At 41.1% G+C, this 67095-nt stretch overlaps 1 protein-coding gene across 1 annotated transcript; it reads right to left on the bottom strand.

Annotated features, from left to right (window-relative positions):
* Positions 1-11776: 11776 nt before the first annotated feature.
* LOC124272069 lies at positions 11777-51090 on the bottom strand. The gene is made up of 4 exons (XM_046707206.1): positions 50965-51090; positions 18730-19020; positions 18431-18517; positions 11777-17786 (listed from the first exon to the last, which is right to left on the bottom strand). Exons 1-4 carry the CDS (start codon positions 50990-50992, stop codon positions 13363-13365), a joined length of 4830 nt encoding a protein of 1609 aa, XP_046563162.1. The 5' UTR covers positions 50993-51090; the 3' UTR covers positions 11777-13362.
* Positions 51091-67095: the final 16005 nt, after the last annotated feature.

Below are 67095 nucleotides of genomic sequence, written 5' to 3'. Positions count from 1 at the left end.
TCATGAGCGGTGAATGGTTTGTGCTTTTTCTAGAAACGTACGTCGCTGCATACCAGTGAAATCAGTATTCTTCAACTACACATATAACCAGTCGTTCAGTAATAATCTGGTTTTAGTCTTTTCGTAAACCGATGGCCCCTGGGGTATATGTTGTGTTAACATCAGATAATCCAGATGAATTATTTTCATTGCCAAGTTTTATATCCATTTGTGCTAGCTGATAAAGATGCACTAACATGCTTTTCAGCGATAAAAATGTTCCTCAAATTTGACTTCTTTCTGCCAGTCCGCTCTGTATGACAGTAATGAGCATTGATTCATTTAGAATGTAATATGCATGCTGAGATAAAAAAAAGATGGCGAAATTCCCATGTCAGAACAAAAGTTTATCAGTACAATTTTAAAAACCGTTCTATTCCAGACTTACTTGTGGGCACACCAGGTGGGAAAAAGCGCAAACAAACCCCTCGAAGAAAATGGACCCAGCAGGAAAATGCTGCTATTGAGAGGCAGTTGGGAAAATTCAACCGTCTGAAAACACTCCCAGGGAAGCTCGACTGTGAAAAAGCTAAGCAGAAGGAACATGTTCTTCAAAAACGTCCCTGGAGACAAATAAAATATTTTGTGAAGAATCACAAAGTTTAAAATATCAACTTCAATCAAATTTGAGTTTCCTGGTGAGCTACAGTGCATGTGGCACAGTATTTTTCTCAGAATGTTGTGTCATTATGTTAGTGGTATAGTTATGCCTTAAGTCGTCAATTATTTCCTGAAATGTTTAATTTTAGGTTCAGGACATAGATATATTTTCTGTATTGTAACTTCTACACTGTTCTGACTGGAGATCCATTACAGTTTCAAAAGTGTTTACTCAAACCTATATCCAAAGTTTCAGCCATATCCGTTCCTGTCGACTTGTTTCTCACTCTTAAGTGAATAGACTAAGTCACTTCTTCAAACTGAGGATAACTGATAAAAGTTTAAGACAGTTTTGACTGGAGGTCCACGACATTTTTATCAATGTAAACTGAAGATGTTATCTGATTTTCATCCATGTGGTTTTCTGCAGTCTTAATATTATCCTTATGTACACTCATCAATTCTTTTGACAAATTGATCTCTAGTATCCCGGAAATATCCCCTGCAGCTTCCATAACATTCTAGCAGATTCTTCTTTCGCACAAAACCCAGTTGCATGCTTGAGTTTTGGTATCATTTCATAATCATTGAAGTTTCACAGTGTGTTCACAGTGACTGAAAGCCATCTTCGTCAACATTTTGGGCCATAGACCTGAAGGATCTGACATATCTCCTGTCCTCTAGCATGTCTAGTGTTGGCGCTTTCTCACCCTTCCTTCAACTGTTGATCAAGTGAATGGTAGTCTTGTCCATGTTTGCTACATTGAAGACAATATGGTCACTCAGGACATGGCATATGACAACATAGAATTCTAACACTGAACTTCTTTATAGTGTAATAATCACTGAAATAAATATTAATACATGAAAAATGAGTGCATCGGGGATCTTACTTGTGGTCAAGACCTAAAATAATACAACTTTATTCGTTACAATAATTTATTAATATCTGTCAGGTGGGAGATCTTAAATCTGTTCACATAAGAGTGTCAACAAAGTTAGAAATGGGTGGCTTCCATATGTGTTTTTAGATTTAAATACTTGATTTCAAAATGTTTTTACATAAAAAAATGACAGAATATGGGCTGTTCTGAAGGCCTTTTATTTTTGTGCTGGAATACATGTGATCACTGAGGCTATTTTTCTTAAGACTTGTCTTTCTGAGAAATCAGTTGTAAGCAGGAGAGCCTGCACTATCAATGTGGCTATGTGGTGCAGTGCGATCTATGAGCAACATGCTTACCAAGGGTGTAATCACTTGTACAAGTGACCCTATCCTGCAGTTTGTAGGACTGTCCCTACAACAGAGATAACATTCCCCTTGTCTGGAATGCTAACCTACAAACTCTGCATCCATAGTCTGACATGCCAAAATCTGTATCATCCCCCCTACCCACAATAGTACCCTACATTCAGAGTGGTGATGTTGTCATATGACCAATGACAATTGACTCTTTGCTAAAGGGAACATGTCAGAAGTTTTAGCATTTTATTGAAGTCAAGGTCCTCACAATGTTGGACTGTTCTGAACACTAAATGGGTCAACACAAAATGAATTGTGGGTAATCAATGGCTGACATGTGCTAGTTGATGTCTGCTGTCTAAGCAGTGATGGGTCAGTGTTGCAGCTGTATGCATCGTGTTGATAATGAGATTGCAAGGATTGATGACAGGTTATACAGCATTAACTGTAGGCTTGAAATCCACTCGAGAGACATTAACAAGTTGTATGGGTATACTGAATGTCCTCAGCACTGCAACTTTGACCAGAGGTTGCTTGCAGTTGAATCTGAAATAAGACATTTGCAACAGTGCAAATCCCCCCCTCAAAAGCGGAGATACAGATCAAGGGATGCAATCCCACCACCTCTCCCACTTCCAATGCTACAGAGATACAGATCAAAGGATGCTATCCGGCCACCTGCCCCATTTCCAAAGCTACAGAGATACAGATCAAAGGATGAAAGCTCCCAGCCTTCTGTGCTTTCTGTGCAGTCTGCAGCAAAGGTTCCATTGGCTCCACATGCCACTCCAGTTTCTTCAGCATTTCCAAGTTCAACATTGCCTCAGTCTAATTTTTCTGAAGATTACATTCACATGTCATTGTAATAGAGAACAGTTGATTTTCAATTGACCTAATTTCCACTGCTCTACCTTCCTACAGTGCCAACATTGTGAGGACCATGATGTGTGTGACACGAGGACTTGTGTGCTTTATTTCTGCATTCCTACAGCGCCAGCATTTTGAGGACCTGGATGTGTGTGTGTTACATGAGGACTTGTGTGCCTTATTTCTGCCTTCCTACAGTGCCAACATTGTGAGGACCATGATGTGTGTGTTACACGAGGACTTGTGTGTTTTATTTCTGCCTTCCTACAGCGCCAACATTGTGAGGACCTTGATGTGTGTGTTACACGAGGACTTGTGTGCCTTATTTCTGCCTTCCTACATGTGCACGAGGACATTGTGCCTTATTTCTGCCTTGATGTGAGGGCCTTGATGTAACGCGAGGACTTATATGTTTTATTTCTGCCTTCCTACAGTGCCAACATTGTGAGGACCTTGATGTGTGTGTTACATGAGGACTTGTGTGCCTTATTTCTGCCTTACTACAGCGCCAACGATATGATGACCTTGATCTGTGTATAAGAACTTATTTGCTGTATTTTCGTTTCTACAGCGCCACCATTGTGAGGACCTTGATGTGTGTGTGAGACAAGAGGACTTATGTGATGTATTTTTGGTTTCTGCACAACAACACCTTTGTGAGGACCTTGATATATTTCTCGTTCATACAAAATCACCATTGTGTTGATGTGAAATGTGATTTTTCTGAAGATGGCTCTTACATTCACATGTCATTGTAACAGAGAACAGTTGATTTTCAAGCCTGACCTAATTTCCACTGCTCTGCATAAGATGCAGAGGTAACATTCATTTTTGTGTCTATTGATAATCAGTTTTCTTTCTTTTTATATGCAGTATTAAACACTTATCTTTTGTCAAAAAAATCTTTCTACAACATTATTTTATTTCCATGGAAATATGTTGACTTGAAGATACTTACCAGGTATATTGTGAAAAATGTCCAGTGTTTTGCACAGAAATGTCAGACACAAATTAGTTATGCTGAATTGTTTTCAGTTCTGCTGTTAATTGCTAAGGATATAATAGACCAGGTTTTGAATAGTTTTTTGTGTTGCATGGAAAATGATCATGATATTTTGTTTTTATTAGTTCATATGGACAAAGACCAGCTAGGTTTATGTTGTGGCCTGCTTTTTCTGTTGTCATCGCTGTGGCAATCATATTGAAAACGTGTTTTAGCTTCATTAGACATTTGTTATCCCCCTCGCAAATAATGGAGAGCAGATCTAACGAAACATTCATTTTTTCATGAAACTTGGTACACACTTTTATAACATACTGTAGTTGTGCCTTTTGATATTTAGAAATTTATAACTTCTTAGTGTTTTAGTTTCATTGATACAAGTTGGATTTCGTCCCTATTTGGCATTATGCTTCGTTTACACAACAGATCTCAAAAAACTTATTTTTGCAAAACTTTCTACATCTAACAACGAAGTACTAAAGCAATTTCTTTTGCTATGTGGGACTGTATTGTCCAGAGTGTAACTTGAAAACCATTTGATAGATTTTCATGAAACCCTCTACACATATCAAGTGTACTGGAATAGTGCCTTTTGCTATTTGATCTTTTTGACCTTTCTGTTTCCATGAAGAAATATGTTTGACTTAGGTTAATTTGGGGTGTATTGTTTGTATTGGATAGACAATGACAATTATTTGATATATTTTCATGAAACTTTCTGCACTTACCAACAATGTGAAGTGCTAAGTTTTGCAGTGTAGACATTTTGGCCTTTTCGTACTTGTTCTATGCTCCTACTGACGTACATTTTGTGGGACTGAGGGGATATGTCATCTCCTAATGGCCCTTGTTTATGGAGTGATTGAGCTGAAATTTGATATTTGCACAATTAAAAGCTGTCCTCTGAACATAGATGAAAAGTTTTCAGAGATTTTTTTGTTTGATTTTCATTTAACCTGTGGACTTAGATCACAATCCATATTTCATGGTAGGATCGTAAAAAATCATGTTGAAGTTTCAGAGATGGTCATAATGAAAATGTCATTTGGTTCCACTGCTCAGCTACTTCAGCAGGGATTAAGCTCGAATTGTATAGATGTATAGGTGTAAGGTAGTAAAAAAATAATATCCGATGGGATTTATGATAAGTTCACTTGTTACCTTGTCTGACCTCTGGTCTTAGGCCACACATTGCTTTGATGAGAAAAGCTGTCTACATGTGCTCAACAACAAGTCAACAGGTAAAACTCAACTTTGCATGCAATGCTCCCACTAATGAAGGAACCAAACTTTGTGCAAGGCTTCTGATCTATTTTCATATATCTGCTATGGCTGCCATACATTATGAAAATGTCATATTGTGCCATTGCTCAGCTGTTTCAGCACTGATGAAGATAAATGTTTTACAAATGCAATGTTGTTAAGTAGAAAGAGAGAATGTATCTGGCAGTTCTTGTGACTATTTTCACTTTCGACCCTAACCTCACCATAAGACATTCTTATCCGATTTAAAAAATGACTGCCACATTGAAAATTCCTGTTGGTGTCACTTGTTGGCTGTTTTTAATAGAAAATGAGCAGAAATTCCCCTGTGTATCCAGTAGGTAGCTAAGAAACTAATCTAGGGAGATTTATGAGTTTGCAAATATATGTTGACCTTTTGACTTGTGCCACACCTATTTTACAGTTGTCTATTAAAGGTTTCTGAAAGCATTAGACTGATGAAGCTAAGACATAACATACCCTTACCCATGAGGACACTGAAGTAAGTTCAAGGCATTCCAGGTAGGGTCAGATGTGGCACCCATATCCAAAATGTTACTTTCATGGGCCATATAACACCTGATTTAGAAACAAATGAGCTGGAATTTGTTGTATGAACAGTTGGTAGCTACTCCAGAAAAATATTTGACAGAATTGTGGTATTTTCAGATTTTACCCCGAGTTTGCCATGTTCACCTTTAATTGTGAACCACATCTATTTTCATAATATATATGTTCAAAGTTTTGCAGTAAGGCATGTGTGTCAGTGTGAGCTTTAGTGCTTTGGTACTACTTTTTCAGTTGACTTGTCCACCACGAATAATGTACAGTTTCTATAAGTGGTAAATTTGACAGATAGATATTACACTTTGTCTGGGTGAATTTTTGTTTATTATGGCTAATCAGCTGTATGGTCATGACTTCTCTCACAATGGAGTTTTTCATGACGTGTTTTAACTGGCCATTGCTTTGTAGTGGTATGAGAACTGCATTTTGTCACTGTCCTTGTAATGATGTTACTGCAGTGCAATCTGTCCATGACAATGACATGTAATAAATATCATTTACAGGCTTACCAAAGATAAACACCAGCATGCCACTAAATCAATTGAAATGTCTGCAATATGTAAGCATTTTGCACACCAACATAATGATCAGCAGTAATAGCTATATGTGCACACTAAAAAATTGAGAAATGCAACCTGCACCAAGGCGAGCGAGCAACATACTGTTTCATATCATCTTTTTCAAAGTGTTTTTTTAAGGACAGATTTAGCTGAGTATTGAAATTGTCATGTTTGTAATCACTTCAAAACTTCAGTTTTGTTTTATCAAAGAATCTTTATACACACATCAGAACACGCCAAGTTATGCATTTTGCATTTTAGATGTTCTTTCAATGGGTTTATTAACATTTTCTTTGAAAATGATGAATCTGAACATCAGTGCAAGTAAGTGCGTCCTTTGTTTCTGAAACTGATCAGTTTGTTCATTGTTTTGGACAGCTTTGTACACACGTTAGAACTGTCTTTGAGTGGTACTTGGTTGACAAGTTTTGTCGGATCAGAATTGGATATGTCATCATAGTGAACAAGACTCTGTCATTTGTTTCATACATTAAAGATTTGGTTTTCTGAAAAAGACACTGTTATTTTTGCACTGGAATAAATAGAGCTAGTGTGTCTGAGGGATTGTTTGGGTGAAGGATAGCCTGCACTATCACCATTGCTATGTGGCGTAGTGAGACCAATGAGCAACAGTTAGTACTTGTGAACCAAGAGTATTATCACTTAGCGACATTGAACCCCATCCTAATGTTTGTAGGACTGTGGTTCTATGGCAGAAGTTAAACCTACACTCTCTGCATTTGTAGTCTGACTTGCTAATTTCTGCAACATCCAGACTTTACGGCCTTATTATTTGTGTTGTGGGTTACATTAAGTGAACATTGTGATGGATTTTGTTTTATCTTACAAAAGCTCCATTGATAGTGTTGCTGAAAAGCCAATAAAGATAAGTTTTGCATTATAACCACATGAGCCTCACATTGCAGCAATAAAAACAATAAGTGTCTTCTTTGTGTCTTTCTAATGGAGTGGGTGATAGACTATTCTGTCTTCAGATGTTCAGTTTTGAGAAAGATGAGTTTTGAACTAGTGTGTCAAAGATTATTACACAAGTCTTTATTGGACACGCAATTTATTGAAATGTCCTGTCTCAAAAGATACCATGAGACAGGACAACACTATGACTGGGGTTGGCTCTAGATGGAGTTTTGGGGTCTTTTGACATGGAAAAGACTCACGAAAAGTCTTGTCATCATTGTTTAATGCAAAAGACTTGTATTTATTCAGAAAGACACCAAAATATCAAGTTGGCAAGTCCACATGAGTGTCTCTACTCAGGTTCTAGATCCAGCACAGCTATGACATCTTGATGTGCAGATTCTCCAAAAGGAAAATGGGCAGTGTACATTTACGCTACTATAAGGCTGTGCATTTTGCAGTTGTTGGCTCTCCTAAACAAAGTCTTAGGTTATATTGTGGCCTGCTTTTCTGTCAACGGCATCATCTGAACATAAACATCTTCAAAACCACAGCACCATTAAAGCTGAAAACTTGCATGCATATTCCTGTCCATCATGAGGTCACCAAAGTTAGTTTTAAAATATGGTGGTCATAACGAAAATGCCAGTTATCTTCATAGCAAGTTTTTTTAAAGATTGAGTTTACAGCTGTCCAAATAACATGTGACAGGGTTTGCTGAGTTTTTCTACTTTTACCTCGATTTGACCTCTGGATTTCCACAGTCCATTTTCCAGATGTTTCTGAAACTACTTCACCCAACAAGAAGCTGAATCTTGGCATGCATATTGCTGCCAATGAGTGACACCAAAGTTTGACTGAAGAGCTCCGAGCCAATTCAAATATGGCCTGTGGGGCAGTACATATTGAAAAATGCCATTTATTTGTCAGTTGCTATCTTCAGTCATATGCTTTGTAAGGAATGTGATATGTCTATGACATGAGGACATGTGTTTACTGTCTGTTTCAGATATAGCGTACCTTGTGAGGACCTTGATCTGTAATGTGATCACTGTGTCATTTCTGTCTCCATTTGTGCAAAGTCGACAGCTGAAGGACTTTATAATGTTTATGTCTCATACAGATACATTACATCTATTCGAAACGTTAAGAATAAGTCGTCTGTGCACAGAGTGCACCGCCACATCCAACATATGTTTATTATAGCGCACCATGCAGCATATGAGACAAAGCAATGTATTGTATATGGGGTCACATCAGACATATGTTGTACATAGCGCAACATCCGAAATATCATGCTATATATGGCGTCATATCCGACATATCATAAAGTATATAGCATTACGTCCGACATGTCATGTATGTAGCATCATATACTACACATCATATTGTTTATATCGCCACATCTGACATATGCTGTATATTGTGTCATATCCAACATATCTTATTTTATAGTGCATTACCTCTGATCTATCATGTATAATGCGCCACAACCAACATGTTGTATATTGCATACACATCCGACTTATTATGTTGTATATAGCGCCATATCTAACATATCATGTTGTATACTGCGAAAACAACTGATATATCAGGTTGTATACAGCCCATATCTGACAAACCATGTTGTACATAGCCCCACATCTGACATACCATATTGTATATAGTATCACATTTGACCTATTGTGTTGTATATAGTGTGAGTGAGTAGGGTTTAACGTCGCACTCAGCAATAACCCAGTTATATGGCGACGGTCAGATATACTGCTGGAGGAGAACCTACATAGCTGGATTTAACCCCTGTGGTCGTGCTATGTGGTAAGACCAGAGCGCCGAGGCTGGTCTCTGACGGAGCAAGGGTGGTGCTGCACGCATTCCAGCGATACAACATTGCACCCCTAATTTCACCGACTGGAGAACTGTTCTTCCCTTCGGAGATATTGCCTGCCGCTCGCGGGAATCGATGTCGGGTACTTCAGCTTTGTGCACTCAAGGCGGGGAGGCTGAAGGCCGACGCTCTACCACCTGAGCTATCCCGCCCCTCTCCGTCTGTGCACAGAAGTGAGTTCCCAATGGTGTCATTTGCAAAGACTTCAGTGTCATTTTCGTGTAGCATATGGTCTTCGTAAATTAAATCAGTTATGACATTCAATAGGATGTTTTGCCTGTGGGCCAACTCAAATTCATAGCACGGAAAACAGTTTCAACATTAATGGAATACGTTTGCAAAATGGTCTCCTTGTGTATTGACTTTTTCTATTGTCACAGTGTACCACCAATTTATACTTCTATCAGTTTTTGAGCTACGATTTTAAAATTATAACTCAAAACACAACTGACACGAAACAAATTATACAGAGATAATAAGTGTGTTTAGGTGTATCTGTTTACCTCTGAAGTTTGATTTATTAATCAATTTTGTATTTCATTTTTGCGTTCCCTAGCCAGATTTATGAAGACCGTAGTATGTGTGTGTGCGACATGAGACCTTAGGTGTAATTTTTGTTCCTACAATGCCAACATTGTGACTGAGTACCTTGGTGCGTTACGCGAGAGCTGACAGGTAGCAATGTCAGTGTGATTACAATTACCCCTATAAGAAGGTAATGACATTTGTACCTGATTGGCTGAATGGCAATCTATTTTTAAACAGGGAATTTCCAGTTTAGTAGTGCTTTCGCTATTTAATACTAATTTGGCCCAGCTAGAAAATTAAATTCTTAATTAACAACCTTTACATAGAAATCGTATATGTATTAATCCTATGTGCGTCTCACTGCGTAATCAATGATGTTAAGGAGAAATTTGGTTGGGAATATTCTTTAACTTGTATGTCAAATACGCACGTTTCAAGAAATTCCATAGTAAACATTGAGGGAATTTCATAAATTAATACGTTACTTTTCAGTAGAATGCGCAAGTTATCCCATAACTGTGAGACAAAATGTTAGCCTACGGCAGATATAGCTGATCTTGATTATTCTCTGATGATGACGCTACCAAATTTAAGAGGCCGACATTGTGAGGACCTTGATTTGTGTTTGACATGAAGGCGTGTGTTTTTGGCATTTATCATCATCATACTTGTGTGCACACTTGTTTGGTTTACTTACCATTCGTATGAAATGATTGACAGTAACTATTTCGACATATTCAATACTTTTTCTACGCGAGGCGATTTACGGTTGTTCGGATTTTTGGAAGAAGCGCGGATCGTAATGCGCAAGCGCAGTAGAGGTCAAAGTTTGCTGATATAAAAATGTTGCAGTTTCATAGTCTTTCGTTGCCGTTTTTTACTGTTTCAGTAGCGAGGTAATATGTTTATGTTGCCATTTCCACGATTCATGTGGGCTTTTCTGCGTGTTTTTGAACAGTGGGAAAGTTTTTTTAGTAGGCTTGACATCGACGGTATTTCGTAGACAGGTCCTCGCAGTGTCGGGTTTTTCAATGAAGATAGCGATTGGTTTACTGTAACAGGCTCTCTGATTGGACCTTGATAAGGAATTATGTGATTGGTTAACAATCTAAGCACACATCTAGACTTTTTTTTAACCAAGGCAGTAAGTTGTGTATAAGCGCACAATGGTGTGTATCACATATCTTAAATATGGCCCATCATGAGGACTCGCTTGAAATTTATTCTGTAGCAGTTTTGGGACCCCAGGATGCCGAAAATGACATTTCAATCTGAGGACCCGTGTGCAAGTCCTCTCTAAGAAAAATGTCCTCGGAGTGTTGGTGTTCTTTCAAAATGAGGTCCTCGAAGTTAAGTCAATGCAAGAACACATACGCACGCACGCACACACACCTGAGAAAACAACCCGTAAATAGCGTAAGGACATTCAGTATTTAATTATTGTGATTCGTCACAGCAAACACGCACACGCACGCACACGCACACGCACATATTCATTCAGTTTCTGTACTGATACATAGAGGGCTGTAAGGTAAACTTTCTGCTAAGAGTCAATAAAGACAGGCATAACACAACAGAACATTATAGCGATTCATCAGCAGAACCATGTAGTCACAACAAGCAGAACATATATATATATATAAACAGAACTACATAACATGCAACCACTTGTTACAATATGCTCCAACAGTTACTGAAACAAAGGTATGCTGTTTCATATACAGGCAAACAAAAAATGCAATGCTATTTTTAGTACATGTTATCAGGTGAAATAATAAGCTTTCCTTCAGGAGGGCTGCAATCTAATATTTAATTATGAATCCACATACAAATGGCATTACAATGAGTACAAGTGTTTTTCTCACGTAAGAGATCCTGAAACATTGAAACGAAATTATAGTTTGTAGACATCAGGGCACTAAAATGAACAATTCACAATTATTGCCAATAATGTAGATTTATACTTACATGTTTGGATACTGAGCATGTCTTGGGTAAAGAAGGAGCATATATGTACACTGTAACATCTGAATAGGTCTATGTACAATATCATATCAGTTCTGTATGTAACTGTACAAGTAATACATTAACAATCTGTACAATAGTCGACCAGTCAAATTGTCTATCAAAGTTAACTCAGAATTACTTTATTGCCATCACAAAATGGGAAGAAAGAGAAATATCATTTTCCGACTCCCAAGACTCCCAAGAGAACACAGACAAAGTTATGAACGGAAATTGACAGAAAGACGGACTGACAGACAAGCAGACAGACAGACAGACGTCGGGTTGTATATTACTCCGCCTTTAAGAACACATCGATATGTACACACATGCCTTTTGACAACGTCCAAAGAATGAGAAAAGTTATGAACGGAATTCGACAGACAGACAGACAGTCAGACAGACAGGCAGAGGGACATAAGGCAGGCGTCAGGTTGTGAGCCATCTTAACACATCAGTTACATCTACATGCGTAACTGAAAGTCAGTTTACCTATTACCATTTGCATTATATTACATTACATGTATATATTCCGTGATCAACATCTGATAACACAGATCTGATAACAAGCAAGAAGCATGTCTTAAAATAAGCATGTAATATTTGAGATGTGAATTATGTACAATATCTCCTATTTGACACCAGAAAATATAGTCACTGCATTGTGTCAAATATTTAGTAAACAGATGAAATACGAGTCCCTCAGTTCATCGTATTTCTCCAGGAACGAACAAACTATGTCAAACAATGACATAGACATATATGTACATATCTACAGAATCTGATTATAGACCAAGAGTTGCTACCAACAGCCGCCAAAGAAAGCATGCGTTTGCGTGAAAAAAACACATCCAGTAATCACTGAATGTGAATTATTTTCGTTATAAACCATTTGCAGCCAGCACATATTGTCAATACATAATGTCAAATATTAAGTGACCATCTGTAATGTCTTTTATCAGTATTTCTCCAGGTATGAACAAACTGTGTCAGACAATTACATAGACATCTATTTACATATCTACAACATCTGATTACAAGGCAATAGTTGGTATCCATAGCAACGAAGGGACCATGTCTTGGCATGAAATAAACATCTAGTAATTCCTGAATGTACATCATTTTCCAAAGTGTGCCATTTGCAACAAGCCATATAGTAAGTGCATATTTAAATCACAAGGATTAATGGGTGGACAAAATTTAACATATATTTGTAAAATTGAAATGATATAGATTTCTGTTTACAGTTCATATTTTGATGCGGTGGTTACCTGGGAACTTTGACGTCGTATTTTCTTCATCTTCACCGACCTGTTTTCATCCATGCCCTTACTTATTGCTCACAAAGTTTAATGCTTATTTAAATGGCAAGGAGTAAAACAACACATGTAATATTATGCACCTGTTATGCATCAGTATGTTCAGTGTCAAAATGATATAGACATCTATTTACATATGTACAAGATCTGATTACAATTGGTACCAACAGCTGTGGAACACCGATAAGTCAAGTGTCAAATACAAGAAGGTGTTATCTTCCAAACATTCACTTAAGACAATAGGCATATTCAAATTGCATATTTGAAAAGCATACTAGATTCTTTGTATTTATTTGACATGTTTGACCTCACAAACATCAGATTGTTAAGCTTATTGAGGCATAAGATCATCAAAATCAACAATGTCGTATTACAGGTTTCATTTGAAGTGTTATCTGCTGTGTACCCAATTCCTTTGCTGTTTTCTTGTTCATACTTATTATGCATATTCACAGTGTATCAGTATATTTAAGAATTTCAATCTTTGATGTCCAGAATGATCCTTGACAGTCTTAAGTTATTAGGAATGTCCATCAGCTGTCTAAACCTTTTTCAAATCTTTCTCATTCCCGAGAATTCCCTAACTTATTCCTCAGGTATTCCACAATGTCATTACTCTGTCCTCTCTGAGCCAGAGTAAGGATGCATTCGCTTGTGTCTGAGACCAGAGAGAGATCTGCCCTGTGGTCCACTAGTAGCTGGAAGACATCCCAATGCCCACACACAGCCGCCATCATCACCGGTGTCCAGTTGTACCGACCTCTGACATTGATGTCAAAGGTCGGGAGCAGATACTCCACACATTGTCTGTTGGCTCCGCGACAAGCCAGATGAAGCAGACTATCTCCAAACTGGTCTGTCTGAACCAGCTCAGAACTGTTGTCATAGTAAACTTTCAACATTTCAAAAGATCCTGTCACTACGGATCTCATCAGTATTGTCCAAGGGGTGTGCTTCTTCACACATTGTCCATCAGGTGATAATCGTTCCATGATTTGTCTACATCCTCCCTGAAGGGCGAGGGTGAACAAATCATCTCCGGTCTTATCAACTAGTGTCAGATCTGCACCCTGTCGTCTGAGGTAGTCAAACACTGCAGACTGTCCAAATATAGATGCTACCATTGCAGGAGTCCACCCAAGTGTGTCTCTGTCATCAATACTAAACCATGGACACACATGTTTCACCATACCAAGGTACCCACCTATACAAGCAACGTGTAGCAGACTATTCCCCATATTGTCCACTATTTTAAGGTCGGCGTTTCGGGACAAAAGGAAGTCAACTACAGGAATGTGGCCTCCTCTAGCTGCCTCCAGGAGTGGTGTGCGACCGTGAAGATCTTTTGTGTTAATGTCACAATCACCAATGACATGTTCAACAATCAACATGTTACCACCTCTACATGCTGTGTGTAGTGTTGTGCGATTATGATCACCTACACAAACACGGTTACCTCCACGTTTCAAAAGGAATTCCCAAATATTGTGTTTTCCCGAGAGAGCTGCTGCCATCACTGGGGTAAACCCGTCTCTTCCCCGACAATTAATGTCAAACAGTGGAAGCAGGTATTCAACAATGGGACGATTTCCACTGTGACATGCCCGATGAAACACGGTGTCATTGTTGTCAGCTCTTAGTGTGAGATCAGCTCCCTTTGATACGAGCAGGTCGAAAACATCCTTTTTTCCACAACCAGCTGCTATGGTCACTGGTGAGAGACCCACCCTTCCACGACAATTAATGTCAAACAGTGGTAGCAGGTATTCAACAATGGGAATATTTCCACCTTGACATGCCAGATGAAGGACGGTGTCATCGATGTCATCTTTTAGTTTGAGATCAGCTCCCTTTGACACGAGCAGGTCGAAAACATCCTTCTTTCCACTAACAGCTGCTATCGTCACTGGTGAGAGACCCATCGATCCACGACAATTAATGTCAAACAGTGGTAGAAGGTATTCAATAATGGGAGTATTTCCACCTTCACATGCCAGATGAAGGACGGTGTCATTCTTGTCATCTCTTAGGGTGAGATCAGCTCCCTTTGACAAGAGCAGGTCGAAAACATCCTTCTTTCCACATTGAGCTGCTGTCATCACTGGTAAGATACCCATCTGTCCACGACAATTAATCTCAAACCGTGGAAGCAGGTATTCAACAATGGGAAGATTTCCACTTTGACATGCCAGATGAAGGACAGTGTGATCGTTGTCAGCTCTTAGTGTGAGATCAGCTCCCTTTGACACGAGCAGGTCGAAAACATCCTTATTGCCACAAAAAGCTGCTATCGTCACTGATGAGAGACCCATCTGTCCACGACAATTAATGTCAAACAGTGGTAGCAGGTATTCAACAATGGGACGATTTCCACTTTGAGATGCCCGATGAAGGACGGTGTCATTGTTGTCATCTCTTAGGGTGAGATCAGCTCCCTTTGACACGAGCAGATCGAAAACATCCTTCTTTCCACAACCAGCCGCGTTCATTACTGGTGAGAGACCAATCCGTCCACGACAATTAATGTCAAACAGTGGTAGCAGGTATTCAACAATGGGAGTATTTCCACCTTTACATGCCAGATGAAGGACGGTGTCATCGTTGTCAGCTCTTAGTGTGAGATCAGCTCCCTTTGACACGAGCAGGTCGAAAACATCCTTCTTTCCACAACCAGCTGCTGTCATCACTGATGAGAGACCCATCGATCCACGACAATTAATGTCAAACAGTGGTAGCAGGTATTCAACAATGCGAGTATTTCCACCTTTACATGCCACATGAAGGACGGTGTCATTGTTGTCAGCTCTTAGTGTGAGATCAGCTCCCTTTGACACGAGCAGATCGAAAACATCCTTCTTTCCACAAACAGCTGCTATCGTCACTGCAGTCAAACCCAGGTTACCCCGACAATTAATGTCAAACATTGGGAGTAGATATTTCACAATTGAGATACTGTCTATATGGAATCCACGAAGGAGAGACAGGAAGCTGCTGTCAATATTGTTTCTCCAACAAGCCAAATGGAGTATATTATCATTATGAGCATCGGTTATACGAACATCGGCCCCTTCAGATCTGAGCAGACTGAAAATGTTATAATTCTCATATAAAGCAGCAATCATAACCAGTGTTTTGCCCATAGAATCTCTTGCATTAATGTCAGTGACCGGGAGGAAGAATTTTAAAAGTTTCATATCACCCACTCTACAGCTGTACTGCAAGGCTAAATGAGATGCACTTTGAAAGTCGAAGTCTCCAGGCAGATCTTGGATATATAACCCTTTGGTAATAAATACAAATATTTCTCTTCCAAGTAGACTGAATCCCTTCATCCTAGCAATTTGAAAGACATTTTCACCAGCATTATTTTTGGATTCATAGATATCAGCTCCAATGTTAAGTAAGGCCAATGCAACGCCTTTGTAATTATTGTCTGTGGCAGTCACTAGAGCTTTGTTGAGCACACTTTGATGAAGCAGTGACTCAAATTTGGAAGACAACAACACCAACACTGCTTCGTTCCCACAAGAAGCACAGGCCTTGAAGGCTTCCTTGATCTCTTCGTCTGAAAAACCGTATCCAACGTCGAGGATTTTCTCAACCAAGTACAGACTGTGTGCATGAACTGCATAGTACAGTAAGTGCTTCCCTTCTTCCTTTGCATGTAACATGCCAAGCCGCTTTGCTTCTTTCGTATTCAGCAACCAGTTAAGTATATTGGATTTTTTCAGTTTAAGCATCTTGAACACTTTGTCAACTAGTTGCTCGTTTTTCAAAATCGGGTGTGTAATAGACATACTATAGTTGCCTTTGGCAACAGCATCGGCCAGTCTGGAGGCAACTGTGTCATAGTAAGCATCTGAGACGTAGATGATGTGGAGGTGATTATCTATTGCAGTGGACTGGACTTGCTGGGCCTGTACCCGCTCATAAATGAATCTGATACTGCAGTGGTTCAGAACGAAGGATGGATTCATTTTGAATAGAGCACACGCACAGGCGTCATAGATTGTGGGGTGTGAAAATCCAAGGATATCTCCATCTGTGAAAAATGTACCCCTGTAACACCTGACGGCTTTGGCAACTGCAGTCCGTGACGTTACTTGTGCCACCTGTTTTATGGCCTGCAGATTAGCTTCTAAAACATCATTTTCAGATTTCATTTCTACCTGGCTCAAGTTCAGATTATTTTCACACAACAGCATCAGGATGAGCGCAGCGGACTGGTCATTTCCACGTTCCATGATCATGTCAATTTCTCGCCGTAGATAAAATAGGGGTTCTCGAAAAAAACGTGCAGGTTCTTTTTGAAAACTCAGGAATTCACAAAACAGAGTACATATTAAGGGAAAGCCAAACAAAGAATCTCTTGTCTCACATAGCCTACCAATATCGAGGTCCAGGTCGATGTTATGGTGTTTTAGTTGTTTCCGGAGAATTTTCCTTCTTTCCTGGAGGCTGTAATGACATGACTTCATTTTTGTCAAATCGAGAAGCGATGGTCCTGTGAAAAAATAATATTCTTGACCTTCCAGCTTCGCGACTCCCCATTCCAGGTTGTATGATTTGGTGGTGAAGATAACACGAATCACTGATTCATCGCCTGGATGTGTTTCCCGTTTGTCATCCTTGCTAGATTTGGCATCTTCTAAATAATGTTTCAGATTTTGTAGAATGGACCTAAGATGGGGAACGTCAGTTGATAAGCCGACTGTTCCAAATATATCATCCAGTATCAGACAAACTTTCTTTCCACGCAGGTCACAATTCTTCAGCTCGAATTTATCCACATCATCAACAAACACAAGTTCATACCCCTGGTTCCTGAGATCTGCTCCTATCATCAAGGCAATGGACGTTTTTCCTTCACCAGAAGCACCACTTATTGTCACATGACCATACTTCTCCAAGCGTTCCTTCACTCCCCTATAGATAGCAGTTTTTTCAAAGACATCTTTGACCCGTTTCAGATTCATTTGCAGCATATCTACAAGACAAAAAATGGCATTAAATTCCACCGCATCATTTTTAAAATTATACATCCTGCTTCATCTGCAGTATTGAATCTACGTCAGGTGGCCACATTACCACGAAATATGTTTTCTTCTGACCAGATCTTCTTTATCAGTTACATAATAACATCCGATGCATATTCTGAGAAGCATACACCAAGAAGATCCAAGGGATCTATGAATAATTTATGCCTGCCATCTCGTAGCAACAGCCCACCTGTCAACTGATCAAGTCGACGACCTGAGTCGCCCTGTCCTCTTTACAGCAAAACAAGAGCATCGTGAAACTAACAGATGTCATTTTAATCAAAATATTTAAACTGACGTTCAACCAAGATGAGAGTTGCATAACTCAATTACCACCACACTACCACCACACTACAGACTAAATTAATATATCACATTGTTTTCTGCATAAAACCTCTTTGATTATCATCTGCCTTTTATTTTTCTGTATAGGTATATCCCCCTTTGCTATACTGTTGTAAAAGAAAAGTTACATTTGGAGAACAGAGAGGTTTAAATCCTTAAGTCAACCATTTGAGTCCGACATCTGCTAGATGCATTGGTCTGGCTCCATAACCATTAATTGTTTCCCCCAATAAAACACCATTATTACCTGACTTCATTATTCCATCATTCTGACCTCCAACAGATAATCTGACATCAGAAGAGTCTTGTACCATGATGCCTTTAAAGTCAGATCCTGGAATGAGAGTAGAAACAGCAAGTGAGTCACAATGGATCATGCCGTAGCTTCCTTGTTCCCTTCTACTTGTATTTGTGGAGTAATAAATGGAACAAATGGACAACAGACAAAATATATAGTCTCTCATACTAAATTTACATTGCATTTGGTCAATGAAGGGAGTGTTGTGTTTGTGATGTCAGACTTATACACATTAAGCTGGTACTGACCTGCAGTGATTCTTGTAGACACTGCTTGCCTTTCTCGTCTCTCAGAAACAGCAATGGCACCATTTCCGGCACTTGCCTGACGCTCAACCACTTCTGATGATGCTATCATGTCCATGGAGAATGTCCTATCACCATGTGTTCCTTGGGGAACGACATTAACATCGTTGTCATTACCAGGTTGTGCTACTTCTGATGATGCCAGGTTGTCCATTGTGAAGGTTCCATCACCATCTGTTTCACTTTCCCTGTCAGGACGTTCAGATTCAGTCTCCCTATGATTCCCCGACATGTCTATGTAAGAAACAGGAACTAAATCCACAAGTGGGACCAAAACTGTTAAAATCGAGTTATGAAACAGCAGATTTAATTGACTAGGATTTATATGTATCGTTACTTCGATTGATATTAATCAAATGCGGTAGTTTTTGAAGATTTATCTTTTCTTGCAACTGTAGAATTAAATTTTTAAGCGACCCAATCTTGAAAATAAATAAATGGTGGATCATTGGCAGGTACCAAGCTGGGATGTCAAGTAAGGTTATTGGACCAGTTTGGAACGGTAATTCTACTGCAGCTCATTTACAAATACAATAGGTCTGGACAAGTGAATGATCCGCAAAAATCTGGATGTCCAATGACAACCCAGTGCCAGAAAAGACAGAGTCCATGCATAACTACAGTAGGGGGTTCGCAAGCACCATCAGTCGTCGACTCAACGCAGTAGGATTAAGGCGCAGAGTACCAATCAAACGTCCACTCCTCTGACCTCAAAACACGGGCGATGTGCTAATGTGGCCCGTGTAAGGGGAGGTTATGTTATGTTTTGATACAAACAAACGTGTCACCCTGAGAAATTTAGCTGAGTGTCAGACATTAAAGCCTTTGTTGCACATTACGCACATTATGTTTTTGTGTGTACTTATCAGTCAGGTATTCCGACTGTATGGTCGACCGCGAGCAGGATTTTGCCGCTCGGTGGAAACGACCAATATAATGTTTCTATTTTGTACGAGCTGGACAGCCGCTCACCTGTATGTTTGTACGAGCTGGAATCTCCGCTCACTTGTGTTTTGTGTGTATACCTAACCAATGTTGACAATTCGATTCATGTATTACCTTGACGTTCCCCTATAACTAATCTAATGACATTACGATAATTTGACTTATGATCAAAGCCTGTTCCGAATATTTGTCAACACGTCAATGTCCCATGTATTTTACTGTATACTTGTACATCCAATATTGTCACTAATTTCAAAAAAGGCTTTTGAGGACAAAGGCTCCACGACGTTCAGGTGTGTTCAGGTCATAGAGTAAACCATTACAATACGTTTCTGTAAAACTTCATATATTCAAACGACATATTTGTTTCAATATATGTCCAAAGTACAGATAAATTGTATCCCCTTTGTCTGTCTAAAGTATTCAGCAATCATTCGGTATAGCCCTCTTATCATAAATCCCCTCCTGCTAACAGTAAATGCCAATCAACACCTTTCTACGTCGGCGGAGGTCAGTGACTTTGCATAACGTGACGTAATGTCCCTATGTATAAAACCTGACTGACATGGTCACTCAGGGAGAACAGGCAGGGAGACGAGACAGGCCCAGATCATCGACAGAAGCAGACGGATTGTGCGGCTAGTCGGGGCGTCGCCTCACCAACGACTACGTCGACGATGAAGAATCGCTGTCCGACTTCTGAACGCATGTAAGTGACAGAACGGGTTCTCCATATCGGGAACATTGGCCACTCGGTCCCGATGTGCGTTCTGTCACGTGATTTCGATCTTATGTCAGCGAAGAAAGACGTACAAAGTTTGAAATATTTGCAATATGAGATTTAATTTGTATGTGTGGCATGACCGATGTCCATATGTATAAATTACCTACATATGTATCTCTTTCATACATTAGAGATGGTTTTATTCACGCACAGTTTTCTCAAAAGCTTATAATTTAAAAATCGACGATCTGTTCACGCAAATAAAATGAATATTTACGTTTTCTGTTATTTCTTGTTAATATTAACATCAAAGACAGAAATATCAAAATAACGGAAAGTTGGGTTTTACGCCACTTTTAGCAATATTCCAGCAATATGACAGCGAGGGACACCAGAAATGAGCTTCACATGTTGTACCCATGTAGGGAATCGAACCTGGGCCTTCGGGGTGACGAGTCAATGCTCTAACCACTAGGCTACCCCACCGCCCGATCAGAAAGTAAGAATTGAAAAAGAGGTTTCCAAGAAATAAGAACAATTTACTTTTCAAGGGTCTTGCCAGCGCCTGCATGACAGCGATTTTTCAAACCACAGAAAATATGTTTTGGACGTACTTCAGATGAAGAACAGCACGGCCGGCTAAAAATAGCAACCAATGGAAAATAGCATAGCATTGTCAATGTTGATTTTTTGCATAGGCATTCACAGCCATCGTCTCTTTAGCCTATACCGGCTCGTATATTGCGATATGCGAGATGGGGCCCAGCTTAGGGCAAAGGTTTAGGTCGAATGTCGTCACACTGAACACGCTGTTTTCTTCTATGGCGTTTCTATATTAGTAAAAAGTGGGTCAGTGACTTTCGTCATTTGTTTGTTAGTAGTAGATGTTTCAAAACCGATATTCTTGCATGAATCAAAACATGGTGGCTGCTGTCTTCAACTACCATCTGACTTGTCTTCCCTCTCTTGTCCACCACCCTGAACTACTATCCGAGAGTACCCTAACCAACGCTCTTGGGCAGATGGTGGAAAAGTCCAAGGTAACACCTGAACATTGTTTTGCTGGAGGTAGTCCTGTCAAACACGTGCAACGTGAGGTTGAGCATTGTCATGCTCCAAAGATCAACCGTTGACATTGATGTAGGGAACGACATGACGTTGAACTGGTCTTCTGGCAAAAACTCATAGCCAATTGCGCTCTGTCTGGTCGGAGATTCGGCGCAGTCCAGGGATTTGGTTTGTTGTGGATGATGCGGCTGTGGTGTTTGAACGAAAATGTCTCAACCGCATGTAGCGATCCTGAGCGGTGGTGGTAACTCTAGGTCGACCTGATTTGGTCTGTCATTAACACTCCTAGTATTGTTGTATTGGGTCCATAGGTTTGGGATGGTCTAGACACGCTAAAATTCCTTTGCGACCTCAGGGCTCTTCGCCCCCGTGTAGACCCGGGGTCGAATAGGTCCACAGCGCCCCATTGCTGGTTGTGAGAGGTGACCAAATTGGGCAACCCGTTTGCCGTGGGTTGCATCCCTGTGTCGGCAGAGGAAGGGAGTCTGGTGGTTGAGGATGACGGAACCAGCAATAGTGTTCAATAATCCAACACACCACTTCGACCCTAACTTTGCCTAGACGGGTGGTAGAATTGGCCCAAACCTTGCCCTGTGCATGGAATGTCTATACAATTTGGTATTACATAACACTTTTGGCCATGTTCAAAATGTTAACTAATATTCTACCAAAACAAATAAGCCTCACAGACCCATGCACAGAAGGCGATGGCTCATGGGCCAATCTGGTGATGCTGACCTCCGATTTCTGTACGTCTTCAATTGATTGTCATGGACAGAACCATCCTGACCTTTAATCTGGTAGTCAGCTACAGCATTTCATGTCAAATTCGCTGGAGTATAACACCCCCTTATCCCTGGTCTTTGCAGGTTGGAGATCCGCTGCAAAATAAGATCGTCCTTGTAGACACTCCACGGTGGGTGGGGAGAGGGGGTGCTGAACCACATTAATTACGACATGGCTTCCCAATACCCCGGTTCAAAACGAAGACACATGGATACTGACAACTCCTCGTCTGACGAGAGTACGCCCTTCCGACCTGACTACTGGCCACGCTTCCTGATCATTGAAGCTTGTGACAAGCAACCTTTGCAATGGAACCCATTTGCAATCTCCAAAGGTATTGCTGGTATTAGGGAGAGGTTGCCAATGTTACAAAGCTCCGATCTGGCTCTCTCCTGATGGAATGTACCCGGAAACAATAATCCTTGAATCTCCTCAAAATACAAGAATTTGTCAACATCAAGGTCGCTGTCTCAGCGCACAAAACACCTAACTCGTATAGAGGCAATGTACGGGACAGAGCTCAATGCCTGTCTGACATGACTGAAGAACAAATTGTCGAGGAACTCTCTCAGCAGTCCGTCACAGCCGTAAAACGATTCACTTTCAAAAAGGACGGTGTTGTTCAACCAACAAAAACCTATCTCTTTACGTTCGCGCGAGCAAAGATCCCTGACACGATTAGAGCTGGTTATCATAGCATTAGTGTGGAGGTGTATGTGCCCAATCCACTCCGGTGCTACAACTGTCAAAGGTTTGGACATGGATCCAAGTCCTGTCGTTCCTCTGCTGTTTGTTACCGCTGTGGTGACAAACATGAGGGCAACGACTGTACTAAGGTGGTGAAGTGCACAAACTGCGGTGGTAACCACATGGCCTCTTCCAAGTTTTGTCCAGTATGGCAACGCGAATCCGAGATCCTAAAGATCAAGCACAAAGAAAATATCTCCCTTCATGAAGCTAAGAAGAGGGTTGCAAGTTTAACTGCAGCCCCTTCAACCATCACCCTACTGTTCTGCTGTCTCCCGTCCTTCTATCACTACTGCAAGTATCTGATGTCAGACCGACCTGGCATATGTCATGTCTTCTCAGCCAACTCAACTCAATTCAACACAACTCAGCCCATCTCAGCCACTCCATCTCAAACGCCAAAAGTCAAAACTTCTGAATCACACACACCAGAACAAATGCCAAAACCAGAAACTGAAACTGCGCGCAGTAAAGGGGAACAAAAGAGGCCAGAGAGACTAAAGCAACTTGAGCAACTGCCAAACACAAAACCAAAGGCCACCTCTCCTTCAGAGGTCCCCGTCGAGGTCCATAACTCCTTTGGCCCTCTGAATATGGAGGTAGCTCCATCTCCACCTGTCACCAATAGGAGTTCATCAAACGCTTTCTCACGTTCATGTTACATGTCACCAGTGGAAGGAACATGCATCCACAAAACAGGATCCAATGGGTTGAGTTGAGTTGAGTTGGGCTTTACGTCACATCGGCATTATTCCAGCCATATTGTGACGAGAACAAGTTTGCATTAATAAACATTGTAAGTACATACTCGGATTGAGTTTTATTTAAAAAACATACCAAATTTAAAGGCAGGCACTTTGTTAGTCACATTTCACAGTTACAATTTATGACAGTTACATTTCACAGTTACAATATATGATACAGATCAACTTCCCTCAGGTAGTTCACTATCAGATGAGCGGTCACGCGGGAGAACAGATCTTTTAGGTTTGTTGCATCATAATGTGAGTCCCTTGCAGACGATAAGTCCACGCATTCAAGCAGAATATGCTTGATGGTGAAAACCTCATCGCAAGAGACACACATGGGGGGTCAATCTCCATCCGTTTTCAGCAGATAGTCATGAGTAAATCGGCTGTGGCCAATAGGACATTGTCATAAAATTACTTCATCACGTCTTGACTGACAACCCAAGTAGGTATAACCAATTGTTGTTTTCAATTCATACAGTCTATTTCTTCCTACTTGAGTGTCCCATCGTTTTTGGATGAGGTCACGAGTATAGCTTTTGATAGTGGCTTTGAAATCACTGTACGGGATCAGCAGTGGAGATAAGGGCTTGTCAAGAGCTGCTTTCGCTGCAGTATAGGCTTTTGTGTTACCTGCTATGCCGACGTGACCCGGCAACCAGCAGAGGATGATGTCACATTGGCCAGTAGAGGGGTCGTTGTACAGTTCCAAAATGTCCAGAATGATTGGGTGACTTGAAGTAACATTTTGAATTGCTTGAAGGCAAGATAATGAATCTGTGAAAACGATGAAGTTTTTAGAATGATTCTGCTGTTTAATATAGGTCAAAGGTGAAAAAATAGCTTTGGCCTCGGCAGTGAAAATGGAACTGTTGTCGGGAACCCTAGAGGAGACACTCTTAGATCTTGGCTTGTCAAACCATCCGCGTTTTGTCCTCCCGGTGTAAAAGCTACAGGAGGCACTTCTATCCTGGTGAGGCAGGGCATCCTCCATAGCCCTGTTCCACTTAACACCAACCTACAAACTGTTGCTGTCCGCATGACTCTGAACATAGGGTTTACACTATGCTCACTCTATCCTCCCCTCCTCAACTGTCCACCTATCAGATATTCAGAACTTATACGATCAACTCCCAAAGCCCTGCATAATCATGGGCGACTTCAACGGCCATAACCCCCTATGGGGGAGTAATGATACAGATAGAAAGGGAACGATCCTTGAAGAGTTTCTCTCCAATAATGACGTATGCATCTTCAACGATGGATCAAACACCTACCTCCATCCTGCCACTGGATCATACTCTGCTCTCGATCTATCACTTACAGATTCTAATCTTTTAAATGAGTTCGAATGGTCGGTCCATGAGGATCTTTGTGGAAGCGACCACTTCCCAACAATTCTTACTCCTATCAAACCCACGGATGAACCACCATCAACAAGATGGAATTTTACTAAGGCCAATTGGCCTTTATTCCAAACCCTATGTTCAGAAAAACTTAAGCCGGACAACTTCAGGAATCTTCCCGACCCATGGAACTATTTTCAGACGTCCTAAATGTCATCGGAGACAAAAGTATTCCTAAGTCCTCTGCAAACCCGCACATACGCAAACCATGGTTTGATACAAACTGCAAACAAGCTAGGAAAAATAGGAAGAAGGCGGAAAAATATTTCCGACAACATCCTACAGTGCATAACCTGAATGTTGTTAAAATGACAAATGCCAGGGCAAAACGTACCTTCAAACAAACTAAACGCCGGTCATGGAGGAAATATGTGTCCAAAATCAACTCACCCACACCCATGTCCAAGGTGTGGAACATGATTCAAAGGATCAAGGGCAAAGGGTCAAAATCAGGAGTTCACCACCTGAAACATGGCGACTCCCTTCTAACAAATAAATCTGAAATTGCAAACAAACTCGGCGAAACATTGGCAAACCACTCCTCCTCATCAAATTATAACCCTCAGTTCCAGAAATATCAAACCAAACAAGAAAAGAAACCATTCAATTTTAACTCTGATAATGGGGAGGATTACAACGAAACGTTTTCCCTCCATGAATTACGTACTGCCCTAGGACAGGCTCACGACACTGCGGCAGGAGCTGATGAAATCCATTATCAGCTTCTGAAACACCTCCCTGACATAGGCTTGGAAACACTCCTGAATATATTCGATGACATCTGGACATCCGGACACTTCCCCCCTTCATTGCACAATGCCATCATCATCCCTATACCAAAACCCGGTCGCGACCATACTGATCCCTCAAACTACCGTCCTATATCACTAACTAGCTGCGTTTGCAAAACCATGGAGCGCATGGTCAACAATCGATTAATCTGGTACTTGGAGACCAATAACCTCCTCAGTGACCTCCAATGTGGTTTCCGAAAAAACCTAAGTACCATTGACCATCTGGTGCGTCTGGAAGCATTCATCAAAAACTCCATTGTCAACAAACAACATGCAGTATCTATCTTTTTCGACTTAGAAAAAGCATATGATACAACATGGAAACATGGTATCCTAAAAGATTTACACGAGTTTGGATTGAGGGGTAGACTACCTCAATTCATATCTCGGTTTCTAAATAACAGACAATTCCAAGTTCGGGTGGGTTCCACACTGTCTGACTTCTTCCATCAAGATCAGGGCGTCCCCCAAGGCAGCATCCTGTCTGTCACACTTTTTAGCATCAAAATTAACAGCCTCACTAACGTTCTGAACAGTTGCGTTGATGGGTCCCTTGTCGTCGATGACTTCAATATTTCATGTCGTGGTAAGAACATGCACGCAATAGAAAGGCAGCTACAACTCTGCCTTAACAAAATCCAAAAATGGGCCAATGAAAATGGTTTTAAGTTTTCAAAATCCAAAACATATTGTATTCACTTTTGTTGTAAATACAAACCACACAATGATCCAGACCTAACTTTAGATGGTACTCCCATCAAGGTAGTAGAAGATGCCAAATTCCTTGGACTCATATTCGACCGCCACCTGACATTCTTACCACACATAAAATATTTGAAAACAAAGTGCCTGAAGGCTTTAGACTTGCTAAAAGTAGTTTCAAATACAGAGTGGGGAGGGGATCAGACCACCCTCCTTCACCTGTACAGATCATTAGTCCGCTGTAAACTAGATTATGGCTCCATTGTCTACGGTGGAGCCTGCAAAAGCAATTTAGAAAAACTAGACTCCATCCACCACCAAGGACTAAAGCTCTGCCTGGGAGCTTTTAGGACCTCTCCCGTAGACACTCTATATGCGGAGGCCAATGAGCCTTCCCTTGAACAACGCCGCATTAAACTCTCACTGCAGTATATCACTAAATTACGTTCAAATGAGTCCAATCCAGCATACAATTGTGTTTTCAACCCGCTCTACGAAAACTTATTTCCTAAACTGCCAAGCCTGGTTCCACCACTTGGAATCAGGATCAAACCACACATATCTGCAGCTAAAATTGATCTCAACATCATTGCGCCTTACCGACTTCTGTCCTCACCACCATGGCAAATGGTGAAACCACAAGTCGATCTTACCCTCACCAAACTCAAAAAGTCTGAAACAAATCCCTTGGTGTTCCAACAGGAATACAACCAGTTACGTTCGAAGTATAACACTCACAGATCCATCTTCACAGACGGATCCAAGGACGATGGCCAAGTTGCCAGCACTACAGTCATTGGAGCCAAGACTGTCTCCTCTAGGATCCCCGACAACAGTTCCATTTTCACCGCTGAAGCCAAAGCTATCTTCTCAGCTCTGACCTACATTCAACAGCAAAATCAGTCCAAAAACTTCATCGTATTTACAGATTCATTATCCTGCCTTCAAGCACTTCTAAACGTGACTTCAAGTCACCCAATCATCCTGGACATATTAGAACTGTACAACGACCTTTCTACTAGCCAATATGACATCATCCTTTTGCTGGTTGCCGGTCACGTCGGCATAGCAGGTAACACTAAGGCCGATGCTGCAGCAAAGCAGCTCTTGAAAAGCCCCTATCTCCACTGCTAATCCCGTACAGTGATTTCAAACCCACTATCAAAAGCTATACTCGGGACTTGATGCAAAAAAGGTGGGACACTCAAGTAGGAAGAAACAAACTCCATGAATTGAAGCCAACAATCGGTTATACCTACTTGGGTTGCCAGTCAAGACGTGATGAAGTAATTTTACGACGATGTCGTATTGGCCACAGTCGGTTCACACATGACTATCTGCTAAAAACAGATGGGGATGGACCCCCCATATGTCTCTCCTGCGATGAGGCTCTCACCGTCAAGCATATTCTGCTTGTCTGTGTGGATTTTACATCTGCAAGGGACTCGCATTATCACGCAACCAATCTGAAAGATCTGTTCTCCAGCGTGAGCGCTCATCTGATACTAAACTACCTGAGGGAAGTCGATCTATATCATAAAATGTAACTGTGTAATGTCAATAACGAATGTACCTGCTTTTCAATCTAGTGCTATGACATTCTCTGTTCTAAAATGACAACGTAATGAATGTATGTCTTTGAAACGAAACCACTTTGTACTTACAATGTATATTAATGCAGACTTGTTCTCGTCACTATATGGCTGGAATAATGCCGATGTGACGTAAAGCCCAACTCAACTCAACTCAACTCTCCCTTCATCTTTACTCCCCTCTTCCGTTCGTCTTTACTCCCCCAATGCCTTCTCTCCTTGTCTTTATTCCCCTCATCCCTACTTCCTTCATCTTTACTCCCCTCATCCATTCGCCTTTACTCCCCTCGCCCCTTCTCCCTTGTCTTTGGCACCCGTGAAGAGCCACCTCCTCGTGGTGGGTGCTGGGTAACGCTAAGCGCTCTTCAACCCTCCGTTGTGGGTATATTTGGTCCACCAACCCGTTTGCTGTGGGTTGCGCCCCTGTGTCGATGGAGAACGGGATACTGGTGGTTGAGGGCAATAGGATCCTGGAACCGTGTTCCTTTTGCTCAACACACCACTTTGGCCCTTACTTCACCTAGATGGGTGGTAGAACTGGCCCGGTTCTACAAATAGGCTGGTCACGCCAAGCCCTGTGCATGGTGAACATTTTTTGCACATTTTAGTCATATTTGGGTGTTGGCTTTTTCACTTTCCAATTTACAAATTATCAATACATGTATATTACAATGCCGAGAGCCCTGTGCCAAAAGGCGGTGGCTCATGGGCAAATCTGGTGATGTTGACCTCCAAATTCAGTATGTGTCCAATTTCTTGTCATGTGCAAGAACCAACCTGATATTTAATTGGTATACAAATATTGATATTTGTGTCATACTCGCTGGAGTATAACATCCCTGTATCCCTGGTGTCGGCATCTTGGAGATCCGGTGCTATTTGACATCGTCCTTGTTGACACTCCATGGTGGGTGGGGAACAGGGGTGCTAAATCTTTTTCCTTTCATTATGTCAACCAAACAGACTGGTTCAAATGGCAATGAAAAAAAAGACGACTAGACGAACTAGGTCGTTCAAATGAAACAAATCCTTCAAACGTTGATTCATGGCCTCCATTTCTTGTGATTGAAGTTACAGACTTTCTGCCGATCAAATTAAACCCGTTTGCCATTTCCAATGCTATTTCCGGACTTTGTGGAGAGGTGCAAAATGTTACCCGTCTCCGTAGTGGATCGCTTCTTGTGGAGTGCGCACGGAGACAGCAATCTCTCAATTTGTTGTCAGTCAAGATTTTTGCCAATATCGGGGTTGCTGTGTCCGTGCATATTCTTCTCTGGATCTGTCAATTGCCGACTCCAGCTTGTATAATGAATTTGAATGGGTGGTCCATGCTGACCTATGTGGGAACGATCACTTCCCCACCATTTTCAAAACAATCAACACTGGTGATGATCCACCTTCATCGAGAAGGAACTTTGCCAGGGCTGACTGGTCATTATATGAGACTCTGTGTGCTGAACACTGAACTTATGACCGTTTTACGAACAGTGAAGATCCTATTCAGTCGTTTTCTGATATCCCTAATGACATTGCTGACAGAACAATTCCTCAGTCCTCTGCAGTTCCACATATTCGTAAACCATGGTTCAATAACGAATGTAAGCCGGTCAGAAAGTGTAGGAAGAAAGCAGAAAAATATTTTCGCCGACATCCTACTGTCCATAATTTAGATAAAGTTCAAATGTTAAATGACAATGCGCGACGCACTTTTAAACAGAATAAGCGTCAGTCTTTGCGAAACTATGTTTCCAAAATAAATTCGAGCAGACCACTTTCAAAGGTGTGGAACATGATACAAAGAATAAAGAGTAAAGGTTCCAAATCTACCTTTCACCATTTAAAGGATGGTGATAATTTGTTAACTGATAAGGCTGACATTGCCAGTAAGCTTGGTGAAACTCTCGCCAAACATTCGTCATCATCCAATTATGTCCCTGAGTTTCAGAAACATCTGAAACAATAGGAGAAGAAAAGAATAAATTTTACCTCAGACAATGGAGAAGACTATAATGAATTATTTTCAATGTATGATTTACGTACTGCCCTTGAGCAAGCTCATGATACAGCAACAGGGGCTGATAATATACACTATCAGCTCTTGAAACATTTACCGGAATCATGTTTAGAAACACTTCTAAATATATTTGATACAATATGGACTTCAGTGAATTTTCCAACTTCGTGGCGTAAAGCCATAATAGTCCCTATACCAAAGCCTGGCCGGGATCAAACTGATCCGTCTAATTACAGACCAATCTCTTTAACCAGTTGCGTCTTGAAACCAATAATCTCATAACAAATATTCAATGTTGTTTCAGGAAAGATCGTGGTACCATTGATCATTTGGTACGTTTAGAATCCTTTGTTAAAAATACTATAATAAAGAAACAACATGCTGTATCGATATGATATTCTTTGATCTCGAGAAAGCGTACGATACCACCTGGAAACATGGCATTTTAAAGGATTTACATGATTTTGGTTTAAGGGGTCGTTTACCTCTTTTCGCATCACAGTTTTTAACAGACCGGCAATTTCAAGTCCGAGTGGGTTCAACCCTGTCTAATCATTATAATCAGGATCAGGGTGTCCCACAAGGCAGTATATTGTCTGTAACATTGTTTAGTATTAAGATCAACTGTTTATCCAAGGTTCTAAATGATTCAATTGCTGGATCACTTTGTGTGGATGATTTTAACAGTTCTTGTCGCGGTAAAAATATGCATACTATGGAACGGCAACTACAGTTATGTTTAAACAAAATACATAAATGGTGTTTTGAAAACGGCTTTAAATTTTCTAAATCAAAAACTAATTGCATACATTTCTGCAGTAAATATGAACCACATCAAGACCCAGAACTGTTTTTAAATGGCACTCCCATCAAGGTTGTAAAAGAGGCCAAGTTCTTAGGTCTGATTTTCGACTCCCATTTGACCTTTCGTCCACATATTAAATCCCTAAAGACTAAATGCTTGAAGTCGTTTCTAATTCAAAGTGGGGAGGGGACCAAACTACCCTCCTACACTTATAGAGATCACTGGTCCGCTCGAAGCTTGATTATGGCTCCATCGTATATGGTGGAGCCAGTCAAACCTAAAACTCTTAAATTCTGTCCACCACCAAGGTCTGAGACTTTGTCTTTGGTCATACAGAACATCTCCTGTTGATAGTCTCTACGTCGAGGCAGATGAACCATCTCTTACCCAACGCTGTATAAAACTATCATTACAATATATTAACAAAGAATATTCTAACGAGTCTAATCCTGCATTTCACTGCATCTTTAATCCTCTTTATGAGGATTTGTACAACAAGAAATCTTCTCTTGTTCCGCCTCTTGCGCTCAGGATTAAGCCATTCATTACTGCTGCCGGCATTGAGCTTGAAAATATATCTCCTTTCGGTCTTCTTTCTTCTCCTCCTTGGTAGTTGGTTAGACCCCAAGTCAACCTAACACTCACTAAATTTAAAAAATCAGAAACTAATGACTTACTATATAAACAAGAATATAATCAATTAAAAAGTAAATATAATACATATACATCCTTATTTACAGATGGGTCCAAGGATGGTGGCACGGTTGCTTGTGCCACTGTAATTGGGTCCAAAACAATATCTTCCAGATTACCCAATGACAGTTCCATTTTCACAGCAGAAGCAAACGCAATACTAACAGCTCTTAAATATGTAAATAGACACCCTAAATATAAACAATATATGATATTTTCAGACTCTCTTTCTTGCCTTCAGGCGATTAAAAATATATTATGTAAACATCCACTTTTAATAGAAATTATAGAATTATATAATGATCTTGCAACTGGCCAATACGACATCGTCTTCTGTTTGTTACCCAGACATGTTGGCTTTTCTGGGAATACAATTGCCGATTTTGCTGCCAAGGCAGCACTCAAGTTGTCAGTCAAGGTCGTATTAACGACGATGTCGTATTGGTCACACACGGTATTCTCATGAGTACCTATTAAAAGGTGAGGATCCTCCGTTTTGTATCCCTTGTGAAAGAATCACGGTCAAGCTTGTCCTGCTTGACTGTGTTGAATATTCCATCACAAGGGATAAGTATTTCAATGTCAAAACATCGAAGGATCTTTTTTATAATGTTTGTTATCATTTAATAGTTGAATTTTTAAAAGAATTAGATTTGTTGACTGATCTGTAAATAGCTAAATATTTTATTATTGGCAGTTTAGATTAGAAACTGAGATTGTTAGTGGCTGTACCCTCAAAGGGGGTAGAAGTAGTGTAAAAGTATTGTCCTCCTGAGAGGGTACGTAAGCCCCAAAACTTTCAAAGTAAAATATGAATTATCACATTTCAAACGTATTTTTTTGTTATTTTAACTGTTGGCTAAAATTTCCCACAATCGCCAGCGGCTGAAGGGATGGTGTAAATCCAGGTAGGATACATGCAGGTAGCAAAAGTAATGTAAGTCCCCATGGCGTCTAGTATGGTGATCTACCTTCAGTTGTTGGCGATCTCTAGGCATTTTTTAATATTGTATTGTCCAAATAGTGGTATTAGTTTTAACTTTCTAAGCTAGTTTTAATTCAAATTATGATATTCTAGGTTTTTCACTGTCCTCCGTCGGTAGGTTTGTATCATATCTATATATATTCTATTTCAATGTCAAATGTTCTCGTCACGATATGGCTGAAATATTGCCGGTGTGACGTTTAATAATAACTCACTCACTCACTGTACCTTTAAAGATATGTGCTAGCTAGTTTTAACTCAATCTGTGATAATCTAGTGGTTTTACTGTCCTTTGCTGACAGGGTTTTATATATTATATGTATGTATTATGAATTTAGAACTAGTTTTAGTCACGATATGGCTGAAATATTGCCGATGTGACTTTATATCTTAACTCACTCACTCACTCACTCTCCCTTGTCTTTACTCCCCTCGTCCCTTCTCCATTCATCTTTACTCCCTTCGTTGGTTCGTCTTTACTACCTCGTCCTTCTCCCTTCGTCTTTACACCCCTCGTCCCTTCTCCCTTTGTCTTTACTCCTCCTGTACTTTACTCCAGTCATCCCTTCTCCATTCGTCCTTACTCCCTCGTCCCTTCTTCCCTTGTCCCTTCTTCATCTTTACTCCGGTCGCCTCCTCATCCCATCGTCTTTACTCCTCTCGTCGTTACTACCCTCGTCCCTTCTCCCTTCGCCTTAATTTTCCTTGTCCCCTCATCCCATCGTCCCTTCTCCCTTTGTCCTTACTCCCCTTGTCCCTTCTCCCTTCATCTTTACTTCACTTGTCACTTCTCCCTTCGTCTTTACTCCCCTCGTCCCCTCATCACATCATCTTTATTCCCCTCCTCCTTACTCCCCTCGTCCCATCTCCCTTTGTCTCTACTCCCCTCATCACTTCTCCTTCATGTTTACTCAGGTCGTCTCCTCATCCCATCGTCTTTGTCCCCCTTGTCGTTACTCCCCTCGTCCCTTCTCCCTTCGTCTTAACTTCCCTTGACCCCTCATCCCATCATCTTTACTCCGCTCGTCTTGCTTCCCTCGTCCCCACATCCATCGCAGCCTTCTCCCTTCGTCCCCTGTTTCCATCAGTCCCTTCTAATCTTTCTCCATGTCGCCTCCTCACCCCATCGTCTTTACTCCCCCCGTCCTTACTCACATCGTCCCTTCTCCCTTCGTCTTCACTTCACTCGTCCCCACATCACATCGTCCCTTCTTCCTTCGTCCTTACTCAACTCGTCCCTTCTCCCCACTCGTGCCATCCGCTTTCGTGTTTACTCCCCTCATCCCTTCTCCCTTCATCTTTACTCCACTTGTCACTTCTCACTTCGCCTTTACTCCCCTCGTCCTCTCACCACATCATCTTTATTCCCCTAGTCATTACTCCACTCGTCCCTTCATCCTTCGTCTTTACTCCCAGCGTCCCTTCTCCCTTTTTCTTTACTGACCTCGTCCCACTTCTCCCCTTCGTCTTTACTCCCCTCATCCCTTCATCCTTCTTTATTCCCTTCGTGGTCCCCTCGTCCCTTCTTCTTTATTCTTCCTCGTCTTCCTTCTCCCTTCATCTTTACTTTCCCTTGTCCCAGTTCCAATCATCCCTTCTTCCTTCTCCCCCTCGTCCTCATTCCCTTTTGCATCCTTTCCTTCTCCCCTTTCGTCTTTACTCCGGTCGTCCTCGTTTCCGCCTCGTCTTTACCATTTGTCCTCGTCTGTTTAGCCAAGCATCTTTCTTGTCCTTCCTTTTGTTTTGTACCATCCATTCCTTCCCTTCTCCTTGTCCCTACTCTTCTCCTTACTCCCTCGTCCTTCGTCCTTGCTCCCTCGTCCATGTCGTCCTCCTCATCCCTTCTTCCTTCTCTCCCCCATCTTTACTCCGGTTGTCTCCTCATTCCGTCATCTTTTCTCCCCTCGTCCTTATTTTGATCGTCCCTTTCCCTTTCCTTCCTCGTCCCTTTGCTTTACTTTCCCTCGCCTTCTCCTTCTTTCTCCGACGGTCGTCTCTTCGTTCCATTGTCTTTACCTCGGCCTTACTCCCTTCGTCCCTTCTCCCTTCTTGTCCATCCTCCTTCTCCTTCCCAACTCTCCTCGTCCCTCTCCCATCCTTTTGCTCCTTTGTCCTTCTTCCTTCTTCCCTGGTCCTTCTCCTTCATCTTTTACTCTCCTCCTTCTTCATTCCATCGTCTTCCTCCCCTCGTCCTTAATTCCTATCATTTTGCCTTCTCCTTTCGTCCTTACTCCCCTCGTCCTTCTCCCTTCGTCTTTACTCCACTTCGTCTCTTCTCCTTTTCTTCTTTTAGTCTCCCCTCGTCCCTTCATCCCATCGTCTTTACTCTCCTCGTCCCTCATCCTTTCCTTTCCATCGTCCCTTCTCCCATCGTCTTTACTCCCTCGTCCCTTCCTCCTTGCTTCTTCGTCCTCGCTCCCTTCTTCTTTACTCCCCTCCTCCCTTCTGCTTCGTCTTTATTCTCCCCTCGTCCCTTCTCCTCGTTTGTCTTTACTCCCCTCTGTCCCTTCTCCTTTGTCTTTACTCCCCTCGTCCCTTCTCCGTCTTTACTCCCTCCTTCTCCTTCGTCCTTTCCCCTTCTCCTCATCTTTACTCTTGTCCTTCACCTTTCGTCTTTCTCCTTCTCCCTCATCATCATCTTTACTCCTCGTCCCTTCCCCTTCTCCCTTCTCCCTTCATCCCTTCTCCTTTTCCCTCTCCCTTCGTCCCTTCTCTTTTTCCTCCCCCCTCCTCGTCCCTCTCCCCTTCGTCCATACTTCTCCTTCCCTTCTACTCCCTCATCTTTACCCCTCGTCCCTTTCCTCTTTACTCCCCTCGTCCCTTCTCCTTCGTCTTTACTCCCTCGTCCCTTCTCCCTTCCTTACTCCTCATCCACTTCTTACTTCCTCGTCCTTCTCCCCTCGTCCTCCCCTCCGTTCTTTACTTTCCTTCTCCCTTCCTCTTCCTCCTTGTCCCTTCTCCTTCCTCCCCTCCACTGTCCTTCTCCATTTGTTTTAACTCCCTCGTCCCTAATACCATTGTCTTTTCTATCTTCGTTGCATACTTCTTCGTCCCTTCTCTCCTTCATATTTTCTCCTCCCTTCACTTCCCTTTGTTCCTCTCCTCTCCTCATCCCATCGTCTTTACTCCTCTCCTCCATTACTTCCCTCATCTCTTCTCCTTCATCTTCTTTTCCCTCGTCCCCGAATCCCATCGTCCCTTCTCCCTTTTCTTAACCCCCCTCGTACCTTCTCCGTTCGTGTTTACTCCTCTCGACCTTACTCCCTTCATCCTTTCAACCCCGCTCTCATTTACATCAGCCTTACTCCCATAGTAATTAGTTTTCTCCGTCTAACTCCTCTCGTCCGTACTCCCACGCCCTTACTCTCTTTATCCTTACCACAGTCGTGCTTACTCCCTTCATCCTTATCTCCCTTGTCTCTACTCCACTCTTCCCTACTCCCCCGTCCTGATATTAATTGTCCTTATTCCCCTTGTCCCTACTCACCTCGTCCTTGCTCCCATAGTCCTTACTCCCTTCGTACTTACTCTCTTCGTCCTTATTAAACACATCCTTACTCCAACCGTCCTTAATCCCCTCGTCCTTACTCCCGTCGTATTTTCTCCCATCATCCTTACTGCCTCTCTCCGCCCTTGCTTCCCTCGTCCATACGCCCCTCTTCCTTGCCGTCCTTATCCTTACTGCCTTCTTCCCCACTCCCCTAGGCCCTGCTGGTTCGTCCTTAATGCCTTTGGCGCTACTGGATTTGTCCTTACTCCTTTTGTCCATGCTCCCTTAGTTCTAAATCCCATCATGCATACTCCCCTTGCACTTACTTCCTTTGCCCGTACTCGCCACGTCATCACTTCTCTCGTCCGTACTCCTCCAGTGCTTACTTCTCTTGTCTTTTCTGACATCCTCCTTACTTCCCTCGTTCTTACTCCCCCGGCCCCTACTAAATTTGTCCTCACTCCTCGCTTCCATACTTCCTTCATCCTTAATCCCCTCGTCCTTACTCCATCCGTCCTCATTTCCCTCGTCATTACTCCTCTTGTACTTACTGTCCTTATCCTTACCGCCTTCCTCCCTACTACCCTAGTCCCTATTCATTCGTCCTTACACCTCTCATCCATACCCTTTGTCAAATCCATATTCTGCTTACTCAACTCGCCCTACTTTGTTCCCTGCTCCACACGTCCTCATTTCTCTCGTCCTTACTCCTTTGTCCTTACCCATTTGCTCATACCCCAAGTCTTTACGCCCTCCTCCTTTATTCCTCGACCTCAGTCCTTTATTTCCACGTCCTTACTCCTCTACATTTCCTCGTTTCCTCGTCCTTACTAGTTTTGCTCCTGATCCTTCTCCCCATCCTTACTCCCTTCATCCATATTCCACACGTCTTACTCCAACCGTCCTTAATCCCTCGTGCTTACATCCTTTGTCCTCACTCTCCTTGTCCTTACTCCTTTACTTTTCCCTATTCTCCTCAAGACCTTCTCCGTGGTGTATAGGTACAACAAGGACTGGTCGGCTCGGAGTCAGTATAATGTGTCTGAGTGGGGTATTCATGCTTCACTGCAGCATGGTATCTCAGTGGGCTAGCACTATTCAACCAGCTTAAGTCTGGGCTAGTACCAGCAGCCGCACATAAACAACACACGCATGCACGTCGTCATATGAGCGAAATATTCTCAAGCACGACGTTAAACCGAATTTGACCTCACCTCACCTATTCTCCTCCTTCCTACTCCCCCTACTTACATCGCTCTTACTAACTGTATCTTTACTCCTTTCGCTCTTACTAAACTCGTCCTGACTCCACTTATGCTTACTTATTTTGCCCCCCTATTCTTTCCCAGTCCTTGCTTCCATCGCCCTTACTCACCTTTTCCGTATTCCCCTCTTCCCTACTCCCATTCATTAAAACATATTCATTTTCATGGAAACTGCAAAAAGCCGTCTCGTGTAGAAGTAGCTGGGAAGCGAGCTATCAATGGGAGGTAACTGATGGCTGACTAAATTGTTCAGTCAAACATCCGTCTTGTAACATGGACTGTCTGAAGCATACGTAATATATATTGTATATGGGGATATTTGTCTCGCGTGCTCGTGTCTATCTCTGTATATGCATATTTATCCGAGTATAATGTATTTGTGTATGTTTTGCGTATTTTTATGAGTGTAAGGGTGTGGGTGTGCTTATTTGTGTGAGGATAAGTGTATGTGCATGTGAATGTGCGCACGTGTGTCTGTGTTTCTTTGAGTGCACATGCATGTGCATATGCGTGCACCCTTGTGTGTCTGTGCGTCTATGTATGTATGCATGCGCGTGCATGCTTGCGTGCGTGCATGCATGTATGTATGCATGTGTGCGTGTTTGTATGTGTGCGTCTATGCATATGTGTGTGTGTGTGTGTATGTGCGTGCGTGATTGTATGTGTGGTTGTGTGCGTGTGTATAAATGTGTTTGTATGCACCTGTCATATATATGTCTGTCTGTCTGTCTGTCTCTGTGTCTGTGACTAAGATACCAAATCAAGTTATGATCAAACTTCCAGCCAAAACGGTGTCCGTCATAACTTTATGAAAGTTGGTTTATCAATTTTAGTTTTTACTAAATGATTAGGTTAATGTTTCTAACATTGATTTTCAGACATGTCGGGGAATAAGAGGGAGACAGGATTTGAATATCCTGACAGGGAAAGTGAGACAGATGGTGATGAAACTCTCCCATTGGACAACCTGGCATCATCAGAAGTAGCACAACCTGGTAGTGACAATGATGTGGATGTCATTCTCCAAGGAAGACATGGCGATGGGACATTCTCCACGGACATGGTTGCATCATCAGAAGTGGTCAGGCCCCAGGGTCTGATCGGGGTGCAGATCTCCGGGACAATACCACAGAGACAACATTGCCTGGGTCTGTTTGTGGTGCAGATCTCCGGGACAATGCCACAGAGACAACATTGCCTGGGTCTGTTCGGGGTGCAGATCTCCGGGACAATGCCACAGAGACAACATTGCCTGAGTCTGTTCGTGGTGCAGATCTCCGGGACAATGCCACAGATACAACATCCTCAAGACACAGCATGAAGAATGGCAACAGATTCTTCTGTTAAGGGAGAAAAGGGCACAATGTCACATAGTTTCGACTACAAGAGAGACAACATTGCCTGAGTCTGTTCGTGGTGCAGATCTCCGGGACAATGCCACAGAGACAACATTGCCTGAGTCTGTTCGTGGTGCAGATCTCCGGGACAATGCAAGACAGACAACATTGCCTGGGTCGGTTCGGGGTGCAGATCTCCGGGACAATGTCACAGATACAACATCCTCAAGACACAGCATGAAGAATGGCAACAGATTCTTCTGTTTAGGGAGAAAAGGGCACAATGTCACATAGTATCAACAATATTTTGGTCTATAGTATATATATTAAGGCATATAGCTAAAGCGTCCTATCGATGCAACAAAAGACTTATGATCCCTTACGACTTGCCTGACATCGATAATTGAAACTTCCAAACTTCCAAGCAGATACCACGTGCCATACATGGGATGTAAACGATTGCTACGTACACCGAAAACTGTCGCATGCGGTGTTGTCGGTGTTTGCCGAACTAGTATCAATCACAAAATATTTTTAGACAATTGTTGTGTGAAATATGGCAATATTCCAGCAATATCTAGGCAGGGGGTACCAGAAATTGGTTTCACACATTGTATCCATTGAACCCGGATCTTCAGCGTGGTGAGAGAATGCTTTAACCACTGGGCTACTGCACAACCCCTTTCGGTTAAGGGGAAAAGATGTTATGGAAGCGACTTGCTAATGTGATCCGTGTAAGGGGAGGCTACTCCTAATATTGACAGAAGCTGGTGATGCTGTCCCAATGACATTAGTTTGAAGTTTCTAAGATACGTCTGCGTACCTCTATTGCTTCACAGAAAGAGTTGTAAAACAGTGTAGGCTGATTTAATGAGATGGGTTTTACTCCCTTCTTAAATATGTAATAAGACGTTGAGTTTCTCAGGGATGATGGTAGATCGTTACACTCTGTTGTTTATTGTTTATTGCAGTCATGAAGATGTGACATTATTGGAGGGTATGCCATCTTTGGTATCTGGCTGGTTGTAGTTGTAATATATAGTCACGCACACATATATGCATACACATACAAACACACACACACACACGCAGAAAAACGAAGCTATATGCACGCAGACACACATACATATACACACATAAACACACGCACACACACAGACACACATCACACACAAACATATACACACAGTTACATACAATTACAGAAACACAAGGTACTGTCAGTCACACACACACATACAAGGTGGGTACAGCAACTCACTGCCCCCGAGGGATCCATTTATCTCGCCGAACACCTCAAAGTTAATTTTGAACTGTTTGAAGCACGGGTATCAGATCATAATAAGGAGTACCAGAGTTAGGCAATTAGCCAATACCGAGAATGAGAGACAAGAAAAACAAATTTAGAGTTATCTCCCTTACATCGACATGCATTCGCAAAATATCGGTAATTTCCGTGCATGATATATGACTCAATTATTCGAGAAAAAGAATTACTAACACGAAGTACGTACATACATAAAGGCATAAATACGCGCACGCACACATTCACACACACAGAAAAACAAACAAAAATGAGCACACATTCACACGCACACACATAGACATAGACACAACAATAAATACAAACATATATTCACCCACATATGCGCACGGTTACACATTTACACACATTCACACGCACATACATTATACATACAGATATGCACACAGGCACATAAGGTACATGTCAGTCACACACACAAAGCACAGCCAAACAAACATATACATAGAAACTAGAAACGACCATAGATGTATATATATAGAGAAGCACACAAACACAAGCACACAAACACATCTAGAGACAAAGAAACGGAAAGGTACATACAAGCACACAAAGACACGGAAAGGTACAAACAAGCACACGAAGACACGGAAAGGTACATACAAGCACACAAAGACACGGAAAGGTACATACAAGCACACAAAGACACGGAAAGGCACATACAAGCACACAAAGACACGGATAGGTACATACAAGCACACAAAGACACACACAAACAAAAAAAAGGCACATACAAGCACACAAACAAGATCTTCTGGCTCTCAGTCTCTTTCAACCTGTTCCGTACAGGTCCTGGCTGCTATGCTCTCACCTGTGGCAGTACGATCACGCAAACGTAGTACCCGGATGTACCGATCCTGGGCTTACGGTGGTGACTGGAGATCTTCCTGTATGGGATCGGTCATGTGTTATAAATGTTTGGTTGTAACGACCTGCATGCCGTGATATCGTGCTCCGACTAACATTCAGAGGCCTGGCAACAGAAGATTGGAAATCTCCAGCGTGTTCGACGATGTTCGGTGTCGCAGCGTCAAGACGTGGCTTAGTGATTTGACCTTGAAACTCCTTCAAAACGAATACCGATTTCCGAAAGTAATCTGGATTTTTATAGCCAGATAGCGCATACTCTTTGATGCACAATTTCAACTGCAAGGTTATTTCTGTTTCGTTGTGGTGGTCTTTTTAATCCTTATAAGAAAATTTTACGACGATGTCGTATTGGCCACAGTCGATTTACACATGACTATCTGCTGAAAACGGATGGGGATGGACCCCCCATGTGTGTCTCTTGCGATGAGGTGTTCACCGTCAAGCATATTCTGCTTGAATGCGTGGACTTATCGCCTGCAAGGGACTCACATTATGATGCAACAAACCTAAAAGATCTGTTCTCACGCGTGAGCGCCCATCTGATACTGAACTACCTGAGGGAAGTTAATCTGTATCATAAACTGTAACTGTGAAATGTAACAACCATAAATTGTAACTATGAAATGAAACAAACCGCCTGCCTTTAAATTTGATGCTATGATTTTTTCTGCTTTCGAATGACAATGCAATAAATAAATGTCTTTGAAATAAAACTCATTCCGAGTATGTACTTACAATATTTACTAATGCAAACTTGTTCTCGTCACTATATGGCTGGAAAAATGCCGACGTGACGTAAAGCTCAACTCAACTCAACCCTTATAAGAAATCTGATTAAAAGAACCCAAACATTTTCAGGTAGTGTCCATTTTTACTTGTGCAACTGGGTTAATGTTATCAACAGTTTTGTTACACATGTTGACGATTGTTTGAACACAAGAGGTAATTAATAGATTGTTGAAAATACAAAATGCCTATGCGTTTTTTTAATAGTATATAGAATAGAATTCATCTTCAATTCCAGAACTACACAAAGGTCATAATCGAAAAGACTTCTCTAAATCATGAACTGTCACTTAAAGTAGACATCCAGTCTTGCCGAAAGTAACTGTTATCAATCAAACGTTGTCGAGAATCAGTGTTAACATATTTACATTTTCCACATATTGTGAGAGCCAAATATATCCAAAACGAAGAGAGAAAAGTAACATACGGATGTGAGAAGCCCATGTGAATTTACCGAGATTATCATTGTGCAATAGCATGTTGTAAGCAAGTTTGGGAAGGCGATGTGCTGGCATTCTTAAAATTCTAATCCAGAATCGAATCCATTTTACGTTAGTAATCACGTATGAAGGGTAGCGCCCACATTCTCCATATTCCATGGCATTTGGAGTAGACAAACAGACACACACATATACACTTACATACACATAGACCCACTAAACATGTACTCGAAATGTGTACACTTACAAACTGACACATACATACGCACATATATTATACACACATTAACACACACAGATACTTACACACGCATTTACACTCACACACGCGCACACACACACATACACACACACACACACATACTCGTTGACCATTTCAACCTACCCTTTCTCTAAATGAGTACATCAAATCATTTACAGGATTACCAATGAGACAACGAAAAACATCCGTGTAACAATAACTTTTGCCTCTGTATTAGATTTTCCGTCTGCCAGAAATCTCACTTATGATCTGCATGCAGCACTATAAGTCACAATGTCTCCTTAAGCCACTACAAACAAACCAGTAATGGATACACCTTGGTGGGATATCAAATTGCCTCTGAAACTGACACCGTGTGACAAGTGAAGCTTTATGCGCACCATCTTGTAAAGCTGTTGCTCCAATTTTTCTGGACCTCATCTCAACTGTTTGGTTGAATAAAACTCAGACAACTATTCTTTAACTTTCTTTAAGCAGTCTTTAGTGAAACCAACCTGCGAGTAATAAATATGTATAGACAGTTAAGGCAGTCTTACCTTCACACCGCTTGGAGACACCTTTTCCTACTGCTACCACCCACCATGTATGTCACATGAGAGTGCACACACGTCAGGGATTTTCCGTAACACAAAGCTCATTTGAACTTTGTACTTAAAGCGTGCAGACTTGATCTTGTAATAATTGCGGCGGCATCCTCGTATATTTTTCTTTAGATTGTGTTCGCGAGAGAACAAAAAGACTTAATTCCGGTGCTTGCGTTCTTCAGTTCTTCTTTTATACAAGTTATGTACAAGTTTGAGTTTGTGTGAGTTTCGACTTTTATTTCCCGTGTTGGAACACAGCGCTGTGGTTGTGATTTATACCAAAGGTTACTAAGCGAGATATCTCTGCTCCCTTAACTGACAAGCATACCACTAACAAAAATAATATTTTCGGAAACTAGTGGGGATGAAACGAAATATGATTCTTCACATATTTAACAGATTGCGTATTGTAGCTAGATCAAATGCAGTTTTAGCTGCTGATGATATACAATTGAACCAGTATTGCACTTAAGGAAGAACAGATGGTTTCTCTAATGGATGTCTTCGCATGAGCAACACAAGTCCGTCCGAGTCCACAACTGTTGAATTCAGTCTGCACTTCTAAGTGTAGGCCAGAACGTCCCTTAGCTCTGGCTCAGGTCTAATATAACCTAAACTTCAGGCCTATTGCTGCACACTGCGGGGTTGGTCATTGCTGGTCCTTTGCCTTGTTACCCCTTGCATCTGGTCAGTGTTTTGTCATCTTCATTTGCTTCCCAAATCGTCATTTGGGGCCGAATCATCACGATGGGACTTTGGGAATTCATGGCCAAAATGTAATTTGCCCGGTGTTCCGCTGGTCAAGGGCTATTGTTCAACCCCCTGACCAGTCCTATTGTAGTGCACATAATGCTGATGCGACGTAAAACTTTAACTCAGTTGCCATAAGTGTCATTGTTCACAACGAGGCAGGCCTAGACTTCTCAACACCTGAGCGTCATGAACTGTGTGATTTCACGCCATATCAGTTGTCAAAGGACAAAGGCGGATTTTCGGCTCGCACTCATGTCTATCCAGTAACTTGAGACCCTCCTCTCAAAAGAAGAATTTAAGGAGGGGTGCCTCGGATAGCACTTCGTGTAATGTTCTGCTCCTATCCTTGCAAGTGACCTTAGCTTAACCCTCATTCAGCTTCGAATTTTGCCTTTGAGCAAATAGGATTCACTTCGCGTTGTGACAAACAACGTACACTTGGTGCGGTCTAGTAAAGTCATATTTGGCGGTCGTGCAACCGGAACTGGTTCTTGTATACTTAGAAGAAGAAGAAAAAAATTTACTTTTTGACTTGAACAAATGTCTTCATCGTCCCAAAAATGCACGGTGTACATGCCTGTAAAAGTTGAGTTGAGTTGAGTTGGGCTTTACGTCACATCGGCATTATTCCAGCCATATAGTGACGAAAACAAGTCTGCATTAATATACATTGTAAGTACAAAGTGGTTTCGTTTCAAAGACATACATTCATTACGTTGTCATTTTAGAACAGAGAATATCATAGCAATATCTACACAGTGACATAAACTACTTATAAACACTTGGCTATCTATTCTCGAAACGTTCGTAGCCCTACGAAGTTCTCAAGCCCATTCTTAACACATTACCTACGATCAAATTTAAAAATTGGCCCATAAGTAGCGTCAGGTGCACACAAGCCAACCATCCTGACCTATCCTTTTTGACAAAACCAGTGGGATTTTGATCATCTTTTTTCTGTCACTTTTGACGCAAAGGTAATTGTCAATATTTATTCGAACGTGAGAACCTCGCTTATGAATTGTCAACCAACTTGATACCTTAGATATGGTACCTCAGTCTCTTGACTGACATTTGGTGAGTACCCGGGTTGGCTACCAGGAACACAGCCCCTAAAAGAAGGCTGACACAGAAGGCTGACACAGAAGGCTGCAGTGTTGGGGAGTCTTCAATCTCGAAAACTCATACATTGTAACAAACAAGATGTATAGCAATTGAACTATCTCATTTGTTCATCACGTCAACTTCTGAATACCACTTGAAATGTCTCTTGGGTTCGACGAGGCAGTACTTCGTGCGAGACGGCCCATTCACTGCCTGGGTTGTGTGTAACGGGGGAAGGACACTGAGCTGATGATGAGCTTAACCAGCCTGACTGGGCCAGGATCATCCAAACCCACTTTGCAGCATTCATCTATTTCAAAATGTAAAACATAAAAATGATATTGGGAGAAGACGTTTATTGCATTTAGGCCTCCTGCCCACTTGCAAACGTAAATACAATTGCATCATTTTTACCAAAAATGACAAGGTTAGGCGTGTTGGCGTGCATACGTCAGCGGCTAATGGCCTCTCCCAAAGCGTCGAGGGTCAAAGTTGGAAAATAAAAGGAGGAAATCACGACATCATGTTGCTATAGAAGATGTGTTTGTGCAATCTTTATAAGACCTGCTCTGTTATTTTAGTATCTATAAGTTAATTATTTTACATGCAAATATTTGTGAAAAAAATGTTTACATGTTATCATTTATTTTTTATATTATTTGCAACATGACCTAGTGTCAATATCAACATACTTTTGTCATATATTTAAACTGCATGTACTCCATAAGCAGTTATCACCTCTGTCCAAATCAAAATATTAACCTCATATTGCCAAAAACACAAACGTGTATTTCTGCTATTAGATATTAAGGCCTTGACTCATATACCACTCCTTGATTGTGATAAGTATTTAAATGTTTCTTCTTCGGATATTTGTTGATGATGTATAAGGGGTGGTGGGTAGGTTAATGGTTAAAGCGGCCGATCGTCACGCTGAAGGCCTGGGTTTGATTTTCCCACTTGGGTACAATGTGCGAAGCCCATTTTGGGGGCTTGATATTGCTGGAATATTGCTAAAATCGGCGTAAAACCATACTCACTCACTCATTCACTTACATACATAATAGTGTAAACTCTAAACGTTGAACATAAAGATACATAATGCCCTCGAGAAAACCATCGTAATCCTGAAGAGGAACCTCCTCGTAGTGGGTGCTGGATAATGCTAATTGCTTTTCCCTCGTGGACACCCGAGAAAGAATAAGTGCTCAGCTCCCTATTGTTGGTCGGAAAAGGCGACCAAATACGGCCACCTGTCAACCGTTGGATGTCGTCCCTGGTGTAGGCAGATATGGAGTGTGGTCGTTGAGGATACCGGAACTGGCAATAATCCAACACACTTTGCCTTGATCGGTGATAGAATAGGCCCAATTCTATCAATCGGCTGGTCACGTCATGGCTTGTGCATGGAATGTTTACACAGATTGTGATTTTTAAAAAACACTTTTGGTTTTATCTTTCAGTGGCATTTAGAACTTGTACATAGATATTCAAGATATTTTTTCACCTGATGAAGGGACCTGGAATGGACCCGAAACGTCGTGAGGGAAATATAAAAGAAGTTTAATCCACAAAAATATCTTGGACACTTTTGGTTTTGTTCAAACTGTTAGAGATGTTTCTGTCAAAATGTGAATTGGCTTATGTAGTAACTTGAAGAAAATACCTCGCGGTATGTAACACACGACTCACGTCGTCAATGGCGCTTGTATAACTCGTGTATTTAGGGAAAGTTCCTCTCACCACCTTGAGCGTTAATATTTTCCTTCGACATAACACTCCTCCCACCTATACAAGAAGTTAAAGCATGCAATGGTGCATACAATTAAGAGTCCAGAGTACATGGTGTATATGAAGATCCTAGTTAACAACATTAATCCTTTTCTTATTTTGCACAACTTTTAAGTCCCTGATAGAATATTTACACTGATCCGAAGCACGCCTCTTTATCTTATTAAACAAACGTTTTGAGAAGATAAGGTCTGCTTCAAAATCTGAACAGAGCGTTCTGTCACACCATTTGATGTTGGGTGATAAGCAGGGACTCTCGTATGTTTCACGCCGTTCTGATGCAGAAAATCTGTACACTCAGTTACAATAAAATGCGGGCCGTTGTCCGAGACAATTTCCTCTGGGAACCAATATGCTGCAAACGTTTGCTGTGCAGTAGTTGATGATGCCATGTGACAAACTTCTATCCATTTACTGTGGGAATCGACTACAAAGTCTATATATAACCTTTGCCACACTCGAGTAGGCCAACGCCAATGATGCAGTGGGGCTACAGGGGCTTGATTCTTTTGGCTCAGACAAGTAGTACAGTTTCCAACCAGTCTTTCAATGTCTGAATCTAGACAAGACCACCATAGATGGCCTCTTGCATAAGTCTTGGTGCGTGGCATTCCCAAGTGTTCAGCATGTAACTCAGACAACAGTGAACGCGGAATCACCACCCTATTCCCCACAAAATACAGCTACTCTCAACTGTCAGCTCGTCTCTTCGACTAAAGAATGGCTTAATTTCTTCATCCTGATTGGTGAGAGGCCAACCTGAACAAACAGAATCCAGAACTCTTAACATTACTGGATCCTTCCTTGTAGCTTCTGCTACACCTAATGCAGTAACTGGCAAATCCTCAAACACTGAGAACTGATACATATCTGCTTCCAGTGACTGCTTATCACCTAGGTTGGGCAGTCGAGACAGGCAACAGCATTGGCATTCTCCTCAGATCTTCTGTACTGAATGGTATACTGATAGGCAGAAAGTAACATGGCCTGTCGTTGCATTCTTGCAGCTGCCATAGCCGGAACACCTGATTTTGGACCTATAATGAGGGGCTTGTGATCAGTCACCAGTGTAAAAGTCCTCCAAAACAGATACTTGTGGAACTTCATAATTTCAAAGATTATAGCCAATGCCTATGTCTTTGAAGCAAATGCAATCGGACGATGTGTTCCATCCTGCATGAGACAGAATTGCACCTACTCCACAAGGTGAAGCATCACATTCTAAGCAGACAGGTTGTGAAGATCATAACGTGGCAACAATCTGCCAGTCATCAGATGTTTCTTGCAGTCTTTAAATGCGAACTGACATATGTTCGACCATAACCATGGCTTTTCTTCTTCAGTAACTTGTACAGAGGTGCCAGTTTTGTTGAAACGTTTTCCAAGAAACTACCATAGTAATTAACTAGACCTAACCATGATCTGAGTTCGTTAACATTACTTGGAAGCGGGGCATCCGTGATGGCCGAGACCTTATCTTCAGTTGGGTAGATGCCATCCTTATCCACCTTGAATCATAGGTAAGTAACACTAGGCACTTTGAACTCACATTTTGACCACTTGAGTTAAAAATCATAGCTTTAAAGGCGAGTCATGACTTCATCTAGAATACGATCATGGTCAGCCTCATCAGTGACCCGTATCAGGATATCGTCCAAATAACACAACTCAATACCCTGTAAAATATGGTCTTTTGGAAAATGACAGGTGCAGTGACAACTCCATACATCAGTCTCTTGACTTTGTACAAACCACGGGCTGTATTGATTGTAAGGAATACCTGTGCATCAGGGTCTAACTCAAGCTGTTGGTAAGCATGTAAAAGGTCCAATTTTGTAAACACCATGCCACCTGTCAACAGCTAACAGATCACTGATATTTGGTAAAGGATATACCTCTTCTTCAAGTTGAGGATTAACAAGAATCTTGTAGTCACCACAAATCTTAAATGCATTATCGCGTTTTGGTTCCACAACAAGTGGTGAACCCCAGTCACTTTTGTCAACTGGTTCCAAAATACCATACTGTACCAAGCGGCCCACTTCCTTGTAGAAATGCGTCTTTCACCGCATGTGGTAAGTTCCTAGCTTTTGCTACAGACGGGTTTGCATTTTCCTTAAGGCTTACGCCAGCCTTAAACAACTTGATTGGTGATCCAGTCTGTTTTGACTTTGTCAGCACTTTGAAGAGGCGGGGCATTGAATCACTTTCGTGTGAAGCGCAACAGCTCTTCAAGGTTAGAAGGAAAGAACAATTATGTGAGTAGAATAGTGAGTTGCTAAAAAATATGACAGAGTGAATTCTAAGATGCCTAGCGGTTAGAACAATCGAAAAAAAACAACATTATCAGACAATAAAGGTATAGTTTTTTGATGACGTAACAATTGAATGACGTTATCACCGTCACTGCGCCATTCTAGTGTGCCCCCTCGTAATCGAACCATTTTACATTACGTCACAATGTAAGCGACGTCACGATGCATGTCAGTTGGCATCGCCTCGTACAGCCTCCTACAGTAAACTACTGCGTTGTATCCCGTTTCTTGGTTTGCAGTTGCTTCACTCACCTAACATCACTGGTGGAAACATTACGTTTATGTTTTCTGACTTTTTTAAATGTCTCAATTCGACTCGCAAGTTTTCAGCGACACGGTCACGTTCGCAATGTTTACATTCCCACAATGCAATCGTGGAATGTCGCTTGACTACTCAGCTTCGTCTGGATGTACTGATCTAAACATACGTTGGTAGTAGAAATGCGACGTTCACATGGTTTACGTTAATCACAGATGTAATTAAAATACTTTAGAGAAGATATTTAATCCGAACGTAAACCGTCATGAAACTGTTTATCATTTGTTTTTCTGGTAACGTTCGTCTTAACGTAGGGGGGGCAGACACATCAATAGAACAGCGCGCCAGTTAGCCCTGTGCGAGGATTCTTAATCTAGGTCACCGACACCGCCGTTTGTTTTCTGCCTTAAATTAATCGTAATTATCCTTAGAAAGTATTAAATTTGGCATCTTGGCAAGCGTCCTCGTGCTTTAACTATAATAGTTCAGGGCAAAAGTGTGTTTTATTACACTATACATGGTGGTAGAGCGAACTGTATTTCTTAAATAACAGTTTATTTCTGAACTTTGAGAACATTATCTGTTTAACGTTTCGTTACAACATATTTTTTTATTCACTTGTAAGGGGGCATAGTGGTATTTTAGTCATTTTGACATGAATCCTTTTAAGCATCATGTGTCCTTTAGTAAACGTGAAAATGTAATAAATAATTCATGCTCTATTCACGTTGTTGATAATCACAAGTGATAGTTTAATTTGACCTAAATGTGGAACTAGGCAAGCAAACACAAAATTAATATTTCATGGTAAAACATCCATTTGGCATTAACGTATTTAGGTGGCTCATGTTTAAAGTCGTAAAGTCGTATGTTAAATCATATATTTATTTAAAAGATTATGATGAAATTTTTTGCCGATATCTTAACTGAAAAACATTTCAACTTATCGAACATTTGAAAAGGAAAGGTAGTCACAAGTATTAATCATGATTTAAAGATTCAGTAAAATGACTTGTTGATATTACATAATTTACTAGTAATTTACTAGTAATTTAAATGTGATTGTTGATAAAGTAAGCGAAATTAGCCTATTTTAGCATAGAGACGCGCTGACATATACATGTGCATACGTGTGCATGTATATCACAGTAACATGGTGGTATGAATGTTGTCTGTTTGGTAACCTAATATTGGGCACCGAGTGTTTCAGTGCCACATCATTCCTTTCTAAAATATGCGTGGATTAAACGTGACTTACCTGTAAGTAGAAGGTTGATCTAGATTATATGATATCATCAAGAGTAAGAGGGACCACAGGAGATAGCGAAGGGAACCCCGGAGTCCATGATGTCGTTGAGACAAAAAACTTTTACTGAGGTTGAACTTAGCGAGTAGAAGGAGTCGCGTGATAGAGAACTGATGAGTAATGAAAGCCTGAATACACTGGGTGGGTGTTTACCGTGATTCAACCAATCACTACCTTGATCGTGATCACGTGAAATGTTTAATGTGCAGGGTTTCAAACTATAACAAAAACACGCAGTTTATACCACAGGGTTTTCATTCTGAAAGACGCAAACATACTCACAGGGATCAGAGGACAGTTCTGACATCATTTACATCCATAACAAGACCTTAAGACTGAGCATTCGAGAAACAGGTACCTGCCTAACTGTTACTTTCCAACAAAATTGCAAATGAATTATCAGTAACAGACTCGATATATACGTCACTAAGCTGCTGTGGGGAGTATTGCGCAATGGCTTGGTTTGGTTTCGTTTCATCTCTCGACACGACACGCTCGATTGCTCCGCTATGTAGGACAAACATAGCCCATTGTACACAGGCACGACCTTCACCAAGCGGTATAGTGTCTTTTGTCACGACATGTAGCAGCCGGTTAGCAACTGATATGTAGACATAAATGAACACATGTCTCTCAGTGGAAAAAAAGCGTGTGGTTTTCAGTTATAAAGTCATTCTCCCTGGCACAGGTTTTACCGCCTTGTCTGAACATACACACATCTTAAGTTATTCAGGTTTATTCAGCGCCTTGAGCATGCACTAGTTGCCTGGATATGTGCGCTATATAAATACCCTATAATAATAATAATAATAATAATCATTGAATTTTCTGTCCCTTTTGACACCAATGTGATTGGCAAAATTCAGGAAAAGCATGATAAATATGCGGACCTCGCCTTTGAAATGTCTCGCTTGCATCCCAAGTACACTGTCGCCAGGCTCCCCATTGTTCTCGGTGCCCTTGGTTTGGTACCTCCTGATCTCTTGGCGCAGATCAGGAGAGTGCCCGGGTTCTCCACCGGGAGTACAGCCCTTCTGACACTCTGGGTAATGCAGAAGGCTGCAGTGTTGGGGAGCCTTCATATTCTCCGGAAAGTTCTTGGTGGGTTCGACTAGGCAGCGTTTCCTGGGAGAAGTCCCATTCGCTGTCTGGGCTGCGTGTAGAGGGGGCAAGGGCCCTGAGCTGATGATGAGCCTTACCAGCCTGACTGTGCCAGGATCACCCGAACCCTCTCTGCTGCATACAATCTTTAATCTGTAAAACATAATAATAATAATAATAATAATAAGCCAATGAATTTATATATCATACAATTTTCTGTCCCTTTTGACACCAATGTGATTGGCAAGATTCAGGAAAAGCATGATAAATATGCGGAACTCGCCTTTGAAATGTCTCGCTTGCATCCTAAGTACACTGTCGCCAGGCTCCCCATTGTTCTCGGTGCCCTTGGTTTGGTACCTCCTGATCTCTTGGCGCAGATCAGGAGAGTGCCCGGGTTCTCCACCGGGAGTACAGCCCTTCTGACACTCTGGGTAATGCAGAAGGCTGCAGTGTTGGGGAGCCTTCATATTCTCCGGAAAGTTCTTGGTGGGTTCGACTAGGCAGTGATTCCTGGGAGAAGTCCCATTCGCTGTCTGGGCTGCGTGTAGAGGGGGCAAGGACCCTGAGCTGATGATGAGCCTTACCAGCCTGACTGTGCCAGGATCACCCGAACCCTCTCTGCTGCATACAATCCTTAATCTGTAAAACATAATAATTTTAAAATATAGTTGCAGGCAACGATGAGGTCTCCTTGGCTTTACTTTCTATCTATTGAATCTGAGGGCTAGATATCATCGTCCAAAACGGAGCCAGAACACGTGTTTTGACAGGCGAGCGGATTTTCCAAATACAGCCGGGGTCACGGGGGTCATGTAAGTAGTTCCGGAGAAGAAAGAGTTCCCTCTTTAAAAGGCTGTGTCTCAGTTGTTCTTGGGTCTACATTCAAAACAATTAGTGTTCTGGAATCACCAGGCCACCATCTACCATACTGGCATCTACCATTTTGGGAGCAAACTACTCAGAAAAGTGCTGAAAAACAAGGCCAAAAACTGAAAACAAAAAAAACTGCCAAACGGTACGTTTTAGCGACTTGACCCGTCCTTGCAAAATTGTTGGGAATTCGATTGTGCATCTGTACAAGAAATTTGGAAGTGTTGGAACAAGTAGTTCTTAAGATATTTGCTGTCAAACGTTGAATTTTGGAATTAATTTTGATTACAAAATTAAACGAGACTTACCTGTAAGGTGAAGTTTGAGTGTAATTCCATGAACCATCTTCCTGACTTAAGGGTTACGTGTAGCATTCCCTGATAATCTGAAGAGAGTTAGTTTCAATTTCCTCCTCAACGGATGCAGCAAGGTTGGTTCTGTTGGTAGATGTAGCAGTCGATTCCTCACAGGTAGAATCAGAGGATAGTCTACTGTTAGTCTCAGTAGCTTGGTAAACCACACTTGTGTTGGCCACATCGGAGCTATGAGTGTCACATCTGCTTTGTCCTGCTCGATCTTTTTCAGATAGGATGATGCTGAAAGGAGGGAAACAATAATTGTTGTGAGAACTCCAGTTAACAGTAAAACAATCTACTGCTGAGGCACCGGGGTCAGGGCGCCATGAAACATAGTTATGAAGTTTATGATTAAGTCGAGAAGCACACAAATCACGTTGTATATCTGGGAACTTCTTTCTAATCTCAATAAACACATCATCAGCAAGTGAACATTCTTTTTCTTGCCAATTAGTATCACGTGACTCGCGATCAGCGACCGTATTTTCAGCTCCCGGGAGATAGCAGCAGAAACCCAAATGTTTCTCTCAATACACCAATCCCAAAGTGACCTGACCTGCAAATAACAGTCCAGTTTGTTGCCCCCTTGTTTATTGATATAGGCTACGGCGGTAGTGTTGTCGATTAACACCCTTACGTGTGCATCTCTTAATGAGGCACAATAAGACTGGATAGTCAGCTTGGCGGCCCGAATCTCAAGGCAATTAATGTGTGACTTTTTCTCCAGCGCTGACCATCCTCCTCCCGTGGACTGGGCCCCCCAGGCACCACCCCAACTTGTCAGGGAAGCGTCTGATGTGAGCACGACATCTGGGTCGGGAGTGAACACGGGTTTAGCCATGTTACGTAAGTTTTGTATCCACCAGCTGAGTTCCGAGAGAAAGACAGCTGGAACCTGCACAACTGCATTAAAATTGCCCTTGCTCAACGACAATAACGTGTTCTGTTCTATCTCCAACCGTTTATAATGCAGCACAGCAAACTTCATACCTGGTTCCGAGGCAACGAATTTACCAATCAAGGGGGCCAGTTCTCTAATAGAGACAGTGTTCTTTTTAGTCAATTCCACACGGCATTTTTTTATTTTCCCCGTTTTTCCTCAGTCAAACTAACTGTCATATGTAACATATGTTATATTTGGGATTACACTTTCTTAGTGAAGTACAAATTCTAGTACTTTTTTTAGTTGAGCCCCATCCGGGATTCGAACTCACACCCTCAGAGTCAGGCACCTAATCGCCAGCACACAAAGTCAGACGCCTAACCCACTCAGCTACCGCGACTTCCACAAAAATGGAAGTCGGACAACTGGTAGTCTAGACTGCGGGCTTTGTGTACCCCTCTGATAGGTGTTAATTGGCACGGTTCCCACGACCAAAAGCTATGATTACACAATGCCATTTAGAAAGTGGAAAATATTTGACCAAATTTGCTATACTGCCCCTCCATATCATGTAGATCTCTAAGTGCATTTTGGGGGGTCTAACTTACAATTTTATTTTATTTTTTCTGTTTCAATGGCAACAAAGTTGGACTTGGCCTTTTTGAAAGGTAAGGTTTGTGTTCGGACCATAACTCTAAAACCACTTCACCCATCTTCACCAAATGTTGTATACTTAAGACTTAAACAAACATAATTACATACTATCAAAAATTCGTATTTTCATACTTAGAGATTTTGAAATTGAAGGAATCAAATGAATTGTTTGAGGTCCCAAACTGTGTATTTTTGGGAAGGGGGAGACATCTGTTTTTACGAATAAAATCACTTTCTAGTTAACGTTCAGATACACTCATGTTTGTTACTGTATAAGAGAAACCTGGATATCACCACTTTAACGTGAATAAAACGTTAGTAATGCCGAACAAAGTTTTATAGTATGTAATTCAAGAACATTTTAGAAAGTATATGAATATACTTGTGTTGTAGTCACTCCGCTGCTGCTAGGTGGGGTCACACAGGTGATTGCAGGGACCACACGTGCAGTAGAGGTCTCAAGTCGGATGGACTGAGATGACGGTGGTGGTCAGTTTGATGAACTGAGTGATCAAAGGGGGAAATGATGGACTGTCGCTTTACTGAAGTGCTGTGCTATCACGACGATTATTGCACTGGGCTGGTGAATTGGACACCTCTGCAGACAGTGAACTGAAATTGTGTCTTAATGATAAACTAAAATTGTGTTAGTTATATAATTTATTAAAAAGGAAGCATCAAAATATATTTGTCATGAAATAGGTGTGTGTGTGTGTGTGTGTGTGCGAGTGCGGTGCGATTGTTGTGACAAATATGAGGGTATATACATAGAGGGGTTTAAATAAATTGTTCTTGTAATCCTTGTTCTGTTGTTCTGGTTTGTGACAGGAACATTCAATGCCAAGCACCAGCTCACGAACGGCATTTACAGTTAGCGTTCAAACGAATGGCATTTACGGTTAGCGTTTTGCCCTGATATAAATCCACACATAAATTGTATTTTCTTTGCGTCTACTTTATGAAACGTCACATTTAAATTACTAATACTGTCAGCAAGCGTTTGCAAAACATGTAATATCAGTGTCATTCTCCCCAATCTTTCAATCACAATTTATCAGTCTACTTTTTCATATATGCAGTGACAATGTAAAAAGTGCAATCTATCTATACGTGGTAAACATTCAGATGTTTTCAGCATCCCCTCTGAGATCTTAGAGGATATGTGGGTGTTTCGTAAACATACCTACACAATAAATATCTTGTTTTTAAACCCTTTATAGCAGCCTTGGCCTACATGTCATTTTGCAATTTAAAATGTGAGCGAGTTGTAACTCGTAAACAACAGACGTTAGAGACATACAATCTGGGTAGTGTTTGTGTGGCTTTTCTTGTTGCTCGTGAAGCTGAACCGTAATGAAAAGGATCGCCACAATAGTCCCTGTTAGGATATGCAGTCCTATTATTCTTTAACATTCAGCAGTTAACAAAACCAAGATGACTGCTCGCTTTCAAAGGATCAGGGATGAAACGCAAACAGTGATGACATGGAGGCTCGGGGAAAGTCAAGGTCACCAAGCCCCACTAGTGAGACACGCACACACAAACAAATCCGAGGCCAAATGCAAGAGCGACAGTGCGAGTGAGTTTAGATTTACGCCGCATTCAGCAATAGTCCAGCTTTATTGCGGCCGTCTGTAAATAATCGAGGCTGGACCAGACACTCCAGTGATCAACAGCATGAGCATCAATCTACGCAATTGGGATACGATGACATGTGTCAACCAACTCAGCGAGCATGACCAACCGATCCCGTTAGTCGCCCGATACAAGCATGGGTTACTGCAGATCAATTATAACCCGGACCTTTACGGGTCCCAAATGCAAGAAACATTCATGTTTCGCTATATGTCCCTATAGAACAGCCCTCTGTTTCTCTTGCTGAAATACCTTCACCTATTAACATTAAATAAATAATGCAAAAGTATTCGATAACGAACAATGTCATGTCGAATGATTTATTCTGTGAGATATGGATTGAAAAAGCGATTTTTTTGTCGTGTAGCGATTATGTCTGGATGACAAAGGCGGGAATCGAATTACATACTGATCATATTAACTATTCTGGACAAAAATAGTTAGAAATATATGTAAATTTAGAATTATACAAAATGATCTATTTATTCATTGACACACTTATAAAATATCAACCATAAAAATACCAATATCCAAAATGTTGTATGCGGAGGACACCGATCCAAATGGTTTACAACACGTGTGTTGAAAGTGTGTGTGTGTGTGTGTGTGTGTGTGTGTGTGTGTGTGTGTTTAGCAGAATATCCGCCATTCTCCTTTTTAATCACACATAGGTGTGACCTTTGTGTGACCTAATCGAATGTTGAACACCTACCTCCTTCGGGAGTCCCCTTTCCGGCCCAGGTGTGTATGGCCTTCAGGTTCACCTTAGTGGTCTGTGATTAATTTTCAATTATTTTATGAGTTTGCCGACTCGAGTGTTCACACAACAAAATCACTTTTCAACGTACATTTAAAATCACACTAGGAGGGGAATTTAGCTGCTATTTATTAGGTCAAAAGTTAGATCAGAGCGCATTTTGTTAAATCAAATCACTAGTAAAAAAATACGCTGTCATTTGGTACACAAGGTACAACTCCGAAGTTCTGAGTATGTATTTTACATATCTGTCAACAATAAACGGCTGTAGCTGTTAAAATTCATGCGCCATGTGGGCCCGTATATGATTATTGCGTGAATGGGGAGCTGTCTATGCACTAACAGCAGAATCGCCTGCTCGCTGAGCCGGGCCGTAACTGAAGAGACATGTGACAGCTGTGATTGGATGAAATAGTGTAAGGTGTTATGTTTGTTAAAAACACCTTCATCCAGCCATTAAAACTCACCACCTTTTTAAGTATTTAATGTTGTCATTTGTATCACTTATGCGTATGCATGTACAGATATATAGAGAATACTACACGAGGTCTCATTACATACGAATTATACGAAACGAGTGTCCTTCCTATGGTATCTTACCCACGTCTTACATGCATTAAATAGCGTATTTTTGTTAATATTTTGGTTTCAAACCGAAACCGGTTTTATAAAGAGGTTGCGGAAGGGTTTTGCACTGTAGTACAATATTTGCATGACGTCACTGTAATGACGTCACTGCCTTGGTAACCGACGTCACGATGCATGTCAGTTGTCATCGCCTCGTACAGCCTCCTACAGTAAACTACTCCGTAGCACCCCGTTTCTTGGTTTGCAGTTGCTTCATTCGGCTAACATCACTGGTGGAAACATTGCGTTTACGTTTTTCGACGGGTATAATGTCTCAGTTCGGCTCACAATTAAACAGCGACACGGCAACGTTCGCGATGTTTACATTCCCACAATGCATTTAAGTTGTAGAATGAATGGATTCACGTGTTTGTTATGAATGAAAAAAATGTTACGTCAGAATGTGACCTAACTGAGAGGTCATCGGTTATCCAATCAAATCGTTAGAATCTCAGGTCAAGTCGTTACGACACAGGTCAACGCGATACGCCACTCGTGTGACGTACGAGATTAGTGTGCAACTACCCATACGTTGACCACGTGGGTAATAAACTCAAGTATGTGACAGTTGGTGCGGACCTGGCAGGGTTGATGTGTTCAGCTTCCTGTGTATGGCTTCCTGTGCTCTCAAAGTTAGCCGGTTCAAGTTGACCAGTAAAGGTCAGACTGTAATCATGTGTACATGGAATGGCTGTTGATAATGTTGAATGTATAGTCACAAATGATCAGCTTCCGTTATGTAGAGAGAGAAGTGTCTGACCCGAATTAAAGACAGGAAATAGTAAGCAGCTGAGGACTGATGGTCACTGAATGTCTCAAGTAGGGTGTCAAGTGGTTGTACAGTGATGAAATGATTTAGCATTTGTCATATATATTACTGAATCAGAAAAAAAACCTACATGTGTTCTCGTGTTTACTGAACATTTTTAAGCTGAACTTTACTTTCGAACTGCAAACATAAAAAACACCATCTTATGTCCATGAATACTATATATGCCACTTATTTGACATCATGCGACACATAGGTTACTCACATGCCGTTAGCCGCTCTTATTCCACAGACAGTACACTGGAATACTGGTGTAAGCTTCTTGTGACTGTATTCTGTGGGGTATGAAGAGGTTAGGACATTCTGGTGTTAAGAATTGTATTGTAGGTTAAATGTGTTCAGTGACATAGGGATGATTATTTATCAGTTGTAAAACAAAGATTTGTACAACGAACAGTTGTCTAATGTCAATCCTTCAGCAATGAAAATTAAGTGAGTGAGTGAGTTTAGATTTATCTTGCACTCAGTAATATCCCAGCTATGTGGTCTGTAAATAGTATGGACCAGAAAGTCCAGTGATCAACAGCATGAGCATCGATCTACGCAATTGGGAAACGATGACATGTGTCAACCAAGTCAGCGAGCCTGACCACCCGATCCCGTTAGTCACCTCTTACGACAAGCATGAGTTACTGAAGATCAATCCTAACCCGGACCTTCACGGTTTCTCATCATACACAAGCTATGAACATTAGGTGCTCTTAACGTATAGTTTGGCGTGCCTGTCACGCTACATCTCACGTATGGATTTATTCAGCATTAGACTTGCACTATGTCAAGAATTCAGATAACAATTGAAACTATACTTCTCACACTTTGCTAAGGATCAAATTCCCAAATTTACTTAAACATAGATATATAATGTGAAATTGTATCCCTTTAAACTAGATAAATAATGATACGGTAACCTCTCTTTAGCCAAACAGCCACTTTAACCTAACCTTATGCACTTGATACATGAGTAACCATAAAAATGGTTTTCATGGCGCCAATCAACCATTATGCAAATCATGGAAGGAGTCATTGACAAGTACACAACACCTGTCAATAGCAAGTATGTGATCCACAAGATGCAATGACATACTGAACACCTAGGATCCATGCTTACAATAAGCTTAGATATATAAAACTAAATTAGAACCCGTATCACAGTTTTCTGTTGAATCAATTACTTGATCCTTAGGAAAGTGTGAATAGTATGAATTTAAGTTCGTTAGATGGACCTCACCATGTTACATTACACATAAATGTGTAACAAACGTTTTACTTTCTATAATAGAAACAATGATGTTTTTTTATATCCCTATTAAAGTTAAATACCATTCGTTTCCCGTGTAGGGTTTGGTATTTTCTTAGGGGGGGGGGGACTTCTCTTGTTGACAGTCTCTACGTCGAGACCATCGTAACCAACTGTTAAAAGTTTTTCAAGAATGGCATAAATTGTGTTTTGGTGTGGACATACAAATCGAAAGAATCGTAAGTTGATATTGAGTTGGGCTTTACGTCACATCGGCATTATTCCAGCCATATGGTGACGAGAACAAGTCTGCTGTAATAAACATGGTAGGTACAGAGTCAAAATGAGTGTTATTGCAGAAACATATATTCATTACATTGTCATTTAAAGACAGAAAAAGGCATAGCACTAAATTTAAAGGCAGGCAATTTGTTAGTCACATTACACAGTTACAATTTATGAGTGAGTGAGTGAGTTATTATTTAACGTCACATCGGCAATATTTCAGCCATATCGTGACGAGAACATGCGATATTAGAATGAAATATATGTATATTATAAAAAACCTGCCGACGAAGGGCAGTAAAACAACTAGAATATCACAGATATCAATATAAAACAAGCGAACAAAGCTAAAATATTCCAATTAAAGAAGACAATACAATGTAAAAATGGGCTATAGATCGCCAACAACTGAAGGTAGATCACCATACTAGGAACCATGGGGACTTACATTACTTTTGCTACCTGCATGGACCCTAGTTGGATTTACACCATCCCTTCAGCCATTGGCGACAGAAGAGAAATCTAGCCATAAATTAAAAGCACACATATTCTACGATTAAAAACCTGGTACACTTAAATTGACTTTGAAAGTTTTGGGACTTACGTACCCCCTCAGGAGGACAATAATTTTACGCTACGTCAACCCCCTTTGAGTGAGTGAGTGAGTTATTATTTAACGTCACATCGGCAATATTTCAGCCATATCGTGACGATAACATTTGACATTGTAATAGAATATATATAGTTATTATAAAAACCTGCCGACGAAGGACAGTAAAAATACTAGACAATCACAGATATCAATATAAAACTAGCGAACAAAGCTAAAATATTCCAATTAAAGAAGACAATACAATGTAAAAAAGGGCTATTGATCGCCAACAACTGAAGGTAGATCACCATACTAGACGCCATGGGGACTTACATTACTTTTGCTACCTGCATGTATCCTAGCTGGATTTACACCATCCCTTCAGTCATTGGCGACAGAAGAGAAATCTAGCCATAAATTAAAAGCACACATATTCTACGATTAAAAACCAGGTACACTTAAATTGACTTTGAAAGTTTTGGGACTTACGTACCCCCTCAGGAGGACAATAATTTTACGCTACGTCAACCCCCTTTGAGGGTACAGCCACTAACAATCTCAGTTACTAATATAAACTACCAACAATAAAATATTTATCTATTTACAAATCACTCAACAAATCTAATTTTTTTAAAAATGCAATAATTAAATGAGAACTGACATTATTAAAAAGATCCTTCAGAGTTTTGGATTTGAAATAGATATCCCTTGTGATGGAATATTCAATGCAGTCAAGCAAGACATGCTTGACTGTGATCCTTTCATCACAAGGGATACAAAACGGAGGATCTTCGCCTTTCAATAAATATTCATGAGTATATCTGGTATGGCCAATGCGACATCGTCGCATAATGACCTCCACAAATCTGGACTGACAACCCAAGTAGGTGTAACCAATGTAGGGTTTTATTGCATGTAATTTATTAATACCTACTTGGGTGTCCCACTTCTTTTGCATTAGATCGCGGATGTATGTTCTAATGCTGGCTTTATAATCAGAGTATGGGATAAGAAGTGGTGTCACAGATTTGTTGAGGGCTGCCTTAGCAGCAATATCAGCCATCGTGTTCCCAGAAATGCCAACGTGGCTGGGTAACCAACACAAGACGATGTCGCATTGGCCAGTAGCAAGTTCATTGTACAATTCAATAATTTCTAATAAAAGTGGATGTTTGCAAGAAAGATTTTTAATAGCCTGAAGACACGAAAGAGAATTTACGGTGTTTATTAATATATTTAAGGGCTGTTAAGATGGCGTTTGCTTCTGCTGTAAATATAGAGCTGTTATCCGGTATTCTAGAAGATATTGTTCGGGATCCAATGACAGTGGCACATGTCACTGCACCACCATCCTTGGACCCATCTGTAAATAAGGATTTGTATGTATTATATTTATTTCTTAATTGACTAAATTCTTGTTTATACTGTAATTCGTTTGTTTCTGATTTTTTAAATGTAGTTAATGTTAGATCAACTTGTGGCCTAACCAATTGCCAAGGAGGAGAAGAAAGAAAACGGGAAGGAGCTATATGTACTAGCTCAATGCCAGCAGCAGAAAGGAAAGGTTTCACTCTTATACCAAGAGGCGGAACAAGAGAAGGCTTCTTGTTATACAGATCTTCATATAGTGGATTAAAGACACAGTTATATGCAGGGTTTGACTCATAGGAATACAGTTTTGTAATATACTGTAAAGTTAATTTTATACGGCGTTGTTTAAGAGATGGCTCATCAGCCTCCACGTAAAGGCTGTCAACAGGTGAAGTTCTAAAGGAACCAAGACATAGTCTTAGACCCTAAAAGTTTAAGATTACTGCTGCAGGCTCCACCATAAACGATGGAGCCATAATCAAGTTTGGAACGTACCAACGATCGATATAATTGTAGGAGGGTAGCTTGATCCCCTCCCCACTTAGAATTGGAAACGACTTTCAACAAGTCAAGTGCCTTCAAGGATTTAGTTTTTAGGGACTTGATATGGGGAAGAAAAGTTAGATGCGAGTCAAAAATTAAACCCAAGAACTTGGCCTCCTTTACAACTTTGATGGGAGTGCCATTGAGGAACAGTTCCGGGTCTTTATGCGGTTTATATTTTCTACAAAAATGTATACAATTAGTTTTGGATTTAGAAAATTTAAAGCCGTTTTCAAGACACCATTTATGTATTTTATTTAAACACAGCTGCATTTGCCGTTCAATAGTATGCATATTCTTACCGCGACAAGAAATATTAAAATCATCCACAAAAAGTGATCCATCAATAGAATCATTTAAAACCTTTGATAAACTGTTAATCTTGATGCTAAACAGTGTTACAGACAAAATACTGCCTTGCGGGACTCCCTCATCCTGATTATAATGGTCAGACAGGGTTGAACGCACTCGGACTTGAAATTGCCTGTTATTTAAAAAGTTGGATATAAAGCGAGGCAAACGACCTCGTAATCCAAAGTCATGTAAATCTTTTAAAATCCCATGTTTCCATGTTGTGTCGTATGCTTTTTCTAAATCGAAAAAGATCGACACTGCATGTTGTTTATTAATTATGGCATTTTTCACAAAAAATTCTAAGCGCACTAAATGATCGATGGTACTACGGTTTTTACAGAAACCACATTGTATATTAGTTATAAGGTTATTGGTTTCCAAGTACCAAACAAGTCGATTATTTATCATGCGTTCCATGGTCTTGAAAACACAGCTAGTTAATGAAATTGGCCTATAATTGGAAGGATCAGTATGATCACGTCCGGGTTTAGGGATGGGCACAATTATAGCATCGCGCCACGACGAAGGAAATTGTCCAGATGTCCAAATGTCATCAAAAATAGATAGGAGCGTCTCTAAACATGATTCAGGCAAGTGCTTCAGGAGTTGATAATGTATACCATCAGCTCCTGAAGCAGTATCGTGAGCTTGGTCAAGAGCAGTATGAAGCTCATGTATCGAAAAGGTTTCACTGTAGTCTTCCCCATTGTCTGAATTGAAATTAATAGATTTCTTTTCCTGCTGTCTTTGATATTTCTGGAATTCAGGTACATAGTTAGATGAGGAAGAATGTTTGGCCAAAGTTTTTCCAAGTTTATTTGCTATGTCAGATTTATCAGTTAATAATTCATCTCCACTTTTTAGATGCTTAATGCTAGATTTAGAGCCCTTTCCTTTGATTTTCTGAATCATGTTCCACACCTTTGATATCGGCGTGCGCGAATTGATGTTTGAGACATAATTTCGCCAAGATTGGCGTTTATTTTGTTTAAAAGTATGCCTTGCTTTGGCGTTTAAAATTCTAAATTTGTTTAAATTGTGGACCATAGGATGACAACGGAAATAATGTTCAGCTTTCTTCCGTGCCTTGCGAGCTTGTTTGCATTCAGCGTTAAACCATGGTTTACGTACATGAGGAACTGCAGAGGATTTGGGGATACACTTGTCAGCTATGTGTCTGAGCTCATCTGAAAAAAACATTTGATGGCATCAGGAAGAGCACGAAAAAGTTCGGGTTTGAGTTTGTCAGTACAGAAAGTTTCATATAAAAGCCAGTTAGCCTTCTTAAAGTTCCATCTTGATGATGGAGGAACATCAGATGGATTCACGGGTTTTAGTATTGTTGGGAAATGGTCACTTCCACACAGGTCGTCGTGGACTGACCACTCGAATTCATTAAATAAGTCTGGGTCAGTAATTGATAAATCAAGAGCTGAATAAGTTCCTGTGCCAGGATGTAAATATGTGCTAGAACCGTCATTATATATGCATAAATCATTGTCTGAACAAAACTCTTCTAATAGTTTACCTTTAGCATTAGTAGTTGTACCACCCCAGAGCGGGTTGTGGCCATTTAAATCTCCCATAATGATACAAGGTTTTGGGAGTTGGTCATATAAATATTGAAGGTCAGTCTTCTGAAGAGTTGAAGATGGTGAGATGTACAAAGAGCATAATGTGAACGCAACATGTAACGTCAGTCGTACGGCAACTGCCTGGAGACCAGTAGTAAGTATAACAGGGCTATGGATAACATTTTGCTTGATTAGGATCCAAGATCCTCCAGTGGCCCGATCACCTGGAGGTGAAAAGGAATGGTATGCATTGAAATGACGTAAATCGAATGTATCCGTCTGTTTTAAATATGTCTCCTGGAGACAAATGGCTGAAGGTGTGAAGTCCTAGACTAATAGCTGCAAATCATTGAAATTATTCCTTAGTCCTCTGCAGTTCCAATGTACAAGATTAATAGAAGACATTATCTTTTGGGGGGATTTATTGGGGATCTACCCCGCACTTGTTTTGAGGGCGACAGGCTATGTGCCCTAGAATGGACGTTTTCAGATACGTCCATGTCCTCAAGAGATCCATATTTGTTTAACAACTGAATTTTATTTTGCGACCCCTTTGGAACTCTGCCACTTTGTTTCTTGTTAGCATCAGGCTTAGGCTTACCTTTACTTTGAACAATTTGTTGATTGTCAGATGACGACTGAGTGAGTGAGCTACAATTTATGATACAGATCAACTTCCCTCAGGTAGTTCACTATCAGATGAGAGTTCACGCGGGAGAACAGATCGGTTGCATCATAACGTGAGTCCCTTGCAGACGATAAGTCCACACAGTCAAGTAGAATATGCTTGATGGTGAAAACCTCATCGCAAGAGACACACACAAGGTAAGTAGTAAGAAGGACTTCCTGTTGAATATGACCAGTGGTAAAAGGATTTTAAGCAGATAAGGTAAGGTATCGGGGGCAAAGATAGATTTGTGAGACCATAATCTCACGACAAACAGGATTGGAAGGGACTACATCCAATTACCAGCAATTTGTTTATCATACGCTTTGAAAAAAGGTGTAAATCAGCTTGACATATATTGGCGGTATTATCGATCATGAGGGTCTTTCATGAGTTGGTAGTATGCAGGAAGTATGGAATAACCTTTGTCACGGTCGTTTGATGGCTTGAGTCTTTTGATGTAGATAGCTTCTTGGAGTGTCCTGAGTTTAAGACTTTGAGGTTGGCTGTTAGGGTTTATGCTGTGTCCCCTGGATCCTTTGGTCGGGATTGTCTTGGATGTGATCTGATAGGGCTGGTGTGGAATCAAGTTTTAATATTGAGGTCTGATGCTCCTTTACTCGGGTTTGGAGGGGTCATGATGCTTCTGCTCCGCCAAGCAACATCTTACCTCCGAACTCCAGTATCTGAAACAAGTCTTCACACAGTACAACAAATTGCATGCTTGACAGACAACTCGAGGTCCATTGGCAGTGACCACTTATGGTAATCAGAGTTTGCATCTGTTCTGATGCTCTGCTTTAGTTTCAAGAAACAGTCACTGACGAGGTTAATAGTCAAGGAGCACATCAGAATAAATCACGGTCAAGCATGTCCTGCTTGACTGTGTTGAGTTTTCCATCATATTGAATAAATGTTTCAGTGTAAAATCCATAAAAGGATCTCTTTATTATTATTATTATTATTATTGCGCCGATATCCAGCTCGGCTGATCAAAGACGCTTTTTCCCCTCGATCATTGAATGTCAATTTAAAAGGGCGCATCGTATTGCCAATCTCAAATCCCCGTGGAGCATACAATTCTTGCAGCCACTAGGCGCACCGAGTTAATGTAGCTTTCCCATCCCTACGGAATACCCATTCACAGCTGGTTGGACTGGGACACATAGTCAAAGTACTTTGTCCAAGTTTACTGCACGTTGCTGTACCCGCAACTAGGTGTTTGTACGTATTCATGTCGCCACAATCTGGTCATTTACCAACGGATTCGTGGATTCTTTTAAGTGCACAGGCTTGTGCACTGTACAACACCGAAAGAGTCTGCACAAAAAATGGACTCCAAGGTTTTTACACCCAGTCACAGGTGAGCTCGATCCCGCATCTCATGTTCGCTGGATCACTATCCTGACACCTCAGACAGCTGCCCACCACGCCCGTTAACGTGAGTTCGTTTGTAATGCCTGTTTGATTGATTGATTGGTGCAGAAATTTGATTAATATGTTCTGTATATAGATAGTTATATTTTATTAACGGTAGATTAAATTAGCAACCGAGATGCTAGTGGCTGTATACGGGGTTGAACGTACTTTTAAATTATTGTACACTTGAGAGGGCACATAAGTAACAATACGTACACAAAGAAAGTATTATCCCAAATATACAGTTGACCACTTTGTAAATAGTATTGTGTATTCATAGTTTTTGGTCGTGGTCTAGACTACTGATTGCCCAACTTCCATTTTTGTGGAACCTGCCATGGCAAAGTGGGTTAGATGGTTGACTTGGTGTGCTGGCGATTAGATGCCTGACTCTAGGAGTATGGGTTCGAATCGCGGATGGGACTCAAACCAACAAAAGTACAAGATCTGTAGTTTACTGAGAAAGAAAACGTGCTACAGGGGTAATGCATGGACAAACATAAATATGTTACGAATAATGTTTTATAACTACAACTTCTTGGCACAGTGCAATCAAGTAAACTATATTATGTTTAAAACATGACACCACGATGATTCATTTTAACAGCACAAATAAATCACCCAACTGTATACACGGCGACGCCCTACATGCGCCA

Source organism: Haliotis rubra, unplaced genomic scaffold, assembly GCF_003918875.1.
Source record: "Haliotis rubra isolate DU_JTF1 unplaced genomic scaffold, ASM391887v1 Scf1658, whole genome shotgun sequence".
NCBI classification, from domain to species: domain Eukaryota; kingdom Metazoa; phylum Mollusca; class Gastropoda; order Lepetellida; family Haliotidae; genus Haliotis; species Haliotis rubra.
Note: the sequence above shows the minus strand (reverse complement) of the source record. Positions and strands in the feature narration are given on the sequence as shown.

Excerpts from the sequence above, each read along its gene's own strand:
- LOC124272069 (XM_046707206.1), bottom strand. The coding sequence starts at position 50,992 with ATGATGTCAGAACTGTCCTCTGATCCCT. Across the intron at positions 19,021-50,964 it reads AGAACTGTCCTCTGATCCCT|ACATGTCGGGGAATCATAGG; the intron begins GTGAGTATGTTT and ends TTTCTTACATAG. Across the intron at positions 18,518-18,729 it reads GTCTACAAGAATCACTGCAG|GATCTGACTTTAAAGGCATC; the intron begins GTCAGTACCAGC and ends CTCTCATTCCAG.